General features: G+C 35.0%; 2 protein-coding genes across 2 annotated transcripts in view; both read right to left on the bottom strand.

The window, feature by feature from the left end:
• Nucleotides 1-10,286: 10,286 nt before the first annotated feature.
• Nucleotides 10,287-24,921, bottom strand: LOC149933499 (uncharacterized). Its single transcript, XM_090157308.1, has 3 exons — nt 24,827-24,921; nt 23,069-23,240; nt 10,287-10,454 (listed from the first exon to the last, which is right to left on the bottom strand). The coding sequence occupies exons 1-3, from the start codon at nt 24,919-24,921 to the stop codon at nt 10,287-10,289; spliced, it is 435 nt and encodes a 144-aa protein (XP_090013434.1).
• A 29,578-nt stretch (nt 24,922-54,499) lies between these two features.
• tank (EI24 domain-containing protein tank) overlaps nt 54,500-70,955 on the bottom strand; it is a 17,280-nt gene continuing 824 nt past the window's right edge. Inside the window, exons 2-10 of the mRNA XM_090157515.1 lie at nt 70,468-70,546; nt 69,895-70,091; nt 67,846-67,906; nt 67,708-67,774; nt 66,560-66,807; nt 65,336-65,447; nt 59,753-59,864; nt 58,426-58,500; nt 54,500-55,777 (exon numbers count right to left, since the gene is read on the bottom strand). Of these exons, the coding sequence (XP_090013641.1) occupies nt 55,510-55,777; nt 58,426-58,500; nt 59,753-59,864; nt 65,336-65,447; nt 66,560-66,807; nt 67,708-67,774; nt 67,846-67,906; nt 69,895-70,091; nt 70,468-70,482 (1,155 nt within the window). The 5' untranslated portion in view covers nt 70,483-70,546 and the 3' untranslated portion in view covers nt 54,500-55,509. The remainder of the gene's footprint in view (nt 55,778-58,425; nt 58,501-59,752; nt 59,865-65,335; nt 65,448-66,559; nt 66,808-67,707; nt 67,775-67,845; nt 67,907-69,894; nt 70,092-70,467; nt 70,547-70,955) is intronic.

Genomic DNA, 70,955 nt, shown 5'->3' with positions numbered 1-70,955 from the left:
TATCAGTTGAATATAATACGAAGCAAATTTTAATGAAATAAATATCTACAGAGGGTATTATAACGACCGTTCACTTTTTGGTTTATAATTTTAACGGAATCGGGTCGATTTTAATTAAACGATAGATTATCGAAATTTATTTAAGTTATTCCAATTCAAAAATAATAACAATCAATTTTATATTACAGTATATCTTGACAGCTGACTTGAGTTAGTTCACAATTACTTTAACACTTTCAGTCTTAAACACGCACTGTTCATACACTTAAGTCCATTCACTCACGTTCCAAACGCGAAACACAATTTAACTCTTTTCTTGACCGAAGACCGAACAAACTAATTAAAACCGCAAAGTTACCTCATAACTTTTGACCGACACCAGGACCCCGTCCTGTAGTAGTTCGACTGACAGCCAAGAACTAAGAAAGACTATATCTTCTATATTGACTTTTAGTTTGTGTTTTGTTTGACCCGTCGAGATTTGACTAAAGTTCGAAAAATTGAAGAGATTATATTTTTTACCCGGTTTGATTGATAGTTCTCTACACGGTGGCGCTATATTATAACTTTGATATAGTTTCCGCGGGAGTTTTGAATAATTATCCTTTTTCTAAGCGTTATTAAAAGGTAACAATGAACTACTTTTTGTGTTTCAACGAAATTTTGTTAAGAATTTAACAAAAATTTAAAACAAAACAAAAAACCGTACCAAAGAATAAACAAACAAAGTTCAATATACAGATATTGTATTAATCCGTTTAGTAAAAAACCCGCTTTATCATAATGGTTCCTTTACTTTAATATTTTTCCTAAGGAAGTCAATGGCTCGGCGGTTAACTATCCGCATTGTTACAATGTGACCCGAGTTCAATTTCTGATCACGATCAAATTTTACATTAAAATACTAAAATATTTAATTAAATATAAGATTAATATAATTTATAATTATTTAATTAAATATAAGATTAATATAATTTATAATTATTTAATTAAATATAAGATTAATATAATTTATAATTATTTAATTAAATATAAGATTAATATAATTTATAATTATTTAATTAAATATAAGATTAATATAATTTATAATTATTTAATTAAATATAAGGTTAATATAATTTATAAATATTTAATTAAATATAAGATTAATATAGTTTATAAATATTTAATTAAATATCAGATTAATATAATTTATAAATATTTAATTAAATATAAGATTAATATAATTTATAAATATTTAATTAAATATAAGATTAATATAATTTATAAATATTTAATTAAATAAAAGATTAATATAATTTATAAATATTTAATTAAATATAAGATTAATATAATTTATAAATATTTAATTAAATATAAGATTAATATAATTTATAAATATTTAATTAAATATAAGATTAATATAATTTATAAATATTTAATTAAATATAAGATTAATATAATTTATAAATATTTAATTAAATATTAACTAGCAATATACGCTTCCGATAAAGCTGAAGGTCTAATTTTCGATTAAGTGAAATAAGTGTCGGTGGTTCTGTGGTAGAACTTCCGCCTGTCATACAGGAGGTCTTGGGTTCAAATCCCGCCCGATGCGATCGCCAATTGATACTGAGACGAATACCGTAAACGATTGGTGGAAACCCTGCCATTTGGACGTTGAGACGTTTATCGTAACCCTCAGCACTCGGTCCGTCCCAAAAGTCAATAAGAAAAAGTTGGAGAGCAAAGACAACTGAACCGAAACCGACGCAACGGTGAGAGTTAACGAAAAAAACAACCAAACCGCACCCTACGCAACCGCAACTCTACCCGTTAACGGTCACCGTCAGACGGTGGTTTTGCCAACCTTTAAACACGATTTCACGACTTTTCACCGGTAACGCGTATTGGACTTTGCCCCCGGTAACGCGCTCGCAGAATATAGACACACACACAGACAGACAGACACGGTGATTGTATAACCCCTCCTAGGGGACGAGGTAAAAATGCCATAATATCTGAGAATAGTAAATTGGCTTTTTTAAACCCATGTATTTCAGTGTTAGTGATTTAAATAATATTGTGCCTTTTGTTTAAAAATACGTTTGGGTGTATAATAAACGGCTACTTGCTAGACATGTAGTTTAAAAAAAAATAATAATGTAATGTAATGTAATGTAATGCAATGCAATGTAATGCAATGCAATGTGATACAGTAATGCAATGCGATGCAATGTAATGCAATGCAATTTATTGTTGTACATTTATACTAAATTAGATATTTACTTTACGTTTACGATATTAAATTAGTTATTTACTGTACGTTTACGATATTAAATTAGTTATTTACGTGCACCATCTTTATAAGCATTTTATTCTAAATTTACGATATTAAATTAGTAATTTATTAAATTAGTGATTTTTATATAATAATAATAATTTAATAAATTAGAAAATTGTGAAATAATTAATTATTTTTATATTAGAAAATTATGAAATAATTATTTCTTAGATTAGAAAATTATGATATAATTATTTTTTGAATTAGAAAATTATGAAATGATTTATTTTTTAAATTAGAAAATTATGAAATGATTTATTTTTTAAATTAGAAAATTATGAAATGATTTATTTTTTAAATTAGAAAATTATGAAATGATTTATTTTTTAAATTAGAAAATTATGAAATAATTAATTCTTTACTAAATAAGTGAATTAATATTTAATATTAATGTTTTATTAAACTAATACATGTTAATTAGTTTACTAAAACTAGTGATAAAATTGGCGAATAAGTAGATAAGTCCATAATGAAAAGGTATAATAAAGTTAAGCCCTAAATAAATTTGAAGAAATTTAAAAAACTTACTAATAGCTATAGTACTTCGAGCTAACAAAAAACGCGAAACTCGGACCAAATAGATCTTCGAGTGAATAATTAAATTAAATTAAATAAAATAGCCAGAAAATCCAACGGTAGACCGGTTTCGTCCTATTTGGGACTCGTCAGGCGCTCCACTCCAGTACGCCCACCCAACCCCCTTTTCCCATGGGATAATTTCCGTGGCACCCTTTTCCTCTTAGTCGAACCACCGCAGTAAGGCCCTTCCTCCCCTTTTTCCCATGTGATAATTACCGGAGTACCCCTCTGCACTTTTCCCATGCGAGAATTTCCGTAGTACTCCCCTCCCCCTTTCCAACGCGAGAATTTCCGTGGCCTCCTTTACCCCATAGTCGAGCCACCGCAGTAAGGCCCTTCCTCCCCCTTTTTCCCATGTGATAATTACCTTTCCTATTAGATTTCTGACCTTAGCTACTAGAAACGACGCATAATTAAAACAAGCAATGTTTATTGAGTTGAACTGGTTAAAATTAAATTACAAGCGTGTTTATATACAGATGAGAAAAAAACGTTTCGGGTTAAACAACAACAAAAAAACCAAATAATAATCTTAAAGATAACAGTAGGGAAAAACAACAATTGCGAAGGGCGCAGGCGCTTCTACTCCAACACCCCATCTCGACTGCAACCGGAAAGACCCGCTTGGGTTCTCAGGTACGTCAGCTTCTTTCTGGCCAATGGTTTTGTGAAGATGTCTGCTATCATTTCATCGGTTGGGCAGTATGTAACGTTGATAGTCGCCTTCTCTTGCATATCCCGTAGAAAATGATATTTGACGTCTATGTGTTTGGTTCTGTGACTGGATTTCTCGCTGTTGATCATCTTGATGCATCCTTGGTTGTCCTCGAAAATCGTCGTCGGACCAATAGCTTTGAATCGAAAGTCTTCCAGAAGCTGCCTTAGTGATATAGCTTCCTGTACAGCGTGGCAGGCAGCTACGTACTCCGCCTCTGTTGAAGACAATGCGACAGTAGTTTGTTTACGGCTCGACCAGGTAATGGTTGACTTCCCCAATTGGTATAGGTATCCGCTGGTCGATTTTCGGTCTTTAGAATCGCCTGCCCAATCCGCATCTACGTAGCCTTGAAGTTCGAGGTTTTCAGACGCTGGTAGATGAAGAGACAGCTCTTGAGTTCCCTTCAAGTAGCGCATGATTTTTTTTCACAGCAGTCCAATCACATTCTCTTGGTGACTCGACTCTTCTGCACAGTATGCTGACGCTGGCCGATATGTCTGGCCTTGAAACAGTAGCTATATGCAATAATATCCCAATAGCTTTGCGATATTGATTATTGTTTGGAAGTATACCATCGTCACCCAGTAGTTTTGGGTAGGCTAAATCCATAGGAGTCTTCGACGGTGTGGCGTCTTCCATTCCGAAATCTTCCAACATGTTCTTGATTTTAGATCGTTGGTTAATTTTGAAACTTCCGTCTTCAGATCTCTCGATCTCTATTCCAAGGTAGTACGTAGCCTCTCCAAGATCCTTGGTTTCAAAAAATTGAATCAGCTTGCTGAGTAACGTGTCGATGGTTCGGAAATCTTGGTTGGCGACAAGCAGATAATCTACGTACAGTAACACGTAGGTCCAGGAGCAATCGTCTTCCATCTTACTGTACAGACCAAGGTCTGTTTTACTTCTAGTGAAGCCTTCTTGGAGTAGTATGTCGTTCACTTTTTTGTTCCATGCCCGTGCGGACTGTTTAAGTCCATAGATGCTTTTTCTCAGCTTGCAGACTTTGTGCTCTAGACCGTTCTTGACAAAACCGGGAGGCTGAACCATAAATAAATCCTCTTCTATGTCGCCGTGCAGGAATGCAGTTTTGACGTCAAAGTGCTTGACAACCATCTTCTTAGAAGCGGCAACAGAGAGCAGGATCCGTACGGTTTCATACTTTGCGACTGGGGCGTAAGTTTCTTCGAAGTCCTCTCCGTATTTTTGTGAATATCCTTTGGCAACCAAGCGAGCTTTGTATTTCGTAACTTCACCACTCTGATTATATTTTACTTTGAAGATGCACTTGCATCCAATGGGTTTGCGACCTTGAGGTAAGTCGGTCAATTCCCAGGTACTTCTTTCTTCTAGTGACTTCATTTCTTCGTTGGCCACTGCAACCCATTTAGATTTCTCTCCATAGTCGAGTCTCGTTACTTCTTCCCACGAAGAGGGTTCTCTTACGTGTTTAATGGACGCTTTATATCCAAACCTCTTTGGTGGTGCCCCGTGGTTAGGCCTCGTTGAAGTTCTTCGAGGGACTGGTTCTTCCTCGTTCGGTTTGCCATTTTCTTCGTTAGTTGCGGAGGCCTCTTTTCTTTCCCCGTCTGAAACTGATGTTGACATCGGAACCTGAATTTCATTTCCGCAATTGGTGTGGCCCATTCTTTCGTCGAACTTTACGCTTCTACTGAAGTGAACTGTGTTGGTTTCCAGATTTAATATTCGGTAACCTTTGGTTGCTAGGCCATACCCGACGAGTAATCCTTCCTCCGCTTTGTCATCCCATTTCGAACGCTCCTTTTTGGGAATGTAGGAAAATGCTCTACTTCCAAAGACTCTGACATGACCAATTCGTGGTTTTGACCCAGTCCAGTGTTCGTATGGTGTCTTTTCGATAGCTTTACTTGGTAGGCGATTCTGGAGGTAGCACGCAGTCAGTACCGCTTCTCCCCACCATCGGTTGGGTAAATCTGCGTCAAGTAACATCGTTTTCGCAATCTCAATCAACGATCTATTTTTCCGTTCGGCAGCGCCGTTTTGCTGGGGAGTCTATGGGACCGTTAATTCATGCTTGATACCTTTTTGCTTCAGATACCTTTCCAAGCCCTTTGATACGTATTCTCCACCGTTGTCTGTCCTTATTGTCAAAGGTTTGCGATGAAACTTGTTACTTACGGCGGCCACATACTCTTGGAAGACTTCCATGACTGCGTCTTTGGTCTTGATTAAGTATACTTGAGTAAACCTCGAGAAATCGTCGATAAAGGTTACCAAGTAACGGTTTCCACCAGGTGTGGCCTCCTTCATCGGCCCGCATACATCGCTGTGAATAAGATCGAGCGGTTGTTGGCACCTGGTCGTGGACGTGGGAAACGGGGTTTGCGTCATCTTTCCCTTGATACAGAATTCGCAGGTCGATAACGTCTGATTAGTTGCCAGCTTGATACCCTCCGCTAGGTTTTTCGTGAAGAGTGTCTTCACCGCTGACGGATCCCGGTGGCCCATTCGTCTATGCCAGAGGTGTAGAGATTCATCACTTGAATCAATCTTAGCCACAATGCTACTTTCTATCTGTAGACGATATAATGACCCATCCATTTTGGCTGTGGTGACGACAATGTCTCCTTCTTTAATGCTGCAGGTGTCATCATCAAAGACGACCTTGTGACCTGTCTTCGTCAGCTGATAAACGGACAATAGACTCCCTCCAAGTTCGGGAACGTACAAGACATTGTTGACTTGAATGTTGCGGATATCACCTTGTGGTCCAATACATCGTAGCGTACCGCTTCCAATGCCTGCCGCTTTGATAATTGATTCATCGGCTAGATGGATACTCTCGTCACGGAGCTGTATCTCCTTGAAGAATAATCGGTTTGAAGTCATATGACTGGTTGCCCCAGAGTCCACATACCAGGCGATGTCTGGAACACTGTTTGAAGCGATAAACGCACTGTAACTTCTTGCTTCGATTTTTCCGGTAGCCATTCTATTTTTCTGAGCTTCGTTCTTCGGCATTTGTTTACTCTGGAACATTTTGTACTTCCTACAGTGCCGTTTAAAATGACCAGGTTTCTTGCAAAAATGACAGGTTTGATTCTCTTTCTTGAAGTCGGTCTTGGTGCTGTGGTCAGCAACGTTTAAAGCCGTTTCTGACTTCGCCACGTCTGAAGATGCTGACTTTTCCTGCCTTCTATTAAATTCGTCGATTAACTTGCATCGGATAAATTCCAGAGTAAGCTCGTCTTCAGGTCGGACTTCCAACGCTGTTATCAAAGTGTCATATGAATCCGGCAAACTGCAGAGTAGTATCGCTGCGAGGTTCGAATCAGAGATTTCCGTTCCCGTGCCACGAAGACGTTCTACTAACTCCATCATGGACGATATGTGCTGCTGCATACCTTGACCTTCAAATAATCGTAATTTGTACAGTTTTCTAAGAAGAAATAACTTGCTTGTGATATTAGCTTGCTCGTGCAACTTTTGTAGTGTGATCCACATATCTCTGGCGCTGCCTGAATTTATGATGTGAATCAGCTGATCGTCTTCAACTGAGAGTGCTATAGTTGACCGTGCTTGTCTATCCTTTTTTTCCCACTCAGCTGTAATTTCCTTTGCGGCCGTCGGTTGATCAACGATCGTCCAGAGATCATCACGAGTGAGTAGCATCTTCACCTTGAATTTCCAAAGGTGGTAATTCACGTTGTTCAGCTTCGTAATGGAGAATCTTACATCTCCGCCAGTAGCCATGTTGACGTTTGAAACGATAAATAATACGAAGGCCTGAGACCTAACTACCTGACTGGCTAATTATAATGAAGACTTTACGCAGTGGTAGCGTGCGGGGACCATAACCTATTAGATTACTGACCTTAGCTACTAGAAACGACGCATAATTAAAACAAGCAATGTTTATTGAGTTGAACTGGTTAAAATTAAATTACAAGCGTGTTTATATACAGATGAGGAAAAAACGTTTCGGGTTAAACAACAACAAAAAAACCAAATAATAATCTTAAAGATAACAGTAGGGAAAAACAACAATTGCGAAGGGCGCAGGCGCTTCTACTCCAACAGTTCCTCCCCCTTTTTCCCATGTGATAATTACAATGGTACCCTTTTCCCCATAGTTGAACCACCCCAGTAAGGCCCTTCCTCCCCCTTTTCCCCATGTGATAATTACCGGGGTACCCCTCCCCCTTTTTTCCATATGATAATTACCGTGGTACCCTCTCCCCCTTTTCTCCATGCGATAATTTCCGTAGTATCCCCCTCGCCCAATGGCTGATGCATAAAGGCCACGGGACTAACGTACGCCGAGAGGGCCACGGGACTTTAAAATCGGAACGAACCCGAACCCCCCCCCCCCCCCACCTCCCACCTCCCCGATTCCGAATCAAACAGGCCTTCTGAAACTACCCCTTACAATCCACCCCTCCCGCCACCCTCCGAAATCCGCGGCAGACAGAGATGAAATTTCGGGTGTATTGCGTGTTGGGACAAACACGGCCCAACTCTCAGGGGCGACAGATTTTGAGCATTTTTAGAAACTGACATTTGCGTCACTTTAGAAAATTTGTGGATGCGTAAACGCAAATCGTAGCGTACGTAAAAAGATACCACGCGACGCTCGCGCCCGTAACGCGCGCGCGAAAGGCGTCAGAAAATCGAGAAATAAAATACCTACCTACCTACCACCCAACCAACAGCTTTTTATTATATATATCTACTTATTCGCCAATTTTATCATTTTTTACAATGCAGTCCATAGGTGATTCCTTTTAACTTAACATTACGTATATACTAATCTCCACCACTCTCCCCCTATTCGGCTTTCCTTTGCTATGCAACTCGTTTTGAAATTTTTAATATTTAGGCTTAGTTTCTCTATTCGGTGTTATAGTCGCAAGCCAGATTTCCCACACGGTACTGACGAGTCCCAAATAGGACGAAACCGGTCTACCGTTGGATTTTCTGGCTATTTTATTTAATTTAATTTAATTATTCACTCGAAGATCTATTTGGTCCGAGTTTCGCGTTTTTTGTTAGCTCGAAGTACTATAGCTATTAGTAAGTTTTTTAAATTTCTTCAAATTTATTTAGGGCTTAGATTTATTATACCTTTTCATTATGGACTTATCTACTTATTCGCCAATTTTATCATTTTTTACAATGCAGTCCATAGGTGGTTCCTTTTAACCTAACATTACTAAAACCTATTATATTCCTAATTGCTAAATAATTAAGATACTAATTAAAAATAATAGTAAATTACTAAACTACTAGTGAATAATAAGTAAAGTATGAAATGAAAGCATTTCATACGATGTGGTTCTGTTGCTTTGTCTCTATCCTCAAAAATATCTGGCCTTCTGTTTTTAGTATCGCCCGTCCCCCAAATTAAGGCCCCAAATATTACACCTTTCGCGGGGGCCCTAGAAAGTGGGCGAGGTCTATAAAATAGTACAGCCGCCGAAATTCAAATTAGGTTTTTTGAACATTTATGCAATGGACTCCGCAAATAAAAGAGAGTGTGTCTGCTGGGATGATCGTTTGGAAGAGGAAATTACAACCAAAAAGCGGGCGCGTTAGAATAGAAATGAGATTGGCCACCGCGAATTATATTTTCGCGCTCGCTTCTTTTGAAAGCGTCCAGAACGTCAAGAATGTGGATTAAAAATAAATCGATTGGCGCGGCACGGAGAAAGGAGGCATCTTCGCCTACCGTCGCGGAACGAAAAACTTGACATAATGCATTCTTCCCGCGGCGGCATTCTGTTCGGCGAATTCCGACTTTCCATACCTACGCTTCCTTGAATATGTTTCAAAGATTTATTGGACACACGCTAAAAATATTCACCTAGCTTTTTCGGTTTTCGTTTAGCCCTTTAGCCAGACCTGACATTCCGCTCGTCGTCTAAATAAATTAGTTTCGCGACAAAAAAACCAAGCTCGAAATAAAATCTAAGAAAATTTTTTTTCCTACACTTTATACGTGGGTATTACCTTTCCAACGACTGTTATTTGATACGTAATTTTCAAACAAGAGTATAAGAAAATTAATTTAATTTTGACAGTTACCAAATAATACCAACTAATAAACTCGACTCTGCAAAAAAACGACCTGGCCAAGAATTTCTACAAAGCTTTCGTCTGTAAGTAATTTGATTTTTCCAGTGAAGTCATTTGACGTCCTCTGAAAAATTAAATATTAGGCTTAAAACTTCTCTCGAAAATAATTATTTTGAATATGAATATTTAAAGTGTAATAAATACCAAAATTAATTTATTTATACTTCCGCAGAATGACTACGATCTTGCGAAAAAGGGGGTAGAAAAACGTCGCTACCTTTAGCCCACCAATGAGACCTTGGACTGATTTGATTGACCCTTAAAGGGAGGGCCGTACTAGCAGACCTTAAGGAAGATTAAAAAAACGCCATAAATAGTCTCAATTAAAGTCCCTCTCCCTAGGTATAAAAAATGCATTTTGGGTAACAGCAAATGATATTTGTTCCATTTACAGTTTTTTTCACAAATCATTGGAATTTATTTTGCAAGCTCTATTCATTCTATAAAAGCGTACATTATGCTACCGTTAAGTCCTGATATTAATACATTCAACAATCATTCCATTGAGTATTTAAAATCCAAACGCGCAAAAAAATCCAATTGCCAAAGTGTTTAGTTATTGGCATTCAGACCATTATTTGTCTTCACAAGTTTTTTTAATTCCCATAAAACTTCGTGCGCTATTTCTTCAGCGTAGGATTCCTCGATAATTTCCATTAGCAGCATACCGACTACTTCTGTTCCGAATTTCTCATCAGCCAAGAGTTGGGTTGTTGCCAACTAAGAAAAAAAAAACAATTTAAGAAAATAATTATATTTACATTTCCTTTCTAGAAAACTATTAATCCCAGAATTTTTCTGTTTCTTCTCGCAGTATTTAGTTTAAGAACGAAGAAAGCATAAAGCCAAGACGCAACGAGGAAACGAGGAAACTTTAATTAAGCAAGTAAAGGATAAATTTAAAAAACAAACTAATATTTTCACGATGCTCAAAGGACTTAAAAGTTCAAATGCATTTCTGTTTTGAATTATTTCTCTCAGCAACCACTCGACCGGAGTTTCATAGATGGTAGAGATATAGCATTCAAAGTTCTGACGGAGCCAAAATTATCGTAAGATACTTGAAGTCTAAGGGACACTTCTTTCAAACGATTCCAATTGAATTTCGAGGGGAAATGTGTGCTGAAATAATGATATTATTTTTTTAATTCTGATTTCTGTTCACCAACTAGCAGTTCCCATTTCCAATGTCTTGTGAAATCCGATATCGGCTTATCATTATCTTCTAAGTGCAGATGACAGCGAATTTTGGGTCCTAAATAAAATCTATTTTAGTCTCACTAAAAGAGTTTTATTAATATATATTTAGATGAAACTCATTATAGTCTCATTTTGGAAGACCCAATTCTGGAGACTTGAGAGAAGCTTAATTGAGAGTTGATTGTGGGTTACAATATTAGATTAGAATAAGAGTTATTTAAGACTTCACTTTAGTCTCATATGGGGAGACCCATTTTTAAGGACTTGAAAGACACTTAATTGAGAGTTGTTTAGAGGTTACAATATTAGATTAGAATAAGGGTTATTTAAGACTTCGTTTAGTCCCATATTGGGAGATTCATTTCTGGGGACTTGAAAGAGACTTAATTGAGAGTTGCTTAGAGGTTACAATATTAGATTAGAATAAGGGTTATTTAAGACTTCACTTTAGTCTCATATTGGGAGACTCAATTTTGGGTACTTGAAAATGGCTTAAATGAGAGTTGATTAAGGGTTACAATATTAGATTAGAATAAGGGTTATTTAAGACTTCACTTTAGTCTCATATTGGGAGACTCAATTTTGGGGACTTGAAAAAGGCTTAAATGAGAGTTGATTATGGGTTACAATATTTGATTAGAATAAGGGTTATTTAAACTTCATTTTAGTCTCATATTGGGATACTCAATTTTGAGGACTTGAAAAAGGCTTAAATGAGAGTTGATTATGGGTTACAATTTTAGATTAAAATAAGAGTCATTTAAGACTTCACTTTAGTCTCATATGGGGAGATTCATTTCTGGGAACTTGAAAGTTGCTTAGAGGTTACAATTTGAAGTTAAAATAAAAGTAATCGTAAATATAATGGCCACTTAAGTTTGATATTAAACAGGTTATTAAAAGCTTATTGTTCAACTGCCATGATGGATTGCAACTTGAATCTTGGTTACAAAATGGTCATAAGGGATGGGCTGGCTAATTTTGGTTAAGCTCAACTCACTTGAAACCCTAAAATTTTTGTAATAAAATAACCGTTTAAAATTTTTAAGTATACTAAATAATATAAATATATATAAATTTTTAAACTAGGATATTTCCTTTCAAGTAAAATTTATTCCGTATGAGTGTGTAAATAAACTGAGCTGAGTTAAAAGTAGCCTAGCATCTAGAGCCAGCCATGAAGTCTGGAGATTTTAGAACTTGCAATCCGGCATGGCAGCTGAACATAGTAGTCATTTTTGATTCAGTGTTTAATAATTATTTTAACATTGGATTTGAACGGACGCCCGACCGTGAAAGTGGTCTGCTGTATAGCGACCGCCATGCAATAACTGGTGAAGAATTTAACTATAAATCACAGTGGACTGCTCACATATAGGGCACCCTGGTTGTACTCATATCGGCAGATTTACCAGTATATCCAGAGTTTAGATCGAGCCTCCTAAAAATCGCCTCGGTTTACGCGCACAACAAGTTCCGACCACAACTGAGACAACAACCCATCATCCCCCATTTTATGGTAAAATTAGAAATGGGAATGGGTTAGTTCCCGACGGTAGTTCATTCCGATGGTTCGCTCGCGTTAATTCCTCGGTTAGAGCTTCTTCCGAGACTTTTTCTCGTTGTTTTTCTTCAAGGAAACTGAAAGCTAAAGTCGAGCGAAGAAGGTATAGTCGTATCGTCCGATCGCAGCAATGTGTCCTGTAAACTCACAAGGAGACATCCCGAAGTGTAACCCACCGATTTTGTTCAAACTCAGGGTATTGGCAGACCTTCATGTAACTTGAAAAATCCTAAAGGGAATTTATTCAATGGGCAACCGTTTTGCCATGGCAACGAAAAATGTTTTTGACAACAACAAATGGAAATTTTCCCATTGAAAATAACATGGGATTCTGACCGATTCCTAGGACCCCCCCCCCCCCCCCTGTGAAAAATTTGAACAAATTTCAAAATTTCGAAAATGCCAAAAATAGAAAAAATAGATAAAAATTGACAAAAAAAAACATCAAAATTGATCAACTTTTGATCAATTTGAGGTCAAAATCCCATGTTATTTTCAATGGGAAAATTTAATATTTTGCGTTGTCAAAAACATTTTTCGTTGCCATGGCAAAACGGTTGCCCATTGAATAAATTCCCTTTAGGATTTTTCATGATACACGAAGGTCTACCAATCCTCCGAGTTTGAACAAAATCGGTGGGTTACACTTCGGGATGTCTCCTTGTCAGTAATCGTGTACGAGATTCCGAATCAAGGAATCTGGAATCAAGAGATTCCGTGATTCGTATACAAGGCCGGACTGGCTAGTAGTTGGCCCCACCGGCTATGTAATCGTGTTGGCCCCATTTCCCATTAATGCCAAATTTTTCCTCTTTGGCCCCCAATTTGAGTTGGCTTCGATCGCCGGTTAGCCGCCCGGGACTGTTCGTATGTGATTCCTAGATTTCGAAAATTCGTATATATTGTTAGATTCTCGAGATTTTCAAGATTCCAGATTAGATTCTTGAGATTCGGAATCACGGAATCAAGGCCCGTAAGAGATTCCTCGAAGTGACGGACCCCTCGGGTCCTTTTCAGGCGTCATTTGATAGGTATTAGTTATCTCTATCTATCGATGCAAGTGCTGAGCCGCGGATTTTAGTCAAAGGGGTATTTCTCTCCCCAATTAGGAATTTCGGTGTATAGGTTGCTATCATTGCTATTTCGATATTCGATTAAATGCTATTTTAAATAACGCAGTGGTAAAATTAGGTCTAAAGAGGAGGATTAGGCCTATACACAGTTAGAAAAAAGGGTTTCCAAGGGTTTTATTAGGGTTTGCTTTGGGTTTAAAAAAGGTTTATGAAAAAATTATAAACCCTTAAGGTTTGTTTTAGCAACTTGCACGGTTTGAAAAGGGTTTAAATGTTTAAAGGAAACCCCTATAGGTTAATGGAAAACCCTTAGGATTCCAATTTAAGAACCTATAGAAAAAAAAGAATAATTTATCACTTTTTAAAACCCTTTTCAAACCCGGCACGTTTTAACTATCTCACGCCATCTATGCCAAAATTTGATATCAAGCCTTATAATAATTTCATAAAACGTAAAGGAAGACGGACTTTCCCCAAAATGGTTTCTCTAAACATCGTTGCAATCATACGTCTTTCGGTGGTTCTGTGCTAAAACGCCCGCCTGTCGTGCTAGAGGACTTAGGTTCGAAACGCGACCGTTGCCATCGCCAAAATTTGTTATAAAGTCGTAAATTAAATTAATTAATTTTAATTTAATCTATCTACAGGGCTTTAGTTGGAAACCCTAGGAAGTGTTTAAAGGGTTTGAAAAGAGTTTAAATATAAACCATGTTGTGTCGATTGTCTTTATTTACGGGGTATTGTTGCAAACCCTAGGAAGTGTATAAAGGGTTTCTAATGGTTCAATTTATAATCATAAAAGTGCTCATTTTGAAACCTTGTGAGGTTGAAAATTTCCGTTAAAGGGTTTTGGAGGGTTTGAATTTGTGAAATTTTTTTTAAGAACCTTGGGGGTTTATAATCAAACTCTTTTTTCTAACAGTGTATAATTAGCGAATAAGTAGATAAGTCCATTATGAAAAGGGATAATAAAGCTAAACCCTACAAATTTGAAGAAATTTAAAAACTTACTAATAGCTCGTACCGATAGGTCTTCGAGCAAACAAAAAGACGCGAAACTCGGACCACATAGATCTTCGAGTGAAAAAGTAAATTAAATTGAATTAAATAGCTAGAAATTCCAACGGTAGACCGGTTTCGTCCTATTTGGGACTCGTCAGTACCGTGCGGGAAATCTGGCTGGCGACTAAAACACCGAATAGAGAAATTAAGCCTAAATATTAAAAATTTCGAAACGAGTTGCATAGCAACGGAAAGCAATGTTAAGTGAGGAGGAGGCTACTATTTTGGCTGTGCCATCTTGTGTTACAATAACATAATTTATTTTTGGTATTGCCAAGAATGGAATTATTTATATTAGGAAGAATGATTATGTCGCTATAATCGGCGGGCACTTTGAACACCTTACCTCCCGTCACGTGGGGGGGGGGGGGCAAAAGAAACTTCACCAGCGTTTAATTCCATAGCGTCCAACTTTGATCTCTCGCGCTACAGTGGCCAACCCATTCGCCGAAATTCCGTGAGCAAAATTTCCCCCTATAAACTGTAATATAACCTGTAGGAGTTCAGCGCCACACTCGTTTTTATATTGGCTTCAATGCTAAAACTATTCAAAAATAATATTCCGCTAGGGGCGCATAAACCATACACATATTTTGCTCGTAGGTTAACATAGAAACTTCAACGAATTGGTTGGCCGCTGTAGCGCGAACAGCGCGTGATCCAAGTTGGCCGTGCGTCGAGTGACGTAAATATTACCCACCAATGAAATACCAGGACTTTTGTATTTATTTTAAGCGGCGGAGCGTACTGGGGAGAGACACGCTAAAAAACGTCTCGACATAGACATTATCCCTAGGTATAAATAATTACATTCTTGGTATTACCATGTAATACCATTAAAAACTTGTAGTACTGCGTAATACCGTTAAAATCCTTTCAGAAATTGTAGTATAGTGTAATACTGTGCAGTAGCTGTAATACTGTGTAGTAGCTGTAATACGGGCGTAGTACCGTGTAATTCCGCGGAGTACCGTGTAATACAATGTGTAATATATGGCAGTACGGTGTAATAATTGGTAATTCAATCAATATTCAGTAATACGTGTAGTACAAGTAATATTTCTGTAGTACCAAGTAATCTCTAGTCCGGTGTACACTAAAAAACCTAGTGGTTACCCCCTCGATTTTATCCCCCACTACGTATAACCTATACATTACATAACTACATCTTGGATTCTGGGTCGGTTGAAAGCTGTGGTAGCTTGGAGCAACAAAAATAAGGAGAACGCAGCTAGCCTTTAAACACGCTAACGAAAGGTTGTGTACGAATTTAATTGGACGAGGGTCACGAGCCTTTACGCTGAACCAAGGATCCTATATGTTAGAAGAAGGATATGAGGCGAAGAACGAAAAATGGCAGCGCCGTCGGTGGGTCATGCGCGATAGAGAATCCGTTATTAGATTCCGTCAAGGACAAAACATGGAGGAAGCACCGCCAAAATTTGTCCTTGAGGGAATAGAAACAAGACGTCCCGCGTTTAGAGGCTCTCTTAATATCGACGGCGCTGTCGGCATTTTGAAAACACGGGCTGGCCGGGGGGCTACCTACCCTTCTAACATATAGGATCCTCGGCTGAACGTTTTACGGGCGAGGGGGGGAGACAATTTCCGAATTTTCCCCTTCCGACACAAGAAAATCCACGACTTTTGACGGGTTGCGTTCTCCTTGTGTGGGGTGTTGTGTTTGTTGCTCCTAGATGGCAGCAACTAACACAACGGCGACTATTTAAATTGATATAAAAACCTGAGGGATGAGGATTGGTCCCAAATAAAGGGTATTAGGGATGTTGACCTCGCCGTCGCATTCGTAGAAGACAAAGTAAACTCGCCAGTCGCGCAAAATATCCCTAATAAGCCTAAAAGTAAAAATTCTAAAACAAGATATCCCAATTGGTTCTCCGACGATTTAAAAAAAAGCTCTATCAATGAAGCTTTATTACCATCATAAGTTTAACCGGAAAGGTAATACGGAAGATTGTACAACCTTTAAAACTCTTCGGAAAGAATGTCGTAAGCTTCTTAAACTTGATAAAAACCACTTTGAAAACTCTATTATTGATAATATTAAAACTAACCCTGAAAAATTATAGACCTATGTAAATGAACGTATCAAGAACAACAGCAGATCTTAATTTAGGACGAACAAGACGTACGACGGTCGGAATACACACAATCCTTCTAATGTGTTAAGTTTGTTTGAGCTATTCACAGCAACCTGCAACGCCGGTATCGCAACCAAAATATATCCACGGTCACACATATAAACATATTTACACTTATTTGTTACTTCTAGTCATACTTTGAAAGCATCGAAAATTTCTTCGATCAGTGTCACTTTTATTTTTTACTTCTGATCACACTTATTTGTTACTACTTAGTCAGCCGTTGAGTGTCACACTTGTTTCTTCTAGTAACTTAATAGTTACTTCTGATCACACTTATTTTTTCTAGTAACTTATTAGTTACTTTTGATCACATTTATTAGTTACTTTTGATCACACTTATTTGTTACTTCTGGTCATACGCCGAAGACTAGGCCGATCAGTGTCATACTGAATTGTTACTTCTGCTCATACGTTGAAAGTGTGGCCCACTCTGAACGGCCTTGAAAAACGCCAGAGGGAAACGGGCGCGTATAAACACGCGGATTTACAATGTTGGAAATTGCGGGGGTCCGTAAACGCTGCCCAAAAAACCTTACTTAGAATTAAATTTAAGGAACGTATTTGCAATTCTAGGTTAAGTGTAAACCACAGCTATTCAAAAATATAACTTTCATGAAAATCGGACTTAAATTAAGGAACGTTATGTCGACTTTCAGGCGGAAATATAAAACCACGAACATTGGGGTCCGGTAAATAACCCCGAAAACTATACTTAAATTTAATATTTACTGATATAACCGAAGTTGTATTTCAAGTGAATCCTAACCTATCCAATAATATTTTTTTTAACGTTATCGGACTTAATTTTAAAGAAAATATCTACCACATAAAGGAAATCACCGAAAATAGTAAATTGGGCAAATGCCCAACTTCTTGGGCTCCGATTTGAAAACTTTATGAAAGGCTATCAATGGCGATGTTTGCTTTTCGAACGAGATATCATTGACTCTTCTAGCCCTAACCGTTGAAGAGGTATGCGTGACACGGCGGCATCGGCGGCATCGGCAACGGCTACACTGTACGTGAGACTAATACACACAAATCCTTAGGATTGTGTGTAAGAAGGGGAATTTATCACACATCATGATGACATATCTAAAAGGTTTTCCTTTTACTTCTCGGAACTCGGCTGCATTAAATAACCTTATTTAAATTAAATTAAATTACCTTCATTTAATTAAATTACCTTCATTACATTAAATTACCTTCATTTAATTAAATTACCTTCATTTAATTAAATTACCTTCATTTAATTTAATTTAATTAAATTACCTTCATTTAATTTAATTTAATTAAATTACCTTCATTTAATTTAATTTAATTAAATTACCTTCATTTAATTTAATTTAATTAAATTACCTTCATTTAATTAAATTACCTTCATTTAATTAAATTACCTTCATTTAATTAAATTACCTTCATTTAATTAAATTATCTTCATTTAATTAAATTATCTTCATTTAATTAAATTACCTTCATTTAATTAAATTACCTTCATTTAATTAAATTACCTTCATTTAATTAAATTACCTTCATTTAATTAAATTATCTTCATTTAATTAAATTACCTTCATTTAATTAAATTACCTTCATTTAATTAAATTACCTTCATTTAATTAAATTACCTTCATTTAATTAAATTACCTTCATTTAATTAAATTACCTTCATTTAATTAAATTACCTTCATTTAATTAAATTACCTTCATTTAATTAAATTACCTTCATTTAATTAAATTACCTTCATTTAATTAAATTACCTTCATTTAATTAAATTACCTTCATTTAATTAAATTACCTTCATTTAATTAAATTACCTTCATTTAATTAAATTACCTTCATTTAATTAAATTACCTTCATTTAATTAAATTACCTTCATTTAATTAAATTACCTTCATTTAATTAAATTACCTTCATTTAATTAAATTACCTTCATTTAATTAAATTACCTTCATTTAATTAAATTACCTTCATTTAATTAAATTACCTTCATTTAATTAAATTACCTTCATTTAATTAAATTTAATTTAATTACCTTAATTTAATTTAATTTAATTAAATTACCTCCATTTAATTAAATTACCTTCGTTTAATTAAATTACCGTCGTTTAATTAAATTATATTCGTTTAATTAAATTACCTTCATTTAATTAAATTACCTTCATTTAATTTAATTTAATTAAATTTCCTTCATTTAATTTAATTTAATTAAATTACCTTCATTTAATTAAATTACCTTCATTTAATTAAATTACCTCCATTTAATTAAATTACCTTCGTTTAATTAAATTACCTTCGTTTAATTAAATTACCTTCGTTTAATTAAATTACCTTCGTTTAATTAAATTACCGTCGTTTAATTAAATTACCTTCGTTTAATTAAATTACCTTCATTTAATTAAATTACCTTCATTTAATTAAATTACCTTCATTTAATTTAATTTAATTAAATTTCCTTCATTTAATTTAATTTAATTAAATTACCTTCATTTAATTTAATTTAATTAATATTTCCTTCATTTAATTTAATTTAATTAAATTACCTTTATTTAATTAAATTACCTTCATTTAATTAAATTACCTTCATTTAATTAAATTACCTTCATTTAATTAAATTACCTTCATTTAATTAAATTACCTTCGTTTAATTAAATTACCTTCGTTTAATTAAATTACCTTCGTTTAATTAAATTACCGTCGTTTAATTAAATTACCTTCATTTAATTAAATTACCTTCATTTAATTAAATTACCTTCATTTAATTAAATTATCTTCATTTAATTAAATTACCTTCATTTAATTAAATTACCTTCATTTAATTAAATTACCTTCATTTAATTAAATTACCTTCATTTAATTAAATTATCTTCATTTAATTAAATTACCTTCATTTAATTAAATTACCTTCATTTAATTAAATTACCTTCATTTAATTAAATTACCTTCATTTAATTAAATTACCTTCATTTAATTAAATTACCTTCATTTAATTAAATTACCTTCATTTAATTAAATTACCTTCATTTAATTAAATTACCTTCATTTAATTAAATTACCTTCGTTTAATTAAATTACCTTCGTTTAATTAAATTACCTTCATTTAATTAAATTACCTTCATTTAATTAAATTACCTTCATTTAATTAAATTACCTTCATTTAATTAAATTACCTTCATTTAATTAAATTACCTTCATTTAATTAAATTACCTTCATTTAATTAAATTACCTTCATTTAATTAAATTACCTTCATTTCATTAAATTACCTTCATTTAATTAAATTACCTTCATTTAATTAAATTACCTTCATTTAATTAAATTACCTTCGTTTAATTAAATTACCCTCGTTTAATTAAATTACCTTCGTTTAATTAAATTACCTTCGTTTAATTAAATTACCTTAGTTTAATTAAATTACCGTCGTTTAATTAAATTACCTTCGTTTAATTAAATTACCTTCATTTAATTAAATTACCTTCATTTAATTAAATTACCTTCATTTAATTAAATAACCTTAATTAAATTAAATTACGTTCATTTAATTAAATAACCTTAATTAAATTAAATTACCTCAATTGGATTAAATTACCATAATTAAATAAAATTACTATAATTAAATTAAATTACTATAATTAAATTAAATTACTATAATTAAATTAAATTACTATAATTAAATTAAATTACTATAATTAAATTAAATTACCTCATTTAATTTAATTACCTCAATTGGATTAAATTACTATAATTAAATTAAATTACCTCAATTAATTTAATTGCCTTATTTTATTTTATTACATTAATGAAGTTAAATTACTTGAATTAAATTACATAAAATTAATTGAAAATTTTGTTAATTAATTTACATTAAATTAATTGAAATTTTTGTTAAATAATTTACATTAAATTAATTGAAATTTTTGTTAAATAATTTACATTAAATTAATTGAAATTTTTGTTAAATAATTTACATTAAATTAATTGAATTTTTTGTTAAATAATTTACATTAAATTAATTGAATTTTTTTAAAATAATTAACATTAAATTAATTGAATTTTTTTAAAATAATTTACATTAAATTAATTGAAAATTTTGTTAATTAATTCACATTAAATTAATTGAAAATTTTGTTTATTAATTTACATTAATTAATTGTAAATTTTGTTAAATAATTTACATTAAATTAATTGAAATTTTTGTTAAATAATTTACATTAAATTAATTGAAATTTTTGTTAAAGAATTTACATTAAATTAATTGAAATTTTTGTTAAATAATTTACATTAAATTAATTGAAATTTTTGTTAAATAATTTACATTAAATTAATTGAAATTTTTGTTAAATAATTTACATTAAATTAATTGAAATTTTTGTTAAATAATTTACATTAAATTAATTGAAATTTTTGTTAAATAATTTACATTAAATTAATTGAAATTTTTGTTAAAGAATTTACATTAAATTAATTGAAATTTTTGTTAATTAATTAAAACAAATAAATTTTAATTGAAAAAGTAATTGCCATAATAAAGTAGTTAGTGTTTGAGTTGTAGATCATCTATACATAATAAAAAGCTGTTGGTTGGGTGGTAGGTAGGTAGGTTCGTCAACCGATTTTGGCGACTTATTTCTCGATTTTCTGACGCTTTTCGCGCGCGCGTTACGGGCGCGAGCGTCGCGTGGCATTTTTTTACGTACGCTACGATTTGCGTTTTCGCATCGAGTCGGCTTCGATTTCCGATTTGGTTTTTAGTTTTTTTATTACAAATTTTCTAAAGTGACGCAAATGTCAGTTTGTAAAAATGCTCAAAATCTGTCGCCCCTGAGAGTTGGGCCGTGTTTGTCCCAACACGAAATACACCCGAAAATTTTCTCTCTTGCAGCCGCGAATTTCGGAGGGGGGGGGTCGTGCGGGGGTAGTTTCAGAAGGCCTGTGTGTTTCGGTAACGGGGGAGGGGGAGGGGGGGGGTTTCGAGTTCGTTCCGATTTGATAGTCCCGTGGTCTTTATGCATCAGCCATTTGATACAGGGGGTTTAAAGGGGTACAGGGGGGTTTGGAACGATTGCGAGTTTGAGTTATTTTTGCGGGAAAAAGGGTACCACGGAAATTCTCGCGTTGAACAGGGGGAGGGGAATACTACAGAAATTCGGCTTCGATTTCCGAGTTGGTTTTTAGTTTTTTTATTGCAAATTTTCTCAAGTGCCGCAAATGTCAGTTTCTAAAAATGCTCAAAATTTGTCCCCCTGAGAGTTGGGCCGTGTTTGTCCCAACACGCAATACACCCGAAAATTTTCTCTCTTGCAGCCGCGAATTTCGGAGGGGGGGGTCGTGCGGGGGTAGTATCAGAAGGCCTGTGTGTTTCGGAAACGGGGGAGGGGGGGTTTCAGGTTCGTTCCGATTTGAAAGTCCCGTGGTCTCTCGGCGTACGTTAGTCCCGTGGTCTTTATGCATCAGCCATTGGATACAGGGGGTTTAAAAGGGTACAGGGGGTTTGGAACGATTGCGAGTTTGAGTTATTTTTGCGGGAAAAAGGGTACCACGGAAATTCTCGCGTTGAACAGGGGGAGGGGAATACTACGGAAATTATCACATGTGAAAAGCGGAGAGGGGGTACCACGGTAATTATCACATGGGGAACATGGGGATGGGGTACCCCGGTAATTTTCACATGGGGAAAAAAGGGAAGGAAGGGCCTTACAGCGGTGGTTCGACTATGGGGTAAAGGGTGCCACGGAAATTCTCGCGTTGGAAAGGGGGAGGGGAGTACTACGGAAATTCTCGCATGGAGAAAAGGGGGAGAGGGTACCACGGTAATTATCACATGGGAAAAAGGGGGAGGGGTTACCCCGGTAATTATATCATGGGGAAAAGGGGGATGAAGGGCCTTACTGCGGTGGTTTTACTATGGGTAAAAGAGCACCACGGTAATTATCAGATGGGATAAAGGGGTTGGAGGGGGGCGTACTGGAGTGGAGCGCCTCGAAACACACAACTAGCTGAGGGCCCGCCTGTAAGGCGGGCTTCTCGGCTAGTTAATTACATAAATATGTATCGGCCGCCAATCTTGAAAGTTGAGCAATAAAAAGTACATCATATCATTTGCCTCTTGGTCCATACACTTGGTTTAGCGTGTGATATTAGAAGCTCTAAATTTGTTACACAAACATGACAGCCGACTTCATCATACAACATTTTTCGTCGGAAACTTATTTAGAGGCAAGGACGGCAATTTTGTAAACCCTCCACCCGTTTACTTTAGTAAATTGTCTTACTTTCAATATTTCTTCGTCTTTCAATTTAGCCGTGGACCATTTTTGAGGTCTTAAATCGACGTCAGGTGTTAAGAAATATGGACATGGATGCTGTTCCCCGATATCTGGTAGTAGGTGAGGCATTTCAACGCAAAGTTCACTCGGAGGCGGAACCTCTTGAAAGTAGTCCGGTCTGTAAAAATATTTTCGATGAAATGAATTTGATGAAGTATTTAAATTAAAATAAAATTAGTAATTAAATATTTTTCGGGAAATATTTCCCCATTGCATACGTCACCGGAGTACGAATCAATCACGTCGAAAGATGTCAGTTTTAGGGACCCAATGAATTACGTCAATTACCGGGCTGATCTGATTCTTTTGGGGGAAGGAGCTTACTGTTCGAGTATAACAGGGGTTGGGAGGAACGCTAAAAATTGTCTAAACATACTAATTCTACCTAAGAAGAAATAAATACATTCTTGGCTGTATTTAGAAAACTATTATTTTGCCATTCGAACAGGAAGTTGCAAGAAAAATACATCTCCTACCAAACGGGGGTTATTGTAAGTTTCTGATAATAGCCATAAAATAATATATGTCCGTCTCGCTAACTAGCTAATGTCGAAACATGTACCTTCTAGCATGTACAGAGCTCTTATACCTTCGTACATATGTTAGGGAAGCAGGGAACCTTTATGTTCTGTTGACTGGCAACCCTGTTGCTTGAAGAGCTACCCAAGCGCCATCGATATTTATCTAAGAGTACTATTTTTTTAATTTTACGTAAATATATATTTCAATATAGGTACAAAAGCATATTAAGAGTGTTCTACAAATTTATTTACGTATATTAATTTTTTTTTAACTATTAATTATTCAAAATAAAATACAGGTGGCTCTAGTAATGGTTTACTATTCGTAAGGCAAAGAACAAAGAAAGGTAAACTAAGCTAAACCTAGGCTTAATTTAAAAGTATGAAAGCAAATAAAAGTCACTCAACCGCTAAGTTTTCTAAAGGCATGATTTTCATGACAAAAGTAATATATTAATATAAATTATAAGTTAAATTTACCTTAAAACCGAAATTTTTGAGTTTCTAGCACGTGCTACGGTGTAAAACAACAATACAAACTTTAAAAAATAATATAAGATTTCGTAGTTCAATAGCCGAACGGTAGATGGCGCGACGAGCACCATTTTAACCCAGGGTTGTGAAGCCGCAGCTCCTTAGGTCCACCCTCCCGTGGCCAAAGTAATCCAACCTGTGTAGAAGAGTCGTGAAAATACTTATCTGACGAAAATATACTACGAGTCGTAATATATTTTAAAATGACTTACATTGGTTGAGAAAGAAATAAATATCGTTAGACAGTATAATTTTTACACTTTACATCATTGCCCCAAAATATATATGTTTTATTTTAATGATATAGATAGTTATTTCTCACCCAGGTGATAGATTATAAACTTCCGAACATACTTGATGATTATTAATAACTTTATTTAAAAAATGTGCGAAAAAGTGAATTATTTTTATAAATTTTCACGCAGATGGCATTAGAAGCCTTTCTAATCGATAAAGTGAGCCTGGAATATTCATTGATTAAAATTGCGTTGCCATAACTACTATACCAACAACAATATATTCCTTAAACCGCTTCAATCAATATTAAATATATATAATATATATATATATATATATATAATATTCATGTTTAAAAACAATTAACCAAAAAACAAACTGGCTATATATAAATATTTCATTTGTGACTGACCTGGACTTAACTCCTCTAACTGGTGGAATAACGGCATAGTGGGAACTTCTCAAGTCCGTGGGTGACACTTGATAAGGGCTATCCGTATGAAGCATTGGACTATCCAGGCTAGTTAGCGTGTTCAAAGAGAACAAAAATATTATGAACATTTTTAAAAAATCTAAAAATCATCTTAGTATACCTCGGTAACCGAGGAGTTACTATTTTTCCTGAGTTAACGGCCATTTACTTCTAGAGTAGAGCCATTCTTTATAACCATTCTGAAGCATAAGCTTTGCGAGTCAAAAAATCAATGACGCAACGAAATTTGACCTAGTAAAGAAGGAAAACTTTCGTAACAGCGAATGTAAAATATGTAACATAATCACTCATATGTATGCCATTATGGTATTTTCTTTAATGAAACTTACTTCACGGAATATGACGATTTTTGAAAAAGCGCGAAGCGCTGGCCGGTTTTGTGACCAGCCAAGATGCGGGAGCACGCGCTGGTTAAATCCTGAGGGTGAAATTAAATGTAGAAGCGCCGATCTACAGGAGTCCGGCCGACGAGATGTCTCCGTTGGAATTCCTGGAGGCTCTCGACCGGTATCAGGGGGTTACGGGGTACAGCGAAGGGTATATCCTCTTGAAAGTACTACCATCGTGCACGCGGGGACCCACTGCACTTTCCTTGAAAGTTTTTCGTCAGGCGTTTCGTGACGAAATTTTAGTCACAGGTTACGCCAGACGTATCCAAATTGAGTTGGATACCCGATCACAAGGTGCGGATGAACCCCTGACGCAGTATATTCACTGTATTAGCGTCGTATTGGGGGAAAACGCCACTGAGGCATATAAGGTAGCTCTAGTATTACGGCAATGTCACCCGACATACCGTCATCACTTAAAGGGAAAGGTATTCACCACCCGAAAATAATTTGCAGTGAAAAATAATGCGATTGCACCATTTGGGCATGAACAAAGCCGGAAATAGAAATACAACTCCGAAATGACATCACGAAAATTTTTTATCGTGACTACGCTTGTTCGAAGCGTGATCACACTCAGAAACTACACTTGGTATCAAGTCATCGTAAGGGAGTGTGACAGACCGAAGACCGCCTTCGTCTGTCATCGGGGCTTTTTCAATTCAAAAAGATGCCTTTTGGAATGAAAAACGCACCGAGCACCTTCATGCGTCGCAGCGTCTGGTGTATACCGTTTTAGCTCCTTACAAATGGAAAATGGGATTTTACGACGATTTCGTTGTATATTCCGAATCGTTTGAGAATCATTTGATTCACATTCGAAATTGTCGCTTTTGGGCTTTAAGGTCGGACCGGGGTACTGCAAGCCAAATCCGGAGTTGCAGCGATTCCTCGGAATGATCGGGTATTATCAGCAGTTCATCCCGAATATGGTGGGAACTGCCAGGCCGTTGTATGATTTGCTGAAAAACGATGCAAAATGGCATTGGGAGGATACCCATACTAATGCTATGCGAGAAATAAGTAGGCAGGTTAAAAACACGGAGGAGTTGGCGCTACCAGATTTAAATGGGAATTTTCTCATTAAATGCGATACGAGTTTAAAGGGCTTAGGCGCTGTGTTAGAGCAGAAACGGAGAAAAAAATGATATGGACCAATTTCGAGACTGGTATTTGAATACTACGTTATTTCTTTTTTTAAATTTCTTTAAAATAACATAATGCGAAGAAATTCCAATCACCAGAAATATTTAACTAAGGTTAAGTCTTTAAAAATTTGATAACAGATTTAAATATAGGGGATATTGATTATGGCGTCAAAACTATTATAACCCAAATATCGGCACCACAGAATTCTTGCTACGTGTATTTTAAAAACTGAAAGTATTAATTGATACTTTACGTGATCAACTCCCTTCGTTCAACGACTATTTCCCCCGAGCGAAAACCAGCTTAATCTGGCCATGTTAATGGTTAATCTATTGAGTCGCATTGAATAATAATAATAAAAATTATTAAATAAGGGCCTATAAAGGACTGAAAATGAAGTTAAAAAGGATTAACTTCTTACTGTTTATGAAGTAAAATGGATAAAAGAGTGTAAAATAAGTACTTAAACACTCCACAAAAGGACTGAATTTGGGGAGCAGAAGGTTTAAATATATTCTATGATAAAACCCTAAATGGTCTTAAATATTGGAAAATGTTTTAAGCACTTTAGAGGTCTAAAATAAGACCTTTATTTTTAACAGTGTAGCCTTTGTAATGCGAGGACTCGCACCTGTGGAGCGCAACTACTCGACGACGGAATTGGAGTGTCTTTCTGTGTTATAGAAACTCCGAATTTACGTCGAGGGGTACTGACTTTGTGATCGAAATCGAGCACCAAGCGTTGAAATGGTTACGACACGTTAAGGAGTCAGTGGGAAGACTTTCCGATAGGCCTGGGAGCTACAGCCGTATAGTTTCGAGGTGCGATACCGCCACGGAAAATTGAACATTGTAGCGGATGCTTTAGCCAGGGCCCTCTCGACTCCGAGAATGGTCAGAGAAAAGCGGTGGTGACGTTAGCGGTTTCAGAGAAAAAACGTTCTGACCCACGGTGGGAGAAAACTCTTCCAAGGAGCGGAGGTTACCTTTTGACAGGAAAGCCATCATAAGTTCGTAAGTTACTGATCTAGGGTTAGAGGGGATTTTGGCTGAGCTCGAGTGGGTTTGAAACTCTGTAAGTCCGAATACGGCGTTGGAAAGTGGGACAGTTCTATTTCAGTATATAATGGACAAAGATGGCCTATTTTTTAAGGATTTCGATCCTTGGGACGAGGAGGATGAAGACAGGCTTGAAAATGCTTTTGAAAGTGGTGGTGCCTAAGATAATTTTTTTTAAAGTAAATTTTCACTTTATATATCTTTCTTTATAAATAAGCTTGTCTATATCAGTAATAGGATAAATCATAAACATTTCCTTTAAAATTCGTCTCTAATTAAGTTTCATTAAGTAAAAATTAACTTTGATGTACGTTCGTCTTCCGCGCAATACACCCGGCGAAAATCATGTCACTGGCTCAAGCATCTGATAGTTTCCAATCACCTTTTCGTCACGTGGTCTAGACTTCCTCTAACCGCTTCTGGTTTAAGCAAAGAAGCGTTAAGCGTTAGGCCTAATGTATTAGCGCGTTTCAAAAGTTTACTTTTTATTGTCTTCGTCGGCTGTTGGGGAGCGCCACCTTCGGACCTTAAAGTCGGCAACTTTTACGATATATAAACATTAGGATTGTGCAAAATATTTGGTGAGACCAAATAATTCGATCGAATACCAAATCAAATATTCGATTCGTTGAATCAAATAGCGCTTGAAAAAGCTTGCGAATATTTGTTTCTTTCTGATAAAATAGTCGAATATTCGAAAAGGGAGGGAAAAGTATTTGGTGTTTTCAAATAGTTTGCAACTGGTCGAATAGCCGAGGGTTTTTTTCTAATGTGTTGAGTTTCTAGGCCATCAAAGGAGAATGCAGTTAAAATTCCGAACTACATGTAGTCCTTATTTCTGACACCTCTTTAGGCCACAGTGGCAAGGACTATGTAAAGAGCTACCTTGCGCGTCCATACTCTGTGTATAAAAATTTATAGAGTAACAAAGTCAAACTAAAACCAAGTCTAAAACAAAACAGGACTCTACAGGAGAAAGGTTATTTAATACATGAGAGAAGCATATCGAACACCCGCGTTAGATGAAATTTGAAAACCAGTTTCGTCTTTCATGTTTTCAAGTTCTTTAGTGAAAGTATCATTATTGGAGGCATTGTCCATGGTGACACCGAGAACCTAATTAATAAGAATAGATAATATGTTTAGTACTTAGCTTTATGACTACATGGCCATATTCACCTTTGTAATATCTCTTTCCTTTAAGAGTCTCACGAAACTGTAATGTTCAAATATTTTTACCGTACGGCACTCAGGGAAATGCAAAAATTCTACCAGCAAATCGTGGACCTCCCAAAGATTATCAAGCCAATGGCCTGTTACGGCAATAAATGGAAGTATGTTTTTTTTTATGTCCAGCAGGCATGAGTGAAGGAAGGACAGCTGACCAGGAACATCCTAGTCAAAGTTACTGGCTATTTTGACTTTCATTAAGAATATAATGAAATATGTTTACTTTTACTTTAAGAAGGCATTTTACGTTGTCCATCTCTAACGTATAAGCTTTAAGTACGTCATTCTTTATCGTCTTGCCCTTCACCGTTCAGTAAATCTCTAAAACTCACCTGCTCAACCATTTGGAACGATTGTACAGACAATACGATAAACCGTACGAGTTTCATCCGTGGGTTTTGTACATTTCATTTGTTTTCTACGGGAAAAAAAATAAATAATACTTGACGGAGACACGTTACTTGGGTCAGTGGCGTCGTTGTGGTTGGTGACCCTCTGTACGTCGACTCAATAGGTGTAACCCCCTAACTCCTCTATTCTCAGTGGCGTTGTAGTGGTTGGTGACAACTGTACGTTGACTTAATAGGTGTAACCCCCTGACTCCTCTACTCTCAATGGTGCACCCATGGGTATGGTTTCTCCCACCCAAAGACGAAACAATTTTGGTATCGTCACTCTATTAAGGCTTTTTGAGTGTGATACCCGCGGAACTGACTAAGTATTGGTTTGTCTCACACGCTTTCAAGTTCCAAACATACTTGGTGTAAAGTAGGAACAGTTTTTCCCAGCATTGAAACGTCTTCGTCGTTTCCCTCGACGTCCAAACTTTTCAGTAAATGTGTGCGCATGTTACCAGTACTCTTATTGGCTTTTTGATCCTGGGCGTACTTTCCTCTGTTTAAAAAGCAAAGTATGAATCTAAACTAAATGACCATTAGAATACAATTAACGATCGCGCAGATAAATAAGGCTTTTTAGGTCTTAAAAGAAGTGGTCAGAAAAATTCCAAAACTTACTTTTCACAATAAATACATTTTGCGAAGTCCTTAATTATACCATCACATAGAAGTACGCGTTCCAGCCTGAAATGTTTCCACACTTCGCTTCTATAGCATCGCTCTGGCGTTTGATTCATTTGAATCTCTGACGTCTGGACCGTAACATTTGCCATTGGAGTACAAATAATACGCTCGGCAATTGCCAGCCCGCGCGAAGAAAGACCTCAACACTAATAATTAGGCGGTTGTAGCGTAGGCATTATAAATATAATTTTTTAAGGAGTTTAATTTTTGCCTACGACAGTTTATTATACTAGATAAAATAATACTAGTTTTGTTTTAATACTGAAGTAACAAATAAAATTTAGAAAGTAATTGTTGATAACTGTTGAAATACGAGGTACCGTGACATATCTATATTGCGACCATATTTTTGAAATAATCCGATACAACAGCGCATAGGCCGGATAACCGATCTGATAAATTATAAAAAACGATTCTCAGTTAGATATTGATCCGACTTTCAATTTGATTTGCGCAGATTGTGACGTCAAAATCCGTATCCAATATCTGAATTGACACAAGAAAATCTGATAAGCTCAGTTCGTATATCAGATATCTGATTTCGGTTTAAAGCACTAGTCTCACTGGCTTCTGTTCCGATTTCTTGTTCGATTCCATTGGCAATAGTTGCGCTCAGGACTTGTGCTGAAAACTTAACACGCATGTTTTCTGATGAACCGAAATTAATGTGGCTGAATTTAAACTTTGGATATTTCCTTGGGATTCGACGATAGTCTTTCTCATACAATTTTTTTTCATAATTCTACTTTTGGTACTAAGTGAACTAGCTTCCAAACAGTTCCGACATGTTTTTATAAGATGGGGTGGATCAGATATAAAAAATATGGGTCTATCAGGATCTTCCTTTGCTCATGGGTTAATGCACTGATACGGTTTTTGACTATGGGTTGTGTCAGACACAACCCATAATCAAAAACCGTCAGACACAAAATGGAATTTGAAGAAAGCTCTGTTAGTCCTTGCTCCGTCTCCTATAATTGCCAAAACATGACAATCCATTCCTTCCAGTCACTCAATAGCTTCGTGGATAATGCAAGTTAAATCATCCGCTTTCAATTTATTGCAAGGAAAGAATGCCAATGAATATTTCAGATTTGAAGAAATAACCTTTACCATAAGTTGAAGAATATTTGTTGCTAGGTATAATCTGTTCCCTTTTTTAGGATAAACTTTCTTCTTTAGTTCCCTAATATCATTCAGTATATTCCCAAGATCAAAAAACCCCACAAGATCTCCAGTTGTTCTCTTGTATATTAAGTCCTGCTTTATTTTCATTTCTTCAACAATGAGAACCACATACTTTGGGTGGTGTTCTTCTTCAAATAGCTTCATCTCTGTCATTATTTATTTCAACGTAATAAATGTTTCTTGACAAAAAGTTGGTTTGGCTGTCAATGGCAGAGCGTAAGAATAGTGTCTTTTGGCATAGCTGTGGACAAGCAAACACCACTTATGATTTTTGGGTGCTACCTCATAGACTTCTTATCTGTTACTTTCAGCGCGCTTAACTGTTGCTTTAGAAATACTTGAGCAAAGTCCTTTTCCTTCTCTGTGTTGGCCTTTATAATACCTTTTAAAAGATCACTTTCTTTTTCTGAAATCTTATGTCCACTCTCATAGATAGTTTTTTACATTTATCCCTCAAAATCTTGCAACGTTTTGCTCTATAATTCTCTCTTCTTTGACCTTTTTTAATCTTGTCAATCAATTCCTTCTTGGAGAGAAAACTTGGTTTTGTGTTTTACTTTCTTCGATATCAGCACTGCTCTATAAATTTGATACTTTTTGCAACGATGAATACGACAATCCTTAGAAATTAAAAGTAAACAGCTTAAAGAAGGCCATGCTCGGATCATAAAATTGTAAACTGCTTTTCCAGTTTTCTGTTCAGACATATTGATAAAATATCCCATTGCTTAAGAGATTTTGGTGATTTTATGATGTCATTCTTTGTTTCAATTCTTGTTTTTATCTCATTCAAGACTTGATGCTCAGTAAAGTTTTTGCCTAGCACTTATAAAGAAGCTGATAAATCATGATGTACTGTGTAAGACATAACTAAGGTATCATTCTGAACAATCGAGAAGCTAGACCACTCCTTTCCATATGTTACAATCCAATCCAATAGAATCCTACTAACTCAGCAAAAAGAGAACATAAAAATAAAAACTATTCACATTAATAAGCAATACATTTAAAAAAGGACATCAAATCATAGAACTATAAATAAATATAATAATAATAATATAAGAAATTAGCATAAATGCACTCTTGGAATAAGGATATACAGGGTTTAAAGTAAGATGGATAAATAAATTATTTCAGATTAGGGTTGCCGTTTAGAACCGGAGGAACCGGAACCGAACCGAAATTCCCGGTTCGTTTCCAAGAAATGGGAACCGAAGCTGGTTCGGTTCGGTTCCGGTTCCATGTAGACCCGACCTGGAACTGAAGGAGAACCGAACCGAAAGAACCGAATACTATTACTTTTGAAAAGCCGCGAAAAAGAATAAATAAACCACTGACAACAGTGACAAGTGACAAGGACTATTATGTCTATTGTCTCAATTGGAAGGAAAAACCGTTGTATTTAGAAATCACTTAATTTTGTTTTGTCGAACAGTGGCGGCGCCAGGATTCTTCGCGAGGGTAGGCAAACCAAATAAATGGGCCCCCTTTTTCTCAACGAAATGCTTCAATAAACTAAAGTAGTGATGTACATGACGAACAAAAAGGTTCTAACAACAGTAAAACGAGTTCAAATATAACAGAACTGGTTTTATTTACTAGGAGATACCTCAAAAATTTCTAAATACATTATCGACAATTGTTTCATTGTTATTTATAAATAATTTTATCTCTTGGGACAATTTTGAGATCCATTCTAGATCAATTTGGGGCCCCTTATAGGGTGATTTTGGGGCCCCTCAAAATTTTAAGGTAGGCAGTGGCCTACCTGGCCCAATTTTATATGTTATTTATAAAACACATGACCTTGTAATTGCCAAGGCCTAACCGCTCATGCAAAACATTGTTCACAAAGCAATAATTAATTGATATAGATATTATTTATATTGATATATTATTGAAAAACTTACTTTGTTAGTTTCGATTTAATGTATTTCTCAAGATTTCATAACCTTTGAAGTTGTTTATAAATAATTTTATTCTGTCAACACGATTCTTTTTAACTCAAGTTACGGTGAGTTAGCTAATAATTATTTATTTTTAGCCATATAACTTTACAAAATATAGATGGCGCTACCGCCTAATTATAAAGATGAATTTCGTACAGTCTTATCAGACTAGGTCCCGCGTAACCATGGCAACTGAAATCGTAATTTTAATTCTAGCAGTATTATTCCCAATTCAATGGTTTATAGTCGACGACCAAATGCCGACCTAAAAACGTCGAAACGTTTTTCAACACTAAAACCGTAAATCCTTTGGGACCTTTGTTGGGACTTTTTCGGCCATTTTTATCAATTTTTTTTATAATTTTGGTATTTTAATTTTTTTTTTCAATTTTGTAAAATGTTTCACAATCGGTCAAAATCCCATGTTATTTTCAATTCGAAAATTTCCATTTAAGTTGTCAAAAACATTTTTCGTTGCCATGGCAAAACCGTTGCCCATTGAATAAAATCCCTTTAGGATTTTTCAAGTTACATGAAGGTCTACCAATCCCCCGAGTTTTAACAAAATCGGTGTGTAACATCTCGGGTAGTCTCCTTGTAAGTGGAACCGGAACCAAACCTATCAAGACAAATTGGAACTGGCACCGAACCGAAAAATAGTAGGAACCGAACCGAACCGAGAACCGAAATTATAGGAACTCATTTTCGGACCCTGGCCGAGCAGAATGTCCAAAACTAAAAGTGAAACTAGCTCGCGCAGGCGGCGAAGCTATTTTCGCTTATTTCCACATATTTGGAAGTAACATAGAACACGCGACGAAATAAAAACCAATAGTTTCGACAACAGTGGCGGCGCTAGGGGGTAGGCCAGGTACAAGGTTACTAGAGAAAAATACACCATTAGGTTGGAGCATTCCCGCTTCAAAAAATCGCCCGAAAGCCAGTTTTCCAGGTCGGGGGGTAGAGACACTTTGTGCCTCGATTTTGACGTCATACGTGGGCGCAACAGGAGTCGCGTTTTCTCTAGTAACCTTGGGGCAGCCGGTTTCATAGGGAAGTCAGAATCATGGCGAGAAGAAGAGCCATAAAAATTCCGCCTTGTCATCGATGAAAGAAAGGGGATTTTTAATATCGTCGTAAGTACATTACGTATCATTAATATTCTTTCGTATTATAATTTAAATGGTATTTCTTATTAATAATAAAATGTTTATGCAATAGGCGCTTCAATAAATATCTAGAGCTGTTAAAAAGAGTCTTTTGCGCCCTGTGTGTGGCGAAGGCCTAAATATAAAGTTTCAAAACCGCAATAACTGATTATCAGTGTGTGATATAGTATTTATTGAGGCGTCTTATTAGTGAGAAGAAAAATGTTTTTTTTTTGTTAAGTTATCATAGCTTCATAGTAATATTTTACAAAATCAAGTTCAATACATAGTATTATATATTTTTTATTACTTTAAAGGTTACTGTGATAGCAAGTCATCATGCCTGGAATGTACTGTTCAGTGAATGGGTGTACAAATGGTATTGGCAAAACTAAAAACAATGGTGTTTCATATCATTGCTTCCCCAAAGATGAAAACATACAAAATCTTTGGCTCTTGAAATGTTCTCGCAACATTAAAAATGTAAAAAATGCTAGAATTTGCTCAATGCATTTCAACGAGGACGATTTTGAAAACAAGCTCAAATCACAGTTGCTGAACGTGAAAACCCGGAATATCTTGAAGAAAAATTCAATACCAAGTCAAAATTTACCCATAAAAAATATACAAGAATCAAATTTGAAAAATAAAAACTCGCGCTTAACTTTACTGGCAATAAAACCAAATCAATCCTTTTGTAATCCACCTAAAGGCACTACGCAAAGAGGAAAGAGCCTTCAACTGCATTTCATAAATCCAGACGAAAAAAGCCAGAATATAAATATTTTAAATAGTACAAAAGTTCATGAAACGCATACTCCAAAAAAAATTCTTGAAACTTGTATTCTAAAAGAAGTTCTCACAACGCATACTACAAAAGAAGTTCCTCAAATGTTTACACCGGAAGAAGTTCCTCAAATGTTTACACCGGAAGAAGTTCCTCAAATGTTTACACCGGAAGAAGTTCCTCAAATGTTTACACCGGAAGAAGTTCCTCAAATGTTTACACCGGAAGAAGTTCCTCAAATGTTTACACCGGAAGAAGTTCCTCAAATGTTTACACCGGAAGAAGTTCCTCAAATGTTTACACCGGAAGAAGTTCCTCAAATGTTTACACCGGAAGAAGTTCCTGAACTGGGTTCTCCGAAAGAAGTTCCTGAACTGGGTTCTCCGAAAGAAGTTCTTACACCACGTGCTACTAAAGAAGTTCTTACACCACGTGCTACTAAAGAAGTTCAAGTATTTACTACGAAAGTTCCTATACTGTTAAACAATAATGAAAATTCTCTTGTTTTCAAACGCACTATTGTTTATGACATTCCTAAAGTTTTTAAGTATAAAGAAACTCTGGCTACTTGGAGTATGACAAAAGCTAGCAAATTCAATACCAAAGATTTTCGAAATACAAACAATTCTAGTACTGATTTTAGTGGATCAAATCTGGAAAATACATCGGACCCTAGTCTATCAATTCCAAACAACTCAAGTGCCAATTCAAGTTTTGCATCAAATGTCAGCGATACTAGTTTTTCACCTACTCAGAACTTGACCACCAACGATTCAATCTCAGATAATAGTTTTTCACCTACTCAGAACTTGACCACCAACGATTCAATCTCAGACACTAGATTTTCTTATAAACAAAACTCAAAATATTGTCCTAAACCAAGCAATGTAATATTGGAAAATAATGGGCAAGCTGAAATATGGAAACAAATAGCAATGAAGTACAAAGAATCCCATGAGAAAATGACCAATCGCTGCAAGAAATACGCCAATTCCTACAGTAATTTAAAGAAAAAGTTTTTAAAATCTAAGAAGAAAAATAAGATTTTGACAACAAACATAGCCATAGAGAAAGTTTCCAGCACTAAGTTACAAAAAAATGTTAAAAGACTTGGGCAAGAAAAATTTAAATATCAAAAACTGTACAATGAAAGGCAGTCGACTATAGTTGCCTTTTACCGTGCTTTAAAAATCTTTTTAAGATTTGTGTACAATGTTACGTGGTTTTGGTTTAAGGCAACCTTATATTCATTTATTATTTTAATTTAAACAAACCATGATTATACATCAATTAACTATTTCTTAATTTGAAAAGCTTGGAAATTTAGATTAAAATCTCATAGGAAATACTCAAGCTTAGTTGCTAAATAGTATTTGTAATAAGCTTATCACATAATTAGAAAACTAATTCTAATATTTTATTTTATTTTGGCATTTAGTATTATGACATTTTAATTGGCACAGACTCAGATTCGCACAATACCAAAGTCATTTCATCAATTAAAACACTTAATTTTAATTAATTTTTACAGTATGTGAAAATAAAAATGACTCGCTGAGAAAGCTTTTAAAAACTAACATATTTCAATATCACAGTCATTTTATCAATTAAATCCAATATAACTTTTAGATTCATTTTTACAGTACGTGAAAATAAAATGTTTTTCGCGAAGAAAGCTATTGAGTGGTAACATTTCATTTCAATACCACAGTCATTTTATCAATTAAAACAAGTTTACTTTTAACATTTTTTACAGTACATGACAATAAAATGACTTGCTGAGAAAGCTTTTAAAAACAAACATATTTCAATATCACAGTCATTTTATCGATTAAATAATATTGCACTTTAATATATAATGCACTTTTCAATTATTTATGTCCGATCTAAAAATAATGAGAGCTTTAGAGGTTCATATCATTTCATTACCAACCAATAAGAAAATAAATTTAATTCTAGTTCATAATGTTATTACGTATTATGTTGTTAATTTGAGCATTTTTTTAGCTCTGGTTCTATTTTTTTCTTGCTCCTCCTGTTGATGTTGTTGATTTAAGTAATTCATTCGTACGATTGTTCTAATTTTAACATATGAATGGACGATGTCAGATGGATATTTACATGGAACATTGCGGATAATTTTTTCAACAACACTTTTCACTATTCCTTGTTCATTGGAGAGTCGGTTATTCGCCATTTCGATAGCATGAGCCTCGATGAAAATAGACTCATACTCTTTTACTTCATTTAAAAATGTTGTTGAAGGTTTCACGAGATTTTTCAAAGTTAATTGAGAGACCCACGATGGTACATTATAGTTATGCTCATTCGCAATTATACTGCTACATTTTAGATCTAAATCCGGATATTTGTCCAAATACTTTCTTGCTGCCCATCCTGCTAAATATTCGATTCCTCCTTCTTCAAATTCTGAAAATATCTTTGATGTTTGAGGTGAAATGGGTTTTGAAATTTTCTTTGGCGGAGATGCGTATGGATTTTTGGCTTCTGAACTATTTCCAATTGGTTCAATAACATTTTTCTCCCACTCAGAATTGATATCGTTTAAATCGTTTTCTTCAAATGCATTCTTAAAAATGTCTGCGGTGAAATATTCATCTGGTGCTTGGGAAATGGTATTTGAATTTGTTTGGACCACGCCAGGGTTTTTTCCCAAAATTATCATCCTAACCCTGTACAAAGCATTTAAGGGTGTAGGATGATCATCCAGACCTCCACGTGATCTCAACTGTGAAAAAAAATTTTCCAAACAGTCTTGGTTAAGTCGATGGGTTAATAAATATTTTATGTTATATTTGTTTCGTAAAGAATAATACAAGCTTTGCAATGATTGTATTGAAATTATTAAGCCTTTCTGAAACATTTGAAGACAATGCTGGGATTTTCCCACACACCTCATCGAAGTAACCATTTTCAACATTTTATCTAAGGCATTTGATTGTTTTTGGGCATAAATTCCAAAACCACATTTCAAATCTTTCTTATCAAATTTCTTATAACTATTAAAGATGTCGAACCAACTATCAACAATTTTAATAAATTTGGCAAGTTCTAAATAATGAGGGAGTTTTTTCTCTATACCTAATCTACTAATTGCTGTGGCTGTTGTCTGAGACAGTAGCTCCGCTGCAGTCCGAACATTTTGCCTCTCAGTTTTTACACATTCTACGTGCTGTTTGGTTAATTTTGGGCAAGATTGTAATTCATTAAAATCCAATTTCAGTAGAGCCTTTACTGGTTCTATACCAATTGTTGTGCCATTTGTCAATTTAAATCCGGTATCAATTAACCAATTCCGGATCAATTTGAGAAGGTGTGGTGCATCGGCAAAAAAATAAATTAATTCTTCAGGCTCAGCTGGGTTAAAAAACCAGGTCTTATGAACTGATATCCCAAGGGAATTCCATAAACTCATATTGCCTCCACCCATGTCGTTCACACAAGCTACAACTTTAAATCCGGCTTTGTGAAGCTCTGATACAATTTTAATTAATATTTCTTTCGTCATTTTTTGGTCGAATCCCAAGTATATGGGTTGCTTCCACGGTGAAAAGAGGCTTCGAGCCATAACCACTTGCAGTTGATTAAATCTTCCTAATATTTGATCGTGTTTAGTGTCGTATTCTAAAATGCTACGCACTTTCACTTCATCAAAGGTCAAAACTAAAAGTTTTTCTACCTCTGGCAAGCTTTTCGCCCTTCCTGACATTAGATTAATTATGTCACTGAGAATTCCGTGAGTTAGGTCTAATTTTGCTGCGTATCTTTTTAGTGTGGCTAAATGTGGTAAGGGAATTCCTCTTTTCTCTCTCATGTAAATGTAAGCTCTTTTGCTGAGATAACGGAGACTAAAAGCATTAGCTAAATCCTCATTTGACCACTGAACCTTCTTCTTTCCTGTTAACATCTTGATTTGGCTTTGCGAAAAAACATTTTGCAAAGTCGACTGCCTTTCATTGTACAGTTTTTGATATTTAAATTTTTCTTGCCCAAGTCTTTTAACATTTTTTTGTAACTTAGTGCTGGAAACTTTCTCTATGGCTATGTTTGTTGTCAAAATCTTATTTTTCTTCTTAGATTTTAAAAACTTTTTCTTTAAATTACTGTAGGAATTGGCGTATTTCTTGCAGCGATTGGTCATTTTCTCATGGGATTCTTTGTACTTCATTGCTATTTGTTTCCATATTTCAGCTTGCCCATTATTTTCCAATATTACATTGCTTGGTTTAGGACAATATTTTGAGTTTTGTTTATAAGAAAATCTAGTGTCTGAGATTGAATCGTTGGTGGTCAAGTTCTGAGTAGGTGAAAAACTATTATCTGAGATTGAATCGTTGGTGGTCAAGTTCTGAGTAGGTGAAAAACTAGTATCGCTGACATTTGATGCAAAACTTGAATTGGCACTTGAGTTGTTTGGAATTGATAGACTAGGGTCCGATGTATTTTCCAGATTTGATCCACTAAAATCAGTACTAGAATTGTTTGTATTTCGAAAATCTTTGGTATTGAATTTGCTAGCTTTTGTCATACTCCAAGTAGCCAGAGTTTCTTTATACTTAAAAACTTTAGGAATGTCATAAACAATAGTGCGTTTGAAAACAAGAGAATTTTCATTATTGTTTAACAGTATAGGAACTTTCGTAGTAAATACTTGAACTTCTTTAGTAGCACGTGGTGTAAGAACTTCTTTAGTAGCACGTGGTGTAAGAACTTCTTTCGGAGAACCCAGTTCAGGAACTTCTTTCGGAGAACCCAGTTCAGGAACTTCTTCCGGTGTAAACATTTGAGGAACTTCTTCCGGTGTAAACATTTGAGGAACTTCTTCCGGTGTAAACATTTGAGGAACTTCTTCCGGTGTAAACATTTGAGGAACTTCTTCCGGTGTAAACATTTGAGGAACTTCTTCCGGTGTAAACATTTGAGGAACTTCTTCCGGTGTAAACATTTGAGGAACTTCTTCCGGTGTAAACATTTGAGGAACTTCTTCCGGTGTAAACATTTGAGGAACTTCTTTTGTAGTATGCGTTGTGAGAACTTCTTTTAGAATACAAGTTTCAAGAATTTTTTTTGGAGTATGCGTTTCATGAACTTTTGTACTATTTAAAATATTTATATTCTGGCTTTTTTCGTCTGGATTTATGAAATGCAGTTGAAGGCTCTTTCCTCTTTGCGTAGTGCCTTTAGGTGGATTACAAAAGGATTGATTTGGTTTTATTGCCAGTAAAGTTAAGCGCGAGTTTTTATTTTTCAAATTTGATTCTTGTATATTTTTTATGGGTAAATTTTGACTTGGTATTGAATTTTTCTTCAAGATATTCCGGGTTTTCACGTTCAGCAACTGTGATTTGAGCTTGTTTTCAAAATCGTCCTCGTTGAAATGCATTGAGCAAATTCTAGCATTTTTTACATTTTTAATGTTGCGAGAACATTTCAAGAGCCAAAGATTTTGTATGTTTTCATCTTTGGGGAAGCAATGATATGAAACACCATTGTTTTTAGTTTTGCCAATACCATTTGTACACCCATTCACTGAACAGTACATTCCAGGCATGATGACTTGCTATCACAGTAACCTTTAAAGTAATAAAAAATATATAATACTATGTATTGAACTTGATTTTGTAAAATATTACTATGAAGCTATGATAACTTAACAAAAAAAAAACATTTTTCTTCTCACTAATAAGACGCCTCAATAAATACTATATCACACACTGATAATCAGTTATTGCGGTTTTGAAACTTTATATTTAGGCCTTCGCCACACACAGGGCGCAAAAGACTCTTTTTAACAGCTCTAGATATTTATTGAAGCGCCTATTGCATAAACATTTTATTATTAATAAGAAATACCATTTAAATTATAATACGAAAGAATATTAATGATACGTAATGTACTTACGACGATATTAAAAATCCCCTTTCTTTCATCGATGACAAGGCGGAATTTTTATGGCTCTTCTTCTCGCCATGATTCTGACTTCCCTATGAAACCGGCTGCCCCAAGGTTACTAGAGAAAACGCGACTCCTGTTGCGCCCACGTATGACGTCAAAATCGAGGCACAAAGTGTCTCTACCCCCCGACCTGGAAAACTGGCTTTCGGGCGATTTTTTGAAGCGGGAATGCTCCAACCTAATGGTGTATTTTTCTCTAGTAACCTTGTACCTGGCCTACCCCCTAGCGCCGCCACTGTTGTCGAAACTATTGGTTTTTATTTCGTCGCGTGTTCTATGTTACTTCCAAATATGTGGAAATAAGCGAAAATAGCTTCGCCGCCTGCGCGAGCTAGTTTCACTTTTAGTTTTGGACATTCTGCTCGGCCAGGGTCCGAAAATGAGTTCCTATAATTTCGGTTCTCGGTTCGGTTCGGTTCCTACTATTTTTCGGTTCGGTGCCAGTTCCAATTTGTCTTGATAGGTTTGGTTCCGGTTCCACTTACAAGGAGACTACCCGAGATGTTACACACCGATTTTGTTAAAACTCGGGGGATTGGTAGACCTTCATGTAACTTGAAAAATCCTAAAGGGATTTTATTCAATGGGCAACGGTTTTGCCATGGCAACGAAAAATGTTTTTGACAACTTAAATGGAAATTTTCGAATTGAAAATAACATGGGATTTTGACCGATTGTGAAACATTTTACAAAATTGAAAAAAAAAATTAAAATACCAAAATTATAAAAAAAATTGATAAAAATGGCCGAAAAAGTCCCAACAAAGGTCCCAAAGGATTTACGGTTTTAGTGTTGAAAAACGTTTCGACGTTTTTAGGTCGGCATTTGGTCGTCGACTATAAACCATTGAATTGGGAATAATACTGCTAGAATTAAAATTACGATTTCAGTTGCCATGGTTACGCGGGACCTAGTCTGATAAGACTGTACGAAATTCATCTTTATAATTAGGCGGTAGCGCCATCTATATTTTGTAAAGTTATATGGCTAAAAATAAATAATTATTAGCTAACTCACCGTAACTTGAGTTAAAAAGAATCGTGTTGACAGAATAAAATTATTTATAAACAACTTCAAAGGTTATGAAATCTTGAGAAATACATTAAATCGAAACTAACAAAGTAAGTTTTTCAATAATATATCAATATAAATAATATCTATATCAATTAATTATTGCTTTGTGAACAATGTTTTGCATGAGCGGTTAGGCCTTGGCAATTACAAGGTCATGTGTTTTATAAATAACATATAAAATAGACTACAACATTAAAAGATAATGATATTTGTTAAAAGTATTTGAATTGTAATTGTTTTTACGTATTAAAATCTATAAGCTTAATTAAAATGTTTCTTTTCTATATCACTACTATATTAATTCTATGTACTTCGCCAAAAGATTTTGTCTTGTATATTGTTTGGATTAATTCTATTAATATAAATAGCTCATTTTTGTTTACAAAACAATTGAAAATTATTATCGATTGAATCTCAGCTAAATTACTGTTAAGTCATCAAATTGGTATTAAGTGGGAGTTCCGAAGTGCGATTTCATTTGACGTCGGCACAACGTCGTTTCACAGTCGGAATTGTATGTATATGAAGTTAGCCCAACGTCGTTTGAGAGTCGGAAATATGCCTTTGTGAAGTCGGCCCATAGTCATTTCTGAGTCGGCCCATAGTAATTTCTGAGTGGGCCCATAGTCATTTCTGAGTGGGCCCATAGTCATTTCTGAGTCGGCCCATAGTCATTTCTGAGTCGGCCCATAGTAATTTCTGAGTCGGCCCATAGTCCTTTCTGAGTCGGCCCATAGTCCTTTCTGAGTTGGCCCATAGTCCTATCTGAGTCGGCCCATAGTCCTATCTGAGTCGGCAAATATCATTATTTATAAAGACAAATTTAAGAATAACGATAAGGAAAAACTAATAGCGTCTGCTTTAGCCTCTACCTATTTAGGTTTCAATGGTGAACCAAAGGGGGCGTGGCGATAATTTTCTGTTGCGAATAGGCTATCGGATGAATGCTTCGCCACGGTTAGTTATTTCGACCGAGGAGAAGGAAAAGTTTCTACGTTACGATTGATTTTGAGGGATCGATTTCTTTCCGGGGACTCTATACACTCTTTTTAGAAACATTTACTGGGCGCCGCCATTATCGTACAGGCAACCGACGAGCAAACGCTCTACCGCAAAAATTCCATCCCCCAAAACAGGTTTTTTCATCACCCTCCCCGTAGACTGTAAGGTAATGGCGATCGATTTGGGAGGAGCGTATAAGAGTGTATAACTTGAAGATCTGGGTGTCTCACACGTCTTCGAATAGGACGGTAACAAATATAGCGTTGTCTTTACGGGATGATCTCACTGCCGATTCGGTGAATTCAATGGGGATTCTCTTCTCTTCCTCTCTCTCGGACAGTCTTACACGAAGTGTTCCTTAACTTGGGTTTCACTAGATCGAAAAACTTCCGATGTGCAAAATTGTATCTTTTGGGGTTTGTTATTTGTGCGTTGCATCTTTTATTTACCTTAGGGGGGAATCATGGAGCGGAGTCCGATTTTACTATTCCCTGTGAAGATTTTCCCGATCTTGGGACGGTCTCTGAATCCTCCCGACCCGGGTATTAGCCTAGCTGATTATTATTATTATTCTTCTTATTGTCCTGTCAGAATTGTTTATTTAAACTCCGTCTTGGGGCAGGGTTGAAACGTAGGGTTCCGGAAGTGTAGGCTTTACTACTTAAAAATTATTGTAAAGAAGTATAATTGGAGAAATATGTCTACGATTTTACTAAACAGTAAACCTAGTGGAAAGGAATAAAAAAAAATTGTAATGTATTTTTAAATGTTCATTAATATGGTTTTGGTATGATAAGTGTCAATGTATGCTTTAAACTATTTCTTTTCATGGTATATTTCTATTTAAGCCAAGCTGCACTCTTATGGGGTCCGTGGCAAAACTCTCAACTGGCTGTCAGCCTATCTTAGTGACCGGAAGTTCCACGTAGTTCTCCCTTGAGCTGCTTCTGCTTGGCTCCCTGCTTACTCCGGGGTCCCTCAGGGATCGGTCATTGGGCCACTCCTCTTCATAATTTACATCAACGACATTGGGGATAATGTTGTCTCAACCCTCTACATTTTCGCTGATGATGTGGCCCTATCCCGGGCGATCTTTTGGTCCCATGACTATCAACTCCTGCAAGGGGATCTCGACGCCATCACTACATGGAGCAAACAATGGAAGCTCCCTCTGAACACTGCAAAATGCGCCATTCTCTGCCTTCGTCGCTCCGGTCAACCACCCGTGCTGCCCGTCTATCGCATCGATGGTGTCGCGCTCAAGGTTGTCACTTCTCAGAAATATTTGGGCGTCACCATCAACGACACCCTGGAGTGGGCTACCCACGTTGCAGGGGTCACCTCCCAAGCCGCTCGCGCACTGGGCTTCGTTAAGCGTCATCTGGCCCATTGCTCTTTTGCCACTAAGACTCTGGGTATAAAAACTTATGTCCTTCCTATCCTGGAGTACTGCTCGGTGGTCTGGGCCCTCAACTCGGCAAGCGGGATCCATTCTATTGAGTCTATCCAGCGTCGTGCTCTTCGTTTCGCGGTGAGCGTTGGCTTTTCGTGGGACACTTGTATGACAAACGTTCTAACTAATTTCAAATGGAACACGCTCGCTTCGCGCCGCCGTTTTAGGCGCCTAGTTCTGGTAAACTCTGTCGTTCACCCAGTGGTGGCCTAAGAGGGGGGGGGGCGGTCCGCCCCGGGTACCCCAGGGCAGCAGGGGGTGCCATCGGAGAAGCTCGAGGGGGGGGGGGTGCAAATCAAAACGATTAAACTTGAAGAAGACGGACCCGCGAAAATTTCTGCACGGTCCTGGGGGGTTTCACAAAACACTGCCGCCGCCCCGGGAACGGGGAACCCAGCCTTCTTAAGCCGCTACTGCGTTCACCGCCACGGAGGTGCTCTTGCGCCTCTTTCCACGGTGGTCTCTCAGTGGTTTCGTAAACCCCGCGGTCTCCGCGCGGTGACTGTGGTGCCTCCGGGATTCCGTATTGCGTGCCGCAAGCACTCATTCCTTCCCTCGTCCATTCGGGACTGGAATTCCTTGCCAGGCTTTCCCGTGCAAACTCAATTCCGGAAGGAGTTGGCGAACTATCTCGAACTCTATGACTAAGTGTCCATAATCTCTCAAGCTACTTTATTTCAAAATTTTATTACCGTTTTTCGTTGTATGTATATTGTTTTTGCTTATTGACTGTACATATCTCATTTCTCACTGTCTGGACGTGATGGGTCTCCGACATAGAAATCTAACTAGATAACTTGAATGCTGCCGTGTAACTGGCAAATGGACCAAACGCCGTGGCAGACGATAGCCAGATCTCAGCCAATCAGAGCTCAAAGAGTGGTTCTGCCAAGAATTAAATGTCACCAGAGAGAATGACGTCTCCTATCTCCCGCTATAGTAGCGGAACCAAGGAGGATTATTATCCTCCTTGGCGGAACCACTCTACGGCCTCTCATTGGCCGAAGGTTCAAAACGAACTGGCGACAAGCTCGGCCGTAGGCGGCAGCATTCTAGTTACCTATGAGATTTCTATGGTCTCCGACCTTTTGTTGAGCTAATAAATTCAAATTGAACTTATACCCCCGGAAATATAATTTATATATATTATATATAATATATATGTAATATATAACTAAATAATTTATAAAATATAACAAAAAAACATTGCAAGAAATATATGCGTGTATTGTTCTTATAGGAAAAAGCTCAGCTACGCTGAGTAAAGAAGGTGATACACCAAAAATAAAATTTAGTGGAATTAATTTACATTTAAAACTATTTATTAACCTCTCAAATACCTGTTCCTTCTTGGCCGCAACGAATGACTCAGGTCTACCTATATATCACCTTCTTTACTCAGCGTAGCTGAGCTTTTTCCTATAATTCATATATGGGTTACAAAATTTACGGTTTCCATGGATAAAGTTGAGCATATGCCACTAGATATGGCTAATATATTAATTAGCGAATTAATTCCGTTCAAATGTAGAAACGCGTGTAGTAGAGCCGCAATTCACGATCAAAAAACAATACCGTGCCAAGAAGAGGTGGTTGTCCGTGTCGGGCATGGGGCTGACTCGCACTCATTTGTGCAAATGCGCACCTGGCAAAGTCCCCTGCTCAAACAATAAGACCAATTTGCAGCTTCCAGATAAAGAAGTAAATGGACCATCGCTGAAAACCTTCTTGTCCTAAATTTACTTTACATTGTTTATTTTTTCTTTCTCCATTTTTCAACAAAAAATAGACCCTGATATGATTTCATATAACAGCTGGGTGTGGTTTAAAAATTTTAACATTCATCCTATCGCGGATTCACAAGAGCTTCTAAAACTTCTTCTCTCAATAAAAAAAACCGAGACAGAGAGAAAAACTTCCAGCCCAGATTCCTGTGATTTGGAATAGGGGAATCAGGGCCTGTACATGATTCCTTGAAGTGACGGACCCATGGGGTCCTGGAATCGGGTCCGGGAAACCTTTTCCGCTCGCCGTCCAAAGAAAAAGATACTATGAAGCTCATTAGAGAGTCTTTGCCGGCCCAAACGAACTGAGATCGAGATCCTCAACAGCGAATCAAAAACTTAATAGTTTCACGTCACTCCAAATCGAAACCACAAGTAATTAATACCCTAAAGCCTACACTTCCGGAACCCTACGTTTCAATCCTGCCCAAAGACGGAGATTAAATAAACAATTCTGACAGGACAATAAGAAGAATAATAATAATAATCAGCTTGGCTAATACCCGGGTCGGGAGGATTCAGAGACATAGAAATCTCATAGGTAACTAGAATGCTGCCGTGTAACTGGCAAATGGGCCAAACGCCGTGGCAGACGATAGCCAGATCTCAGCCAATCAGAGCTCAAAGAGTGGTTCTGCCAAGAATTTAATGTCACCAGAGAGAATGACGTCTCCTATCTCCCGCTATAGTAGCGGATCCAAGGAGGATTATTATCCTCCTTGGCGGAACCACTCTACGGCCTCTCATTGGCTGAAGGTTCAAGGCGAACTGGCGTCAAGCTCGGCCGTAGGCGGCAGCATTCTAGTTACCTATGAGATTTCTATGTTCAGAGACCGTCCCAAGATCGGGAAAATCTTCACAGTGAATATTAAAATCGAACTCCGCTCCATGATTCCCCCTAAGGTAAATAAAAGATGCAACGCACAAATAACAAACCCCAAAAGATACAATTTTGCACATCGGAAGTTTTTCGATCTAGTGAAACCCCAGTTAAGGAACATTTCGTGTAAGACTGTCCGAGAGAGCGGAAGAGAAGAGAATCCCCATTGAATTCACCAAATCGTCAGTGAGATCATCCCGTCAAGACAACGCTATATTTGGTACCGTCCTATTCGAAGACGTGTGAGACACCCAGATTATAATCCCAATCCTACGCCACTGATTAGGGAGGATGGCGCTATATTTCCTAAGCTCGATTATATATATTATAGTTGCGAAGTGTGAATTTTACTCTGTAATTAAGATTTTGTAACTTTCATGAAGTGTTTTTTAAAAAAAACTTTGTTATATACAGAACATTGCCAAAATTGGTATTTTTGGGCTGTTTCAGAAATATTTACAGTTTTTGGGCGAAAAAATTGGGTTACTTTCTAAATTTGCTTGGGCGAAATTTTGGGCTAGTTTAAAATTCGCGGGTTTTTGTTGGGCTAGATTTACGACAAATTGGGCGTCACACTCCATAGATTTTCTGGCAGTCCTGGTCATACCCCAACCTAGTGCCGCTTGTAAGAACCTTGAACCTTAGTCTAACCTGTGACTTTTGAGTCTTAAGTTCTTAACAAAAATTTTGTTTGTCAAATTGTGGGAATCTAGACAGTAATTTCGTTTATTTTTATCTTAAGCATTCTTTTGCAAACTTGAAAACATAAAACCATTTAGAATGGTAACAACTAAGCATTGCCTTTATCCTGGGTGTAAAAATGACACTAGACACAACTATAAAACTCACATGAAAGGCGTTTTCTTCATTAGATTTCCAAAACCAAAGACTAATTATGGAAAATGTGTGTTGTGGTTAAAACTTTGTGGTAGATCAGACCCCAATAGCGTAAAGAACACCTGGTATGTATGCTCTAAGCACTTTGTTGGATGTAATGGGCCCACAAATGATCATCCGAATCCATTACCATATAACTCAACGAATGAAGATGTTTTTAAATTTGCTCAAGATTTGGGATGGTCATACAGACTAACAAAAGACTTGACAACATTTTCAAAAATTGAAGATTTCAAAGTTGCATTTCATGTTGAAATTGCTTCCCATGGAGATATTGTAATTGCTATTTTGGGAAAGAAAATTAACAACAATCATATCATTTGGAAAGATGTGCCAAAAATTGCAAAAGAAATGAATGAAATTAAAAACCTTCTTGAAAAAATTAGTCAGTTTTCCATCTGTATTGGCAATCCCGAGAAAGTTTATTTAGAAAAATTTAGGCACGCTACTTCTAAAACAGCTTATTTATGCTCAAGTGGCAGTGTAGAATGTATACGTTCAATTAATTGTTCATTGGTAAAACCCTTGGGGTCTCGAAGTAATCGATGTGACACGTGTTGTTCGTACAGGAAGTATTTACGACATATAAAAAAAGAACCAAAAGAAACTAACAGCATATTTAACAAAAATAAAGTTAGGAAAATAACCAATCGCAAGAGATGCAAATTTTTAAATCAGAGAGCTACAGATGTTAAATCTTTACTCAAGATTTTTAAAGAACAAATGAAAATAAATTCCAATGCCAAGGGGAAAACTGGATTCTATTGGCACCAGAACGTAATAGATTATTGTTGCACCTTGAAAACTGAATCTCCACCAGTTTATCAAATGTTACGTAAATATGGAGTTCTTAAAACTCTTTCTATTTCCACATTGGCCAGAAAAACAACAATGAATGTTGGACCTGGTTTTAATAATGAAGCATTTCTGGAGCTTGAAAGAATATTTAATGAAAAAGCGCAGATAGATCACCAGAGATACGTATGTCTGACATGGGATGAAGCTATAATTACACCAACTACAGAATATGACGCTGTTAATGGAGAATTAATTAATTCAAAACAATCAGCAAAGGAAGTTGCAACACATATTTTTCGAATATTGGTCAGAAGTATTTCTTTAAATATTAACTTCCCATTAGCTTTTTTCCCATCAACAATAATGCCTGCCCAAAAAATTCATGAACTAATTTGGGAAGCTGTAGAAAAGTTGGAAACTATGAAAATAAAAGTTTTGGGATTCATTTGCGATTCTACGGCAAGAAATAAAATTTTTTTTCAACTTAGTGCATATTGTTCAAATAATGAAATTCCAAATAGTGTGGAAAACCTTTATGCTGTAGATGAAGAACGTTCTATATATTTTATATCTGATGTCCCTCACCTCATCAAATTGGTTCGTAACTGCTGGCTAGATAGTGGTTTTCAGAATAAAACGAGAAATTTGTGGAAAAATGGAAAGAAAATCCTGTGGCAACATTTAATTAATTTGTATACAAAAGACTCTAAAAGAAAATGGCGGCAAATTCCCAAATTAACCTTCAGTCATATTTTTCTTAACCCTTACTCCCAAATGAGAACTAAACTTGCTAGTCAAGTGTTAAGTCAAACTGTAGCTGTGGCTTTTGGAAATGAACAGAAAAATGAACTTTCAGAGACAATTGCTTTTGTTAAAATATTCAATAAATTTTTTGATTTAATGAATTCTAAACATATTTGTGATACAATAAATACTGGAAATCCTGATATTTTGGCGTACACAACCAAAGACGATGAAAGGCTAGAGGTAGAATTTAACATGGTTCTTTTGGGACTTTGTTTTACAAATAGTTACTGTTTTTCAGTGGCTGCAGAATGATTTTTTAAAATATTTGGACAACTGGGAAGATGATGTGCAAAAAAGAGTTAATCCCAAAGGGAGAACGTATATGGAAAGTGAGAAAAGTAAAATGCTTTTATCTGAAGAAATTAGAACAGGACTTCGAAGAAGCGGTAAATTATTATTGGTCATTGACAGTAGGCAATTGTGATTAACATCCATTATTTTTCAGTTTATTCAATAGTTGCTGTGATTAAATTTATGCTGACTAAAGGAGCTCCCTTTGTACTTACCTCCCATTTAAACCAAGATACACTTGACCAGGAATTTAGCCACCAGATGTCTAAAAATTCTTTGAACAGCAACCCAACCACACTAGAATATAGCTACAACTCTAAGAGACTCAGCTATGTGAAACCAATTATCAAGAAATGTAAGTTAGCACTTTTGACAACTGACAATTTAGTTATGAAACCTAAACCTAATATGGTACTGGTTTATAGGAAGTTCAGTTGTATTTTTCAATTTTATCTGAAAACATTCTGACTACTGTTACCATAAGTAACATAATAACACTAAGTATGACAATTAACGAGATTTATAACCAAACTGATTTTCATAGTTATTACATAATCAAGATGTTTTCTCAGCACAGAGCCCTCTAGTGTCTAAAATATACGAGACTTCTGCTAAGCCGAAATATCTGGTTTCCAATTAATAGGCGGAATATTAGGCTAAAATGATAAAAAGTTTTTATTGGCGCCACAATCTCATGTTTTTATCACACATGATTCGCATGCGGGCTTCAAACCAAAGCCAAAGCCCCCCTCGTGACTCCAGATTAACGTGCTCCTTGATATAAGGCTTAAATGTTTATCAAAAAGTAGTCATCCAAAACGGTAAGTCAGAAAAAAGGTTCGGTTAGAAAATTAGCATTAAAGCAATAGTAAGTGTCATACTTATAGTTATTATGTTACATATGCTGTTACCATTTATAATAATAAAGTAATGGATAATTAAATTTTTACTTACAATTTGATTATCTTCTATAAAGACACTCATTTTCCCTTCAATTTTTAGAATAAAATGCGGAAAAGGTTTCAGACAATTTTCCAAATTTCAAAAAAATTTCCGCAAATCGGAAAATAAAAAATTTAAAAATAAATTACTTTAAGTGTATTTGATGTTTTCAACGTTTTATCGATATAAAATGTCTAATATCAGTAAACATACTACAAAACATTAATAGTCAGTTTAAACTAGTCTAGAGGTTTAATTTTGCTTTCAGATTCGAAAAAAATTGGTGAAAATGCCGCTTTATTTAAACAATATTAGACTAATCATGGAATGAAAACTTTTTTATTTTTTTCGGAAAATTACGTAAAATGTTTCCGGAAAAAAGGCCTTGGTCATTTTCCGACTTACAACACTAATCTAATCCCAATATTCCCCTGAACAATTCTTTCTTAAATTTTATTTTTCGGTACCAAAATAGTACTAAAAAATTACTTTAGTGAAAATCGTTACTTGAAAATATAGAAATAAACAATTTTAAATTTTATGTGTCAATTTGATTGAGCCTTTACAGCATAAATTTGATCTGACTTCTTTCATTAGTAAAAAAGTTATTTTTATTCAATTTCTTCAACAGATTTGGCAATTCAACGAAGTAAACTGAAAAAAGAATTAAAAAAAGGCAAAGCAAAAAGAAAAACTGTAGTTAAACGCATTCAACCCAAACAAATTCGTCAAAAAGAAAACGACACTCAAATGGATGTGCAAATTCCTGAAGTTAATGATTAAGCAATGTAAGAACAATTAAAACGCTTTGTAGCTTGCTCCTCATACTTTAATAGAATTAAAGGCATTAAAAGTGAACTAATTGATCTTAAAAAGAAAGTAGCGAGCCTTAAACTATAATTGTGATTAGGCCAGAGCTTTCATCAACTACAAAGTTTAAATTAGAAATAGTAGAAATTCAGTAAGCATCGGAGCGCTGGAAAATAAAATTACTTGAATTTACTTACAAGGAGACGACCCGAGGTGTAACGCAACAATTTGGTTTAAACTAGGGGGTTTTGTAGACCATCATGTAACTTGAAACATCCTAAAGGGAAATGTCTCCATAGGCAACCGTTTTGCCATGGCAACCAAAAATGTTTTTGACATTACAAAATGAAAATTTTCCCATTGAATATAACATGGGAATCTGACCAAATGTAAGGGTACCCCTGTAAAGATTTTAATCAATTACGAACATTTTCATTATTCTTTTATTTATATTTTCTATTTTTAGCATTTTCAAAAATTTAAAATTTTTTACAGGGGGGGGGGGTAACCCTTAATATTGGTCAGATTCCCATGTTATTTTCTATGGGAAAATTTCCATTTTGTGTTGTCAAAAACGTTTTTGGTTGCCTATGGAGACATTTCCTTTTGGGGTTTATCAAGTAACATAGGTCTACCAAACCCCCGAGTTTGAACAAAATCGGTGTGTTACACCTCAGGTCGTCTCCTTGTTAGTCTAAATATAAAACTGCTGCCTATTTACATAGAGGAATCATTTACAACCAATGAGTTACATTGATGCAGCTTATAAACACCTCAGCTCAATCATAACTAGAGGTGATTCAAATAATAATTGAACATCAGGCCAATGCATCTTGGTATTTGCTATTACCCAGCATGTGCGACTCAAAATATTTAAAATATCCTATAACAAATCAGATTCAGAAATTATCATAATGGGCAATTTGAACTTCGATTTAATAGTTGTAATGATTTTATCTAAAACTAAAATTGTACAAACATGTACATCAAACTTTAAGCATTAATAGAATAGCTATAAAAACTCTCCAAAACAATAGTGCCAGAGCATCATCAAAGAAGCGACCTAGGTCATTTTGAGTGGATGAGTTGGCAGCTACGAGTGAATTATTTTTTACTGCTCTTGTTTAAAATCTATTACAATAAATGTCTGATATATATTTGTACCCTCCCTTAGTGAAACTGATACCTATAGCACATGCTAATTTCAATGTGCAAAACAAAATTAACTCTCTTAGTAACCTAAGTAATAGGTGTAAAGCTTTGGAATTCATTCGGTGCTGTGCTAAAAAGGCTTCAGTATTTCTATTTTATATCCTTTGAATAAAAGTTATTATTATTAAGTGAATGCAGTATATTAATGACCTACAATCTCAAAAACGTTCAGTTAATGAACCACAGTTATTTTAAATGGCTCAAAAACTAAGAGGCTTGTTAAATTGAAGATAATTTAGCTTTTTAAAATGTGCATAAATTAAACATTTCAATTTTTGGAAGAAGATATTCCAAAAGTTAATTGTATTTTGGATAAATTACCTCTGAATGAGGCATTCAACACTATATAGTAGTTTTCATTATCTGCTTATTAAAAGTCACCAATTAGAGGATAAAAAACCACCAAATTAAAGGGCATAGGGAGCCACAAAACGAGAAAATTTCCAGGGAGTGATTCCTTCTTTCGTGGGGTAAATATACATAAAATTAATTGTTATGGCCCAAATATGGAAAACATTGAAATCTATTGTTGAAGGTATGAAAACTCAAAATGTTGAAAGCAGTGTGTAACTGAATTTGCTTCTGCAAACATTTTCCCCAATATGTTGTGCACAGACATTTGCATTGCCCTTGAATTTTTTCTCTACCAGTAATTGGTGCAATGGAAAATTTCTGCAAGACAGAAGAGACGACGTTCTTAAGAGTCCAATTTATTTTGAAGTGAGTTGTCTCTTAATGGTGATGGGGTAGTGGAGACTCTAAATCAAACATCATCGAATGTCAAAGGCTGCCCCCAAGAGTTAATTTTTTAAATATTCTATAAAACAGGATGTTGGATTCCTCATAATTACACTAATTGTTTAATTATAAATGTAGAATAAAAATTAATAGCATACATAAATTGCAATGTGTGAGCTATATATGTACTGTTTAAATATTTGTTCTATAGTAAAGCTTACTCTCACATCTTCCTTTACTACCAGCATTGAGAATTTGGTTAAAAGGGTTGCTTGCATGTGGTTTTCTTCTATGAACTGCTGATAACATTTACCAACATGTAAAATGAAATTGAGACTGAAATCACTCATGTGGTTCACAACGAAAAAAGTAAGTCAGAGTAAGAGACAAATTGATTTGTCACCTGAAAGAATGCACTGCATTAGATTACTTACTACTCTATAATGGTGGCCTGAAGACTTGCTTTGAAGTTCTTTTGTCAGAAGAGCTCTTTTCAAAGATAAGAATAATTAGGGTTGCCAATTTGTCCATTGCACAGTAAGATAAAAGCCAGATTTAACCTGTTACAAACATTGGTCTGATAGGTGGTTTGGTATAGCAATATAGTAATAATAAGTAAATTTAATAAAGGATTAAAGCTATTTTCTTTGAATGATAAAAGTCCATTGACCCAAACTACCTGTTTTTAGTTCCCCTACATTCAAAATTCTAATGCATGTCTGCTTTATCACAATTTCAACCAGCAATGATGGATACACTGAATTAGCAGATTAAATTGGAAAAATGTCAAATCCCACATTTGCTTTAGACATTACCGCTTATGACATTCAAAACCAACCACTTCACTGTAGGATCAATTTTTGAGGCAGTTACTGCTTATATAAGATGAAAATATTTTAATAGCAATTGATATACATTTTCAATGCAGAAATATGTAAATCAAACTTTGAAAATTAAATTTTTGAGTACAATAACTGAAGAAGAATTTAAAGGAGAAAACACTAGTTGTATTAAAACAATCTCATAACATGGTACTGTAAATTATTGTAGTAGTACTCTTACATACCTGTATATGACTTAATAAATTTAAATACCGTACAAATGTACAATATTTCTGTGATTTTGTAAACAAGCTTAAAATTTAATTCATTATTTAGTTTCATATTATATATCATACATTTATATTCCAACTAGGAAATTATATACACATACAATTGGAATGCCTAAAGAAAAAGGTGGTGATCCTGATGATTATCACAAAAAAGGAGTATCTATACAGCATAGATTTCACTTGCAACATGTTTGGCGCTAATTTATCTTTTAAGCCATCTATGGAATAAAATTAACTAGCCCAGTTTCATGAATTTACATTTTTCAAGAACTTAGATGACAATGAATCAGGATTGCTTTAATCTATTTTAAAAGAAAGAATTAGGTCATTTATTTTCTGTGGCAACAACTTAGTGACAGCTACCAGCCCATGAATTTCACAACACTCAACAGTGGCAATGGAGCCTTAGACATTTCAAGTGCATATATGTACATAATTTCCGGGTTTAAACCAATTATTGGTTTACCTACAAAGTCATTGCATACTGTATCTTCAACAGGATGGGAACCTTACATAAAAGTTAATGATATAACCCACAAGAATGTAACAAATTTTACAAAAAGTAATAAACATTCAGCCACATTTTCATGGATCTTTCATTACATCATAGCTCATCCTATCTATTCACTGAAATGTTTATATCCATCTTCATGTATATATTAAAATAATTTTAAATTAAATTTTATGGCTAGGCTATTGTATAAAGTTCCTAAACAAGTTATATTACAATTATTTTTGTTTTATACATTTTTACAAAACCCTTTAAGTAATATTAGAAGCCACTATTATAAATTGCATAAAATAGAATCTTTGCTTCAATGATAATAGGTTTTTCCCCATAAAATTTAAAAATAGTCCTTGGTAAGACTAGATCCTCGTCTGCTGGCAGATTTTTCTTTTCTACCTCTTGAGGATGAATTGGACGAAGGGGAGGAGTTCAGAGAAAGGTGACTTCGGTGATGTTTTAATTTGAGCGAATCTCGCGTTGGCGTTAATGGCGGAGTGGACAGTAGTTGACGTCCACTTGTAGAATTCACATTAGGTCCTATGGTTTTATGGAATATCATATTTGAAAGACATACAACTGGTGAAAAAAGTTGAAGTGGATATTCACTAAAAATAAATGAAAAAATTGCATTAATAGAGTGATCGGCAAAATTGAACTACAGCGGCCTCATGTAATTTTGCATTTTTTTGGGCCGCAAATGATAATTTTTTTATTTAACTTAATTTTAAAAAGTAGTAATTTTAGGGAATTAGTAACGTTTTTCTAAAAAATAGTTCCGTCGTGTATCCGTCGACACCACTTTTTTGACGCATTCCGAGCATTGACGGTGGGCCTTCTGTAATCGTACCTAGTGGCATCGTAATTAGTGAAATCGTATCAACTTAAATAGTAACAAAAATGAGAACAGGTTTGCTTCCAAAACACGTAAGTAAAAGACGTTAATAAATTCCCCGTATTGGCACCTGACGCACTTTGAGATTCCCTGTATTGGCGCCTGACGGCGCCGCGCACTCACTTCGAGCAAGCGCTGGGGGCACGCGGCGCCTCCCCAACCCCATACTGAAAAAAGCGATGGTCCATCTATAACGCGACCTAGAGGACATACCAAGCCTTACGCATCAAGTTTATACTTTTAATATCAACCAGAAAAAGCGTTTGTGGCCCAAAAATACAAAACACCTTGAAAATGAACAAAACCTGGGCAAAATTGAACTACAGCGGCCTCATGTAATTTTGCTTTTTTTGGCGGAGAATGTAGCACTTGACGCGTAGATTACGAAACAACTTTTTTTTGGGCCGCCAAAGATAACTTTTTTAATTAACTTAATTTTAAAAAAATAGTCATTTTAGGGGATTAGTAACGTTTTCCTAAAAAATAGTTCCGTCGTGTATCCGTTGACACAACTTTTCAGACGCGCCCCAGCCCCATTCCGAGCATTGACGGTGGGCCTTAGTAATCATACCTAATGGCATCGTAATTAGTGAAATGATTTCACTGAAATCGTATCAACTTAAATAGTAACTCACTTCGCTCAAGCGCTGGGGGCGCGCGGCGCCTCCCCAACCCCATACTAAAAAAAGCGATGGTCCATCTATAACGCAACCTAGAGGACAGTACCAAGCCTTGAAGCCTTACGCATCAAGTATATACTTTTAATATCAACTTGAAATAAGCGTTTGTGGCCCAAAAATACAAAACAAATAGAAAATGAACAAAACCTGTAATTGATTTTTTAAAGTACGGGAATATCCCTTTGTGGCCCAAAAATACAAAACACCTAGAAAATGAACAAAAACTGTAATTGATTTTATAAAGTACGGGAATATCACGTGGAAATTATTAGGACACCGAAACTGTGGTGTCGGCGAACACACGACGGAAATAAGTACAACGAAACACGTGAAAATGCCCAAAAATGTGAAATTTTTAAAATTACATTAAAAATTTAAATAATCATTTGAAGCCTAAATAAAAAATACCCTCGGCATCTACGTGACCAAGGTCTATCAGGCGCAACCAAAATTAATGAAATGTGTTTAAAGTGAAAACATTTAAAACTGGAAATTTCCTCAGCTTATAAAACTATCGATTCACTTAAATGCATAGATATGCCGCTGGGCATTTACCAAGTTGCGTTCTAATTATGATAACTAATGGAAAGGTTTGTAATTTTTGAGTACCAAAATGGTTTAATTTCTGGTTGCTTACTTACAGATCAGAATGACAATTATAATAATAGTTGATTACAAAGAATTCGGGGCTTTAGTCATACTTTTGTTATAACAGTGAAGTTTAAAAATAGAAATAACATACAGCTGCATACACCTACTAACCTAGCTGCTAGCTGTGGAGCCCCTCAGAAAAATTGAGGAGTGATTAGCTAAAAATTAGAAGAGGAAATTGGCTATATACCCCTGCAATCTCAGTGCCGTAATTAGAAAAATTAGGCCCATAATGCAAAATGGTAAAACGCCCCTCTTCAACATTTAGGACAGCTCAGCTTATGAACAGCTATATATAAGGTAGACACAATACAACACATGGGAACATAGGCTTAGTAATGCCTATCTAGGTTTTTTCCCCTTTACACCTCATCATAGCTCAAGTCACGGGAGTTAGCTTAGTTTCATAATATGCAATAATTTAGTTGCTCTTAATCTTCCTTGCACAAATTCAGGTTTTTGATGTGAAATTGCTGTTTTTTTATTTATTTATTGATTTTTTTATTTTAATTGCTATCAGCTAAGTTTTGAAAGAAATATTTATAATATATGATTTATTTTCTAACAAAGAATTCTTTTTGAAAAATGTTGGTTTATAATAGTAATGAAACTTATTTTCATTCGTTATTTTATAGGTGTACAAACCATATTATAAAAATATATTTTTCAAAAAACAAAACCATTAAACTGTGTAATAAATGCAACAAATCTAATAAATAATAAGAGTAAGAAAATTATATAATCAGAAGTCTTTGTGACCCCTCAAAAGGTGACACCAATTTCGTTTCGTAATAATTATAGCAAAATTTGGCCTTCATATTCTCATTTAGCATTACTTATGCTTAAAATGTAAATTTATTTACGTACATTAGATATCGAAATATTCGAAAAAAAAAAACGATTTTGAAAATTTCAAATCTAAAATAGCCCAAAAAAATTAAAACTATTATCACTTCAATTAATTTAATTACAAGTCTAAAACTTCTCTCATACATGTAAGCGCTAAGAAAAATATTTAAATCGTTCTTACCAAGTTCCAGTCTTTGGAGTTGCTTCGTTTCCACTAACAATGAAAAGTGGGAATAAAATTGAAAAAACACAACCACTGAAAAAATAATAAAAATAAAAAATTAACAACATCGAAAAAGTTAAGAATTCTCAAAAATATAATACCATTAATTACTTAATAAAATTAGAGTTTATCATGAAATGTATGAATAAATATTTATCTGATTTAGGTAGAACCATGTTGTCTAAAGCCACGAGGGTTGGATAAAACATATAGATATAAGATGTGTGTCACTGATAAGAATTGCTATATAAACAATGGTATTCGACAACAGGGCCAGGCTTTATCTTTTCCCAGATTTATAGTAATATGTAACGACAGTAACTTAATTGTACCTAAGCTAAGGATGTTAATAATGTATATTTAGTGTTAGGTTAGAATGTAAATAAAGTCAGTGGCGTAGCAAGAAGGGGGCAGAGGCAGCAGTCCACCCTGGGCGGCACTTTTTGGGGGCAGCATTTTCCATATGAGCTATTCCTGGAAATAAGTAGAGGAGAGAGAGAGAGACTGAAAAAAGGGTCTAACCCAGTACAAAGAGTTATCTTTAGGAAACTCAGGATTTCTATCAAAATTGAGGCACTCTTTCATCATGGCAATGACCTAAGAGTAGGCCCTTAACCAACCTGATACTGCTCTTCAAGAGCGAGAGCAACTCAATTGCTCCAACCAGATATAGACTAGTCTAGAAGAAATACTAAACAGACTAATAGCTTTAAGAACAGCTAATTGGCTATCCAATCCATTTAGATGACAACACAGAAACATCATAATTTTTAGATTAGAAAACATTGGCATAAAATCCAAATTAGGCTGTACATCCCAGTAACAGTGCCCTGAATTAGTTATACCCCTTCAAATTCATCCACTAGATTTTCCCGATAAGTGTTTGGAGCAGTTCCCATGGCAAAAAAACGTTAATTTTACTACATACCACGGGTAGTTTAATATTTATAAATATTCTGTTAAATCAAGCAACTCATTGGTTTGTAGTGGAAAAATGTAAAAAAAAATTAAACAACACACTGGATAAAACCAATTAAATCTACTGGTTTCGACTTTTTCGAATTTTATTTTAAAAAAATTTATATAAATGAATTTTTTTTCTATTTTCTACCATACTTACTAGTTGTTACCAGTTTTATACAATAACGTTATTCACCATTATATACCACCTTTTAAATACCACTATCGAACACTTATGTCGATCAAGTATATTTTTCTTAAGACAAAGATTAATATAGTATAATTCTTGAAAACAGGTTTAAAGAGAGTCCAAGTTTTAACTTGCCTGATGAAGAATGATGAAGGAAGAGCTGTAAGAATCGCCAGAGGCAAGCCAAACCCTACAAAATAAGGCCAATTGTGTTCTATGAAGGACAATCGCTTATGAAGTTCCCAACCTGTAATTAAAAAAATAAAAATGTATCAATGTATTTTTATTCCTAGAGGTCTTTATATAAAGTTATGTTGTCTTGATTTAATGTGGCTATTATGTCACTCTCTAACACAGTGTAACGCGGAACCTATTGTTCCAGGGGTTCCCATACCAAAAAATAAGTTGGCTTTTAGTCGGTATTTAGTTGGTATACACATTTTAGTCAGGGTTGGCAAAATCCTTGTTTTTTTCAAAAAGAACAAAAACAATGTTTTTTATTGTTTTAAACAAGATTCATTGTTTTTAACTGTTTTTAAATCAAACAATAAAAAACACATAATGAACAATAAAAAACTATGTTTAAAACACGTTTTAAACTATTCATTATACTTATGAATCAGACTCACGAGTAAACTCATTTAAAGAAATATTACGTATCATTAAACGTATTATCATAAGTGGCATAATTAACCTAAGTGTGTCAATAAGATGAATTTTTCAATGATACCTTGTTTAACGAAAGTGACGTAAATGACGTCATTTTTTCCAGTGACGAAATTTACGTAATGTGTATGCGAAGCGGCGTCTGCGGCGCAAGCATTAAAAATACCATATAGGGTATTGAACGGAATTCGCGAGTCCTACGTTTCTTTCGTCTGTTTAGAACAAGCTGTAATTGAAGATTTTCTGTGGGAAAGGCTCATATTGGCACACTTAGGGTAATTATGCCACTTATGGTATTATAAATAAACTCACAGGGAGAAGAACCAAAGAGTACACGCTTATTTAAACGAACCACGAATTTCGCTAAGCGTTGTTGACCAACCATTGACGGCCTTAGGGTTTTTGGTGCCCCATGCAAATACTACCTAACCTGTAGTAGGGTTTTTAATAGCTATCATCCTGGAATTTTCGGTCGCATAGTACTAAGAAAAGGGAAAATAGCTAGTTATCCACACTTTGTTTTTAGTTTTGGTTTATTGAAATGTGCACGTCTGCAGTCATAAATCGTCACAAATAAACAATGTTATAAAAAATAAGAACTTAGATACCTCTATAATCTTAAAACTTCCGTCACATAATAAAATTTCCAAACAATCGACCGAAATCCGTTAATTATTATCTAGGAGTGCCGCCTAGTCGGTTTTCACCAGATCTGTCCAGACCGGCCGTGTTTCTTGTACCGGCACAGCCCGACTAAACAGCAACCCTACTTTTAGGAAGTGTCCCAAATAAATGTATACTGGCAGCTATATACATTCTATTGAAACAAAAAGACAAAATTCAATGTGTTCGTAGGATTTTTGCACTGGTAGGAAATTTATGAAATCATATCGAGCCCTTTCAGTCGCTCTTTTCAGAGAATCTTAAAATCAAACTACCCGTTATCAATACAATTTACCTTTCTTAGAGCCTTGGAATGGTTTTTTCTATTGAATAACCAAAATCTTACAAAAAAAAAACAATGAAAATTTACCTTATAAAAAACATGTTTGAAATAGATAGTTTAAAACGTTTAAAACAAATTGGTGTTTGTTTAAAATATTTGTTTTAAACGTGTTTTAAACATTTTGTTTAAAACTTGCCAACCCTGATTTTAGTTGGTATTAAGTTGGTTTAAAGTTGTCAGCATTTTTCAATAAACTAGTTAAAGGGGTAATAAGTGGATATTAAGTTGGCAGTATGGTTTTAGTTGGTAATAAGTTGTTTTTATGTATGGTTTTAGTTGGTATTTGTCCCAAATACAAACTTAAAACCAAGTTCCTAGACCACTTAATTTTTGGTAAGGGTTTCCGCGGAACTATTCGTAGAAATATATATAAAATGGTAATAAACTGTAATTGAGTAAGCAACTCGTTTGCTCTTTTCTTAGAAGGCCCCGGGGACCCCTACTATCTAAGAAGGCCTATAAATAGGTTTTTTCCTGTTTATGTAAAGGAGGCATTATTATTATTATTATTATTATCCACAGGAAAACGAAAAAGGTTCATATCAAAATCTCATATAAAGCGCATTTTGATGGTTTATCCTGTTGAATTTAAGAAACTCATTTTCCCATACAATCCCTTACAATTTGTATAGGATGCAGAATAGCTTATTTCTTATTTTTGAAATGTTTTGGTCTCACTCGATTGACCTGTCCAGCCCTGAAAAGGCCTAACAAGTTGCTTATTTACTTGACTGACTGATTTTAAAACTAATTTAGTGCACACAACACTATACCTACATACTTTAGTCAGCCTTATTTTAAACAGCTTTTTTTCTCAAGCATCAATTTCAATCAATTCCATCTAAATTTTTCTAATAAACGGAAGGGAGCATAGACACTCCTAAATCTCAGATATAATTATAACTTTATTACATTTCTTATTGATGGAGTAGCTTTCCAGCTTAGCTACCCCCAATCTGTCTTTCACCTTTTGCAAAAAACAACCAAACATGGTGCTTCTCTCCATTGACGTAGAAACAGACGACAGGCTGGACAAGCCATCACTAATACAATAGCTCATAATAACAAGGATTCTATTTACAATTTATCAAACTTTAATTAGTTTAATTAGTTTTTTTATTGTAGTTTACTGTTCCCCTGCACATTGTCTAGTGCATTATAGAGTTTAGTTTCTTTAAATTTAATTTGCAAAACAAAACACATTTGAAACCTTGCTTAACCAATAGCAAGTGTACAACATTAATTAATTCATGCATTGGTAACTTGAAATTCAAATTAAATGGTTTTGAATTAAGTGAAAATAATTAATTTAAGACATCATTGCGTTACAATTATAAAACACTTGAAATTGGTCCAGGTGCATTTCCAAAAATATTTAGTTTTAATAGTCCTTGTTAGGGTAGAGGTTTGTTTATGTTATCACAATAAAGACTACTTGATTAATACCTATACTTTTAACCTATGAAGAATTGTACGTGGAGTGGAGGCTGGCGTGGATGCGTTAGAAGGGTGTGGAACTGTGTGGTACTGGTGATCTACTTTGTACAGCCTGGAATATCCTTGTGTTCAGATAGCATTTGGTTTGAGAGTTGATTGTGCTCGGAAAAATGTGATTGGTGGACTAGATCGATTTGGAAATGACTGGAGTAGTGATATGAGGCTGATGTGTTTAAATTGTCTTAGCGGGAGAGTTGTCACTAGTAAATCTTAGTTGGTTTCTGTGCCTACGTTGTTTCCATCATGAGTTTGTATTTCAAACATTACATTTCCATGTGGTTGGATGATTGTACAAGGAATCCATTTGTCTCCTCTACTAAAATTCTGTATGTTTACTTTTGAGGATTTAGGTGTCGAATAGTCATCATTCTTATTGATTATTTGGGGAGTTTGATTTGGATGAAAAAGATCACGCCAATTAAAATGGGTCTTATTCTGAAAATTCGCTGTTGTAATGTCTTTAAATTTAAATTTCTTGAATCCATCATCACTTTTATCAATTTCGGAAGTTGTTTCGCCATTTAATTTTCTTAGTGTTGTTTTCACTGTTCTTACAGATCTTTCAGCTTGCTCGTTCGATGCAGGGTTGTAAGGAGCAGTGTAACTGGTAATATGGCTAATACCATTTTTATTTTTAAAATCTTTGAATTTCTCGCTGGTAAAACATGTAGCGTTATCTGTAATTACTATTGTTGGAATTATCCCAAATCTAGCCATATGGGAGCGTAGACTATTTATTACTGCTATGGATGATGTAGTCTGTGATATCAATTTCCATTCATTTTGAAAATGCATCTACTGTTATCAACAATTAAGTATTGACCTTCTATCGGTCCTGCAAAGTTTAAATGTACACACTTCCATGGTAATTAATCAGTTTGCCAATTCAAAAAATGTGTGCGTGGCATTGGAGTTTAAGATCTGCAGATTTGACATTCTTGAGATAATTTTTCTATTTCGAAAATTCATTCCTGGCCACCACACTTATGATCTTGCTAACTCTTTCATAGATCTGACTCCTTGGTGAGTACTATGAAGTTCAGATACTATTTCACTTTGTAATGATTTTGGCACAATAAATTTGTTAGGGATTATCAGGATGTCTTCCGCAATGGTGATTTCTGCTGTTTATGATAAGGTTTTAATTCATCCGGTAATCGTTTTGAATTTAGCTAATGTTAATTTCATTACTTGTGTTAACACTTGGTCGTCTCGTGTAGCTTGAGCCATCAGGATAGCGTTGATTAGATTAGTATATTCTTGACTGAGAAGTATTATTAATTCAATAGGAAACAGTGTTTCTATATCTGGGGTGTTTAAAGGCAATCTACTTAAGGCGTCTGCATTACCATTATCAACACCTTTCTTGAATATACAATCCTATAGTCGTAACCTGATAAAACTAAAGTCCATCGCTGGTGTCTTGCAGTGTCTGTGGCTGGAATAGGTTTGTCACGTCCAAAAGGTACCACCAATGGCTTATGGTCAGTAACTAGACAATTTCTTTCCAAGTAAATAATCGCGAAAACAGGCGACTCCTAAAATAATGGATAGAGCTTCTTTCTCTATTTGCGGATATTTATGTTCTGCGCTTGCCAAAGTTCTCGAAGCAAAGGAAATTGGTCGTTCATGACCATCAATTTAGGTGCTAAATCACTGCACCAATACCAACTGGTGAAGCGTCACAAACCAAAATTATGTCTTTACCTGGATGATTGAATGGCATTTTTAGCTTTATAAAAATGTTCATGTGATTTAGTCCATATGAAGTATATATTCTTATGAAGAAGTTGATTAAAAGGAGATAACAACATTGATGCATTGGGTATGAATCTTAAGTAATAGTTGATTAATACAATAAATGATCATACCTGTGATATTAATCAATATTAATATGTATAAAAATTATTCTATGTTTAAAATAAGTATATTGTTAGATAGTAGTTTATCCAAAAAAAAACAGATGGCCCCACAGTCTCAGTAAAGTGAGGAGTTCTCATGTTGAATGAACCAAGATGGTTCGAGAAATGTTTTTGGGCTGTACATGTATACAAATTGATATAGTGCTATTAAAAATGTTTATGTTCAACTTAAAGGTAGTACAAGTTAATTAAAGAACATTACATGGCGTCAGAAAGATACAAATCTTGCCAGTTACTTTACAGAGTTCCTGTTTACCATTTCTTACAAAATTATTTTGGTTGAGGCTTAACTTTCTGTAAAGACCGGTGACCTGTGTTTATTTATTAATATTAATTCATTAACAGAGGATGTTTGGAATAAAAATCAACTCTGTTTAGAGAAAATTTATTTGACCATTACTTTTTCAAAACAGAGTGATGCTGAGGGACTCCTTACCTTATCTTGTGGCAGAAAAGGTTACTAAAAATCCATTTGGTTTCCCTTTAATAGAAACCCTTTTGAAGAAGTCAGCCCAATGGCAGCATTTTAAATAATTAAACATTGTCTGCCTGACTTTAAATAATCTTTCTTATTATAAGATTACCACAGCAAAGAAATTTGACAATAAAATAAAAAAACTATCTTACCCATATTAAACCATTTGTACTCAAATGCATATAGAGAGTATAGCAGGCACAGATGAACAACACTCACTATATCTCCTAATGGTGCAATTGGTAAAAGACTTACAAGCATACTCTGAAAATAAAAATACAACATATCAGAAATTTTCAGTTAACAGAGTCATGTAGAGGTCAAGAAGCTCAAACTACTGGATTTTTGTCGGCTAAGCAGACTTCATATTTTAAAAAAGCAAATCATCTGCTTACAAGATGAAAATCAAGCAATTTATACACATATACTGGAATCCATAATGCTACTTGGAATGAATAATGGCTTTGATTCCCCGCCATTATGGCGGAACATAGTAGACTGAGCTTTTAAGAGGAGTGTTAGCTCCTCCTCTCATATAAAACCACGTGAGTAATTTGTCATTTGCTTTGTAGTCTGCTTGCTAATTAAGGTCTTTTGTGGAGTTGATTATAATGTTATAAAATTCTGATAGACCAAAATATGAATGAGAAAAAAGTTATAAAAGAACTTAAAAAACGGTTGACAGTAGTTGTTTCAGAAATCAACATAGATAACGGCATTTATAATATTCCCTCCGCACCAATTAAAAGACTGTATTGAGTTCATGCAAGGAAAAGAAACAATGGTTTTAACACTTTGTGCCAAGCACTATGGAAGAAATCTTTGAAATCCTATCATGATAGGATTGCCTTTAATTTTTTGGATGTTATGATAACTCTCACAGGATTTTGATAGCAATTTGCTTCACTCCATGCTTCTAAATCTGAGCTGTTAGGCCTTTGTTCAGGATTTGGAGGGAAATAGACTATCTTTGTCCTCTTTTCTCCATGTCTTTATAGACCAAAATTATCACTATTTTCTTTGAAGTTTGGTTACAAACTACTGTTTTATCTAAATCATGAATTGTTTTTAATGACTCATCTAATGCAGATTCTAATACCAGAAAAACATAGAAATCAACTGTGCCGATGGGTTCTGCCATTTTTTTCCCGATAAAGAAAACTAGCAGACTGTTAACAAAAACTTGTGTATTTTTAATAACGCTTCAAATGCGAGAACTTTCACGTCATCGAATTTTACATCATTTAAGGCGGCATAAGCGTTTTTGTCCAAACCCATAATGCTCTGCCACAAAATACCACAGGTAGCGATATGGATTCCTGATATATATATTTTTAAATCTCTCTCTCTCTCTCTCTCTCAAAGTATGTACAAACCTGCAGTAAGAAAAGTGTTTGAATTAAAACACTAAAAAGAGTATCGGCAACTAATTTGCTAATGCTAGAAAGAATTTGAGGACGTCCCCTTAGATTTCGGTACGCTGAGTTTGCTATGTCTTGAAACCACAGGCTATTAACAACTCTACTCAGCAGAAATAGAGGTATGACCCAAAGAGCACCGAAGGAGAGCACCAGCACAGGTTTCATCCATGACCATACATAGGAAGATAATCCAGGACTAGCACCTAAAAGAATAAAGCATTTTTTTTATTTTAAAGCATATTTGATGAAAAGAAGTAAAATAAAAAGATTTCCAAGGTAATAGACATATGAAGTGATCTACAATGACATTTTTCTAATAGAATAGAATCTTTTGATTGTTAAAATTAAGAATCAATAAATATACATCTGTAATCTATATTGTGGAGACCCCTAATCAATTTTTTTTTCTTTCATGAAATAGTCATCGCTTTTATCTTATACACTGTCTAGAAAATATTCATATAAATAAAGCGACTTGTCTTATAGTTGGGCAGTTGCTCAGCGTAAATGTGAATAATAACCAGACCCTCCAGGCAGATAGCAAACTCTCTACTCAGCAGCATCACCACAAAAACATAACTTGAATCTGTAAATTCTATTCGAAATGTATGTGTTTATGTTTAGTCGCACGATTAAGTGAAATAAAAAATTAGAGTGGTTTCATAATAAAATATTCTGTTTCAGCATTTTGTAACTGGAAGTAATTTAGTCTTTTTGGTTTGAGCATCTTGGTATGCACCAGCTGGAAACGAGCGATCTTTCCAATATCTCAGTGAATCAAATCTTCGTTTTGGAGACTGGGCTTTTCCATGTCTAAAAGGCTGGGGCTGCACAATGGACCTCTGGTCAAAGTGCTAGGTTGGGCTTGACCCAACCCCTACTAATAATAATAATAATAATAATAATAGTATTTTTCAAAGTCATCATGGTCACGCATACTTTAGGTGCCATGATGCACCTGCCCTTTTAAGCTATTGAACTTTCCACACAAACAAAAATGAAAAAAAACAACCTATTTGCTATCCCAGACAGCTAAAATCTAAATTAGAAATTACAAGGTTTCAGCACAACTAAACAACCAAAAAAATTGGACTGGTTCTTACCAAATAATGTACCCATAAATGTTTGTAGACAGGGTAAAACCGCCTGATGAAATACGAAAATACTAAACTGCAAAAATGGATGACATTAGTAAAAGACTACAAGAAAATATTTGTAGCGGTTTGACAGTAAATACACACCCAAAATATTCCACCATTTAAGGCACAACATTGTAAAATGCGATGAACAATTTTTGGATTTCTGCAAAATATAAGACATTGAAGATAACTAATTGGCTCACAATGGCAGTGTGAAACAGTGAAAACGTAATGAATAAAATTAAATAATTCTACAAAACATTTTGGGGGAGTGCCATGAAAGTTACCAGAATAAAATGGAAGACGCCCCTAATCCCTGCAGACATAACCCCCCCCCCCCCCCCAAAAATATCCATCAGATGAAATCCCCCCAACGAAAGAAAAAATCCCACTTTTACTGGATAAAAAGAAAACGTGTGTTCACTAGTTCAAAATAAAAAATTTACGTATTTTTGGAAAAGTAATGCTGTTAGTGTGTCGTCGTGGTGTAATGGAGAAAGCATCTGTCTATGAATGGGAGTGAGGAGAGATGTGGGTTCGAATCTCAGAAGGAGCTCATGTAAGTTAAATTCAAAATATTGTGATACATGTTGGTTATTTGCTACATACGTTGTTTAATGCTTAATTTTGTTTTTTTTTTTAAAATAGAGCTAATACCCAAGGCACCACCTTCGACCGCATAAGCAAAGCTGCTTGTGCGTGATCAAGTAACAGGTGGCCGGGTTACAATGCGTAGGAGGGTGGTGTTTCAGTAACTGAAGGGAACCTTGATTATATCATGGAAAACTAAATTTAAGGCGATTTTTATATGTTTCCAATTTAGGGAAGAATGTGCCTTTTCCTATCACTCATGTTAGCTAGCTGTTTTTGTACTTTTTGTTATTATTAAATTTAGAGTGGTAATTTTAGGTTAGGTTAAGGTTAGGTTACTTCTATGAAATACAAATTATTTTCTATTTTATTTTTCATTCATTCAATAGTTATTTTTTACTAAGATATTACACCAGATATGAGGTTGTGTACGGTAAAACTTTTGGTCTTTTTGTTTATTTTTATTAGTTTTTAAAAGCAACTTGATTTTAAATACAGACAAAACGTCACCGGCGTTTGATTACCATCGCGTTAGGTGACGTAAATTTTAAGCAGCTAATGAAATACTGGGACTATTCGTTTTATTTGAAACGGAGGAGCGTACTGGGGGGACCAACGGGTGGATTGAGAGAAAGGCTAAAAACCGTCTCGCCATAGACATTCTCCCTAGGTATAAAAAAATACATTCTTGCTATGACTTTCTTTAAAAGTTTAACTTGTAAAGATTTAACCGTAAACTTAAAAGCTGTGGAAATATAATAATTAGTCTTTGTCATAATGTGTATGATTAGTCTATGGAACTCAACCTGAACTATTAACATTACAATGAACTGGTAACCCTGCAAAGAACTGAACTGTTTTGTCATCTGCTACTGAGTAGAGATTAAGTCACTTAAGCTTTTTACCTCCATGTGTTAACTTGTACATATTAACTTGCAAATTAATTAATGATTTAGACTCTTTATTATATTCCTCCTTATTTCTCATCTTATTGTCAACAAAAGCCATTTTAGAACCACGTGGCAATTTTTAAAAGATTCTACCGTTTGATGGCGCTCAAATGTTTCCTGAAGGAAATTTTACCCTGTATACCTTGCAATTTATGCTATCGCCTAATAGTACTTTTTTAAAAATACACAGAATTAAAAAAAATCCAATCGATTTAAATCACCAATATTACATTTACAAATGGTTAACATCTTATCCAATTTCAACATTTAGGAAATCAAAGTTTGACTAGAGGCAGACCAAAAATGTTTTGGAGATAGGCTAGAGCCGGGACAACCTAAACAAAAATCATACGTAAATTCTTGTTTATGAGGGAAGCAGCAATTTAAATAGCAGAACACGAGGGGCTGATCACTAAGGTTACACAAAGCAAGTTTATGCAAAGTATGCTGATTACAAACTCTTTATGGGAAGCTTGTACACTGATTACGCAGAGCGATCAGTTCCTTGGCTTAACATGAGTCTTACATGTATGTTTGAGAGATAAATGGAAAAAAACAGATGATTCAATAGACTCCTTGCGAGAAAATGTTGCACAAAATAAAATCTTACTCTCTCTTGTGGGGAGGTGGTTTAGGTACACCAGCTTGGGCTCTTCTTTTGGAGAGAACAGTTTCAGGCTGTATAATCTCTTTAGCTAAAGAACTTTTGTCCATAGAGAGCTCCAAATTCCCTTTGTCAAGTTGGCGAATGGCAGCAATACCCAAAATGGCATCTCGAACACCTACTGCTACACCAACTACAATTAACTGAAAAAAATACCAAATTACCTAACATCAATATTGCTTCTCAAATACTGTTTTTGAAAAAATACACATACGTGCAAAACTTAACTGATTTAAGCTATCGCTTACAGGGGCCCAAAATAATTTACCCAACTACAATTATATCCCATAACTCATTTTTGACACTTATAAAAAAAGGGTAGTAAGTGAAAGATTATTATAACAAGAATATTGGTTTCGTTGACCGAAAAACTATGATTAAATAAGAACACATATACAAAATAAATAACCTCACATAATGTTATTTGAAATAGTGGCCATTGCACTAAAAACATACAACCACTATTATAGCCTGAAATAAAATGACACAAAATGCATTCTAAGATAAATAATATCTTACCTTAAGACTATCCATAGATTGATTTATTTTTACGTCTGATTTTGGAAGTGAAATATTTAGTCATTTTAAGAAGTATACACTAGACAGAAACCAAAAAAAAGTCCATAAAACTTCTCAAATTACTTCCCACAATTGTACTTAACAATAATCCCCTTACACGTTGCTAGAAAACACTAGCCAAAGAGCTTCCGAGAATAGACCCATGTCCCTAGTAAAACAATAATTCCAGGCCCCAAAAGAACCATAATCACTGGAGATGGCTATACATTTACAAGAGAAACTTGGGAAAAGGGTCAATGCATGGGCAATGGCAATTTGGAGGAACAAAACCAGTGCATATGGCTTTTTGGCCATCAAGGACTCTTATTGTATTATATTATAATATAATTATATAGTAAAGACCATATTGAAAAAAAATCAGCTCTCATTAATTTTTTCACTTCATTCCATTTTGTTCAAATTATATAAAATGCTTGCAATTTAAGAGT

The sequence above is a fragment of the Leiobunum rupestre genome, chromosome 8, assembly GCF_980474605.1.
Source record: "Leiobunum rupestre chromosome 8, qqLeiRupe1.1.hap1, whole genome shotgun sequence".
NCBI lineage: Eukaryota > Metazoa > Arthropoda > Arachnida > Opiliones > Sclerosomatidae > Leiobunum > Leiobunum rupestre.
Note: the sequence above shows the minus strand (reverse complement) of the source record. Positions and strands in the feature narration are given on the sequence as shown.

Coding starts and splice junctions, on each gene's coding strand:
- LOC149933499 (XM_090157308.1), bottom strand. CDS start 24,921: ATGCTTCATACGGATAGCCCTTATCAAGTGTCACCCACGGACTTGAGA. Junction 23,241..24,826: donor GTTAGAGGAGTTAAGTCCAG/GTCAGTCACAAA, acceptor ATATTTTTACAG/ACCGGACTACTTTCAAGAGG. Junction 10,455..23,068: donor AAGACGAAGAAATATTGAAA/GTAAGACAATTT, acceptor TTTTTTTCTTAG/TTGGCAACAACCCAACTCTT.